A 72,089-nucleotide genomic window follows, 5' to 3' on the forward strand; every position below is an offset into this window, starting at 1 on the left:
TTTAATTCTCATAATAACCTTATGAGCCAAAAACAACTATTATTCCCATTTTACAGCTAACTTGAAACAATACAAGAGAGATCTTTATTGCATTAGAATTAAATCAGGGAGGGTTTGCTGTTAACGAAGCTATCTATATAAGAGGATTATTCATTCAAAAACTGATGAGTTTATGATTGTGTCATATTTTAGCTTTATTTCACCATCGCCTAATGTCGGCTCCTGTTAAATTCTGTATGAATGAATGAATGAATGTGAAGGAATCCTGGCGATACAGGTTTTGCTTTAAGACATATATATTTTATTTAAGGACACTTCTTTCATAAGCAGAGCCAAACCACGTTACTCTGCTTATGAAATGAAACTAGATCGAGTCATTGCGCCCCGTCGGTGGCCATTGGCCTCACTGCAGCTGCTTTTCCAGTGTGACCACGTGCACACATTGTGCCACTGAATTTGATTTTTCCAAAACATCTCTCGATGCAAATGCGCGCGCTCGACTCTGGTGGCCGTTTGAAGCGATAATGGCTCTCTTCTAAGACCTTTCTTCCCCAACCAATGCGATCGAGAAAGCCAGGAGAATCTTTTACCACCACAGGGTGATGTGAGGAGGGAAATAAAATGGTTCCAAATCTACAGATTCTGTTTTAACAAAAGAGTATACATTTCCCTGTTCCTTTTTTTTTTGAATTGTGATAAAATATATGTAACATAAAACCTACCATTACAACTTATTGTATGCATATAGTGCAGCGACATTATGTTCACATTATCTCCAAGACGTTTCCATTTTTCCTGACACTGTGTCCTTATTACTCATTATCCCCCAAGAAGCTGCTTTTTAAAAAGAAATCTGATTTGGCAGACCAGTAAAACTATGGAAAATGAAATTATACTCTAATAAAAAATTTGTTAATTCTAAACTCTAATCTATTTGTATATGCTTTATGAGGAGCCAATTAAAAATAAACATTTTTTTCTTTTAGGCTATAACTCGTAGATCGATTTTAATTTATTTCCATGTTTAAGATTTATTATAATTTTGTCTGTTCCAGTTAATAATGTGAACAGAAAGGTTGAGTACCCAAATCCAGAGCAATTTTTAGGACACGTAATAGGAAAACAGGTTCTCCTTCTAAAACTAAATGGGTAGAATAGAAAAGTAATCCAGGGAGCACAAACAAGGGGGTGTCGGCCGCGTCTTGGGGGACGCTCTGGCATGGAAGACATCCTGCTCTCGCGAGGGGAAGGCAACCGTGGGGAGCCGAGCTTCTTGGATGGTGAAAGCCCGTCACCAACCCTGGAACCACCTTAAAATTACCAAGCAGAAGGAGACCTGGAAATAAACTGACTCGAGTAAATAAAATGACTTTATGTCATTTGATGCTAAAAATTACACAGCTTAATAGCGCTTTAAATGTCTCTTATCATTCTTAAAATATGTACTCCCGTTTTTAGAGGTGTGGTTAGGTAGCTATTAGCTGATAGACAAAATTCTGTGACCAAGTTCGGTGATACTCAATTTAGATAGTTAGCAAGGCAAGGAAGCATCACTTAATACTTACTTTGCAAGTACTGTATAAACGGAGCGAGGATCTTTTTTTTTTTTTTTTTAATGCTTATTTTCGCTTGAATGAAATGGAGAAAGGAATGAATCGGTTTGTTTTGATCAATGGCGTGCCACGGCCCGTTTGGATAAACATCACTGAGATGACCGCCTTGAATTCCTGAAAGCCGCTTACAGCCTCTGCGCTCTTCCGCTGGCCTTGAGTCCCCCATCACGTGCCTTTGCATTTCATTTAGGGAAGAAAAGCAGTTGAGCTGCACCATTTAGTAACTCTTATTTCATCCTCCATAAACTCTGCTTCTCCCAGGGTAGAATAGCGTTAGCTACGGGCCTTCTTCTCCTTTTTCTTTTAATTTTTTTTTTTTTGACCTGAAATGTCTTAGGCTTGAGAAAGAAGCGAATTGCCCGTAAATGTATTTTCTAGTCCATTTGTTACCTCTGCAGTCATAAAAGCCCACATTGGGTAACTCTCAGTAATAAAATGTTCGTGTTAGCGTATAAGACATTTAGCTGGGTGGAAGGACTTTTTCACGTGTTATATACACTGCTGTTGCTCTGTGAGGTCTAGTATTATTATGCCACGGGTTTTAATGGGTTTCATTATGGTACTTCCGCCCTAAAAAAAAAAAAAAAAAAAAAAAACCTAACGGGAGAAGTAAGTGTGTTTTGATTTATGAAGGTTCACAGGGCCATTTTTATATCTTTCCAGCCTCGCAGTCAGGTGTATTTTACAAGAGGAACAAGCATTCATAGTAACCTGCCTTACGGAATGATAGTTTTAACTTCTCTTTCCTCAGACACCTGAATTGTCCCGTTAACATTCAGCTCCGACAATGCTGCTTTATCAAATATGCCTGGCCCCTTGGAGATAACCCATTATAAAATTTACAAGGATGATTTTCAGTAAAATCAGGCTAGATTTTAGCATTTATCTGAATTTACATTATAAGAGCAAATAATCATTGTCTGACCTGTGTGATTTAAAGAAAAAAAAAATTCTCTGGCTGGCAGAATAAAAGCCCAACTTTGTAGTACCATGAAAAGTATATTAACTTTTGTCATTTAATTACCGTTTTTATGAGCAACGACATTCTTATCAGTTTCTTTAGCATACTGCTTCTCGATTATTTTTGTTGACCAGGGACCCTAGAAATCTTGACTTAACACTTAAATTAATCAGAGTGAAGTGTAGATCTGTATCTATTTACAGATCTATGTCTATAAAATATGAAAATAATGGAGCAATTGTACCTAATTATGTCAAGAGGAATTCCAGGAATTTAAACATTTTTCTTAGATGCACAGAAAGTAATAAATCATTCTACTTCCCTTGATATCTCTTGGAAAAAAGGAGTCAAAGCTATTTTAATTTTCAATAACAGAAAATTTGAAGTCATTCCACCTGAACACATAAGGAAGAAGGTAGTGTCTGCTTCCTTTTTCTGCTGAGGAAAATCTAAGGAAAGGATTCAGATGAAAAATTCTGTAATCCCTTCCACATTCTAGAAAACCTCTATATTCTGAAATCTATAAAGCTATATGATATATAATCTATAAAAGACATCAAGAAACAAACAGTTTGTTTAGGACTACATTAGAAAAAAGTAAAAATTCCAGTTTCAGTTATTAATAAAAATGATAGTAGACACAAAGAAACAGAAAATTATATGAGTGAGAAAGTGGTCATTTTAAACTATTTTCTGTAGCTAAGATGACAAGAATAATGACACTAATAATAATAAAAGTAATAATGTTATAATATTATAATGATATTATATTAATATTATATTAATAATATTATAATAATAATATGAATATTCTAGTTGAATCCATCCATGCAGAGATCCTTGGAAGCAAAGGACTACTTGAGTCACAATACAACAGGATTAAAATTCAGCATCGTATAACATGATTCACAAGGAACGGGAGACGCTGAGGCCAAGCTGCCGGCCACGTACACATTGTTAAAAACTTTCTTATGGCATAACATGGAACACCAGCCTCCCTTTCTCAAATCATTTCTATTATTATTATTTTTTTTGGCAGTAGATGAAACATTTATATTTGATTTTTAGGAAGATATCACTGAGAAATTCGGTAAGATTAATGATTAGGGAATTAGTGGGGAAAAATAGTAAGAATTGGTATGTACAGGTGGTGTTCAAATCACGGAGTGAATGAGCTGAGGCGTAAATAGGTGAGCAGAGCGAAGGCCACGTGTCCTGCTGCTCTTGTGCGGAGATGTTGTACTGTGAAATTTTACCTGTTATTCTGTCTACACACCATGAGCTCTCTGTGAGAAACAAGAGCGCCTTATCATTCTTTGAATTGGGGGCAACCGGCCTACAGCAGAGTCTGATAGTCTAGTGATTCGAGTCGCCCGTTGCATCCAAGGACCTCTGACGCCTGAGCATGGAGCTGGATATTGGCACAGCACTTCCCCCGGGTGGCGTCCACATGCGTGGACACCGAGCTGCTTGACAGTTTTCAACACGGACCCAAGTAAAGAACTCCAGAATGGAGTCCATGCTTGAGCACTAAAGCTGATGCTCCTTAGGTTAGGATGAATGCGTGCAAAACAAATCAGAAAGAAAATATTAGTAGATCTATTCACGCATTCTCCATAATGATTCAACTATCAAAATAGTAAGACTTGAAAAGATCTTGGAATAAAAGATGCATAATTTAGGGTTCAAAAAAAACATTGAATGAAGACAGTATTTTATATTTTCAAATAATGGAAACATTTGCCTGACGTGTTCAGCCATAACTTTTATTAAGAAATTGTGTATGTATATAAAATCACAAAAAATATTACGTTTCAAAGCTCAATGAAAATTTAGACAATATTTATGAGGAAAAACTAGTGCACACGCACATTCTTATCTTTAACTAACATTATATAACTAATGTCCATTCTTACATCAGCAGTTGGTATTTAAATGACATTTAAAAGGAAAAATAAAACATGTATAATTATAGAAATCAGAAGTCAGTTTTCACTTTGAAAGGTAGAAAATTGTTATAAATGGCTAATAATAGTAATTCAAGAGTAAACCTTTTTTCATCTGAAGTAAATGTTATACTGAAATATAACACACAGAGAGAAAAGTATATAAATCATACTCATACCAGCAGAATGATTTTTCACTTTCCTGTAACAGCGCCTGAATCAAGAAATAGAACTTAATCACCATTCATTCCCTGAAATCACCCATGGCCATTTTTCAGTCGGGAGTCCCCAAAAGGGAATAACTATCCTGATGTGTAAGATGATAAATGTGTTTTACAATTTTAAATTTATATAAATGGAATCTCATAATGCCTGGCCTTTTTTTTTGTTGTTCAAAGTTTGTGAAGATCATCCATGCTTTTACATCTAAGGATAGTGAATGTATAATCATTGGTAAATAATATTTCATTTAAAGAATATATCACTATTTAATCATCTCACTATTGATGGATATCAGGTTAGCACCCCCTTCTTCAATTTTGCTTTTAAAAATGTTCTCAAATTACTTTGTGGTAATAGCTGCATAATTCTGAATATGCTAAGAACCAACAGATTGTACAGTTTCAATGGCTAACTTTGTTATTTGACTGCTATTTCAATAAAGCTGTTTTTTTTTTTTTTTAAATAAAAAGTTCTGGAGAGGTCCTTGTATGTGTCTCATGTTTCATTTCGATTACTCTGGAATGCAGAACGTTCATACCTGTTTATCGCCACCTTTGATAAACACTGCAAACTATTTTTGGTGCTGAATACATCGATCTACACGTGTAACAGACATGCATAAGATGTCTAGTTGTTCCATCGCTTCGCTGATAAAAAATATTTACCGAATTCTCATTTTAAACGTTCTGACAGGTGTGTGGTGAAATCTCATTTTGGTTTTAATTTGCATTTCTGAACAAATAAAGTAGGCTCATTTCGTGTGTTTACTGCTGTACAGACATCTTCTTTTCTGAATTACCTCCTTAAGCATTTTGCTCATTTTTTATTGCATTACTTGCTTTTCTTCTTATTGAATTGTATAATTCTCTATTTTTTTTATTTTAAAATGATTTTTATTGGCATATGCTTTTTGATTTTTAGAATATTTATTGTTTCAGGAAGATTTCTTCTTTTAAGGAGGACATCTTTTTAGAGGGTGTGTGTGTGTGTTACTCTTTATAGCAGAAAATGAATGATAACAGAGTTATTTCATATGGTTTCAGATGCGGAAAAGAGAAAAAGTAGAAAGATCTTTTCACTGCATAGCATAGTGCAAAAAGCACTTAATTAGGAATTCGCAAAACACTAGGATGTTGAGAGTGCTGTCAGTAATAATATGATGTGTTTCCCTGGACAGGTTATTTTGTCTCTCTGGCTTTGCTTCCCATATTTATAAAAATATGGGATTTGACTAGGTCATTTTAAAGAAATATTTCACATGTAAAAATTGTAAAACTGTTTACCATGCTAAAAATTCTTATTTAATAAAGAACGTATTATAACTTGGGTGGGGGGAAGAAGTCCAGGGGCTCCCAAATCGTGATTTTGGTAAGCTGATAACTTCTGCTTCCAGTACCATAGTTTTTAAAACCACTCTACTGAGGTATGGGGGACGCACCGAATGCTGTGTGTATTTAACGTGAACAGTTAGCGAGTGTGGAGGGAAGTGTGCACTGGGGAGAATGGCGTGACAGTCTGTGCCCTGAGCATATCCGTCTCCTCTGAAAGTTTCTTCCCACCCTCTTCGTTCTAGTTTTTCCTCTTCCTCCTCTCCCCACATGTTATTATTTTGTGATGAGAGTACGTAATGTAAGATGGCAAATTTTGAAGTATATGATACATCGTCGTTAACTGCAGGCTTTACCCTGTGCGAGAGGTCTCTGGGACTCACTTGTCCTGTGTAATTGAAATTTCGTGACCTTTGATTAATAACTCGTCCCCCGTTCCCCGCCCCTGATAACCACGGTTTTGCTCTCTGTTGCTATGAGTTTGACAGTTTTAGATTCTTCATGTAAGTGGTCTTGTGTGATATTTGTCTTTCTGTGTCTGGCTTATTCTCATTTAGTAGAATGTTCTACAGGTTCATTCATGTTATTGCAAATGGCAGAATCGCCTTTATATTTTCTTTATCCATTCGATTTCAACATGTGATTTTGAAGGACACATGCATTCAGTTCATAGCAAATTTGATGATATATTTATAGTGATATAGATTATTTTGGTTATTTTCTCTTCAACTTTTTCTTTTTTTTGGTGTGTGTATTATTGATTTTTTTTTGTAGTTGGCATGAGATTTTCATTTAAAATTCTCTGCCTTTGTCTTTGACAATTCAATTGTAATTCATATAAAATATATCAAGACCTTTTTAGTTCACTAATTATTACTATTATTTTGTGGTATAATTTTCAAAAAATTTACTCAATGATGACATCACATAAATGTTTTATTTCTTTTTTTCTATTTCTCTTTTTCTTACCTTATTTCACTGGCCATGATAGTCGATAAAATGCTAAACAGAAATGACAATAGAATGTATTGTGTTTTTCACTAAGAGAAAAAGATTTAAATAATCCTTCCTTATATATGATCACTGGGCTTAGTGTTTTTTTTTTCTTTTTTAGATATCTACTTTAAAATAAGTTCCCTGAAATGACTACTACCAGCAAGACTTCTATAAAGGTAGTGATACATATTTCTTTTTTTTTGTTAATATGGTGAATTAAATCAATTGATTTTCAAATGTTAAAAACATCTTTCCATTTCTGCAATGTATTCTACTTTCTCATTATGGGTTTTGATTTTCTACTTCACTGGATTTGAGTTGCTAAATTTTGGTCAAGATTTTAACATGTGCCTTTATAACAAGGATGAATCCGCATTTCGTTATTACGGTTGCAATGTCCTTGTCAGGACTTGGTATTAGGGTTGACATTTTTACCATAAAATGAGTTGGAAAATGTTTCCCTCTTTTTCTGTCTTCTTCAAGTATCTGTATAATGCTGGTGTTGTTACTTTTTAAACTATTTAGTAGAATTAGCTAAAGGAGTTGTTTGAACTTGAACTCGTCACTGTAAGAAAGATTTAGCTAACCGATTTAATTTTAAGATACTAAACTATTGAGAGTTCTACTTATTCTTTTGACAAGTTATAACTTATTTTTTAAGGCATTTATTCATTTCATTATTACTTTCAAACTTTTTAATCAGTTGACTGTAATATTTTCTTAGTATTTGTGATCATGGTCTATTTTGGAGATTTTGGAGGGTTTTTTTTTTTTTTTTCCTATTTTGGATCTCATGCTTTTCTTTCTTTTCTTTTTGTTTTAAAAAGTAATAATATTTTATTGCCACTAGCAGGAGTGGCCTGCATGGGGTGGCAGGTGCGCCAGGGTCAGGGCGTGTGTGTGATCTGTGAGATGATGGTGATCGAGCCGCTGGAAAGAAAGGCCAGCTCTGAGGGTTCCTGGAACTTGAGCTCCGAGGCATACACTTCTGGGAATGGGTCAAGGGGTCATGGCAAGCTACCGCCATGCTGCCAATAAGATTAAGAAATTCTTGGGAATCAGCTGCCGGTCTCAGTTGATGTTCAATGTCTTCGTCATGTGGTCAAGGACGCCGGGGTCCTTCTGGTTCCCAGAAGAGGCAGCCAGATCTGTGCTCACGCAGGTCAAGGGCTCGGTCTGGGAGAGAGTGCGCTTGCTACCGGCAACGCCATCAGAGACTCGCCGCTGGGTCCCCACAGGCGGGACAGGTGGCCCGCGGGGCGCAGCGAGGGCGTGGACCCTCCAGCCTCACGCGTCCCTGACTGAGCTCGCGAGCATCCCTGGCTTTCTTCCTGTTTTGTATTTGAACGGTATTAGTCGGGTTTAGCAAGTTAATTAATATTTACAAAGACTATCCTTGACTGGTTTTTTTTTTGTTCTCTGTTTTATGATTTTAATTCTGTTGGTTTCTGCTCTTTATGATTTTGCTTTATTGCTTGGACGTTGTGCTCTTGTTCTGTGTTGAGCTTCCTGAAATGAAATTTTAGATTATTGCTTTTAAAACTAATAACGGCGACGTCTCTAACCTTTAGTTCAGGGTCTAGTGGGCGCTCTTTCTGGCCCCTCACCTCATTCTTGATGAAATCAGGTGTGCAAGACAGGAGACAAAATTCACTGGTTTGTGCAACATTATGGGATAAGGCCGCAGGGCGTGCGGTGGTCCAGAATCTTAGAGCAAATCGTGATCATGGAGACAATGAGAGCTTTGTATTTAATCCTGTTAAATTTTGCATCTTATCTAAGATAATTTTCATACTGTTTTAAGGATTTAGAATATCTTACTTTTGGCTGTGATCTCATTTACATGATATATTTGAGCATTATAATAGAAAATTATGATATGGAAAATTATGTTTGCTGGGTAATGAAATATTATTTAATAGAAAGTAATTTATTTTTGTAGTCAAACAAAATGTCTAGTTTGAGAAGACTTAAATTTAAGAAGCATCCCGTACATGAAAACACATATCCCTAATGCCGTCGGTACTTCTGGAGTGTTTTTTCTCTAAGGGCATTCGCTTTAATACTTCATGTCTTGCTATTAGTGTCACCCAGTTAAGGGAGTAGAGGAGTTTATTTGATTTAATATAAATTGCTATGTATGTAATACGTACCTATAAATAGTAATGATGAAGAATGTCATATTCGTTAAAGACTTATTGTACACATTCTTTAGATTAGTAAGAGAGTATCTGAGAAATGACTGGCTTCCGAGGAAGCTCAGATACTTCGTTTTTGCTGTAAATTAAAATACACTTTGAACATTCTATAACCTATAATTTTCTAGGTCAGATATCTAACAGCTAATCTTTAAATTCGGTCCATATATCTGACAATTTTATACATTATTATGATAAGAAGAGCATTTTGGAAAAGATAAAAATAAATAACATTTTGGGAAAATGTTTGCTGATAGAGCCTATTGTGTTGAACTCAATTACGGTAAGTGATTTTTCTTCAAAAGAGCCAATTTCAATTTCATCGTTGCTGATGGAATTTACAACAAAGCCCTCCTCCAGGCATCCGAAGATTTCATAAGGTAAGTCAATTGTCATCAGCATAATTAACACCTGTTCACAAGTGTTTCTGATGAGGCTGATGGTTATTTGAGTAAGCATCTGGGGAGAGAGTGGCATTAAGTACAAACGATGGTTCCAGAAAAGGTGTAAAATGGGCAGAGTTTGTCCTCAGCCTTTTAGCATCCTTATTTTGTAGATTCTTGAGTCCTTTTCAGAGTTTCTACCTCAGAAAGCCCAGTTCTCATTCGCTTTTGTTGCCTTGGTTTCTCGCTCTGTAAGTGCCTTCAGGACCAGTCTAGGGGGAGACAGCACGGGGTGTAACCTACGTGGCCCGGCTGGGTTAACCCTTCTAAACTCAGTTCACGCAACTGTGTGACCTGGGAACAATGCTCCAGCTCTCTGATGTCCCTCTGTAAAGCGGTCATTTTAATAGTACCAAGCACATAATTTTGTAATGAGAATGGAATGAGATAATGCATATTAAGGTTTTGATACAGCACCTGGAACAAAACGATGACTCACTGAATGGTAACTGCTGTTTCGTCACAGCGAGTCCGCTGTCCAACAAATCCTCTCAACAGTGTAACTGCTCAAACACAAAATCAGTGTGCTTGTCTCTCAAACATCAGGGCAGAGTGCACATCTCAGTTTGAAAAGGGAGCTTCGCGTCTTGCAGTCACTCGGCAACCCTGCCTCCCTTCCTCTCCCTCCCCTCCACCCCCATTTCTCCTGCTTCTCCTCTTGATGATGACGGTGGTAGTGATGACGACGAGGTGGTATTATAATGTACCCTTTGGAGTCTACCTTCCAGAATGCTCTCTCATTAGAGCCCCACAGATCTGATAACATACTTGAACTAATTTAGTCTTGCTTCATGATAATTATCTGTCATAGAGTTCAGCGTTCACCTTTTAAATGAAGCTTCATTATCTTTGTACAAATGAGTAACAGATAAGGTTGCATATCACCTGGAAAGTACCAGCTGGAGAGACATGTTTGAAGAGAGATGCTCACGCATTCGTATTATTCCAGCAGCTGCTGATCGGTTAGGCCCTACATTCTGTGAGGCCCCTTTATCAAGACATTATGGGACTTTTCAGTCCTTCTCTGTTCTTAAGTGACTGTAACAGTTAAACAAAGTGGGGATTAGGAACAAATTTTAGTTAATTGGTTAAGAGAGCTTTCAAAAATAATCAGTATTTTATTCATTAGCAATTACTTTACTAATTATTACTTTGGGAAAAAAGAAACTGAAATGATCAGAAAACAACACATTTTTAACTAACTAACCTGTCTGCATATTAACCCACACATTCCGCCCTCTCGCTGTTAAAATGGATTCATGCTTCATGGCCCTGCGTAAGGCCTGTCCTGCTCTGGGATCCAGCCCCCTTCCGAGACAGACATGCTCATGAGGTCTTGGATCCTGCGCGTGTGTGTGTGTGTGTGTGTGTGTGTGTGTCTGTGTGTCTGTGTGTCTGTGTGTGTGTGTGTGTGCAGATGCACATGTGTTTATGGAACTCCAAGGCATGGAGCTCAGGGCAGGGGCCTCTTGCCTAAATACCTAAAAGAGATTGTGCCTACGTAATCAGATTGTTTTGACTTAATCGAATCAATTTTGCCAGCATAGAAAGCTGCTCTAATTTCTCTCTTCTTAACTCACAGTACAATCAACCCTCTCTTTGACATTTAAATTCCAGGGTACAACTCTCTTGTTTTTGTTTGCTGCTTTTTCTTTTCTCCTTCCTTAGTGGCTAGTTCTTCCAGTTTCCATAGCTTCTTGCTGGACTTATCGTCTGGTCCATTTCTTAGTTTTAGCCTGCGTGTATTAAGTGAATTCTTATATCTTTTTTGGAAGGTCAACATAGCCCTTGGGTAGCACAAAGAAGGAACATACACAGTTAATATTTACACCACAAATGATCATCGAATCAATGGCTCCACTACTTATGCACACATAGGAATCGTCTGAAGAGATTTAAAATGTATTGATATCGGCACATCTCTTTCAGAAATTAAACTTGAACAGTCCTTGTGCCGACTAGATACAAATACATTTTCAAGATTGCCAAGTGATTCTAATACAGTGAGATTTGAAAATCGGTAAATTAGATTCAAGACATACACTTATGATTAGTTTTGTGTATGATGAGTAGGTTATGATGTCCTAAAAAGTCTGCTCGTGCAAAAGAAAAACAAATAAACAACACTAAAATGACAATAGCAATAAAACCCAACTCAAGTGCCTTACCAACCAGTGGACCCTCAGTTATCCATTATCAGTTGGAATGAAGCCAACTGGAGTTTCCTCATGTGAATAATCAGCAGAGACAGTACCCTATTTGCAAATACTTGGAGAAATTACTAGATTGGTCTAATATAGGTCGAATTCGCTTCGCTGTTCAATGAAGTAGGTGGGAGGCCAAGTTCAAAAATTAAAACATAAGCCTTGTGTGTAGCTCTCTAAGAAAATATTTTTAACGAAATGGCTTTGGAAAATACCAAACACATAATTCTAAAGAACCTGGTTTCAGTTGGTCTATTATTTAATATAAAGACCCCCCCCAAAGAATATTTATGTTTTGCTTTTTGAGAATATTTTTATATTTATTTAAAATTTACATATGACTTTACAGAACTTCTCTGAATGGCATCAACTATTCGCAAGTTAAAAACTGAATAAACAGTTATATTTCCTTAGATTAAGAGCCTGTTAGTCTCATTGACACTTACTCCACTTCAATGTATTATTACACCAAAATAATATATGGTTATAAGTTAAAATGAATTTGTACTTTTAGGTATAAAATCTACTGGCACAGTATCTAGCATGTAAAAGACAGTTCAGAAATGTTCTCTTCGATCAAGAATATGCTGTTACCTCTGTTTATGACTAACTTCTAAAACTCTCGCTATTTCAGGATTCTTTCAAATATACTTTATGAAATTTGTTCAATTTCTTATACATTATTTACGGAAGATAAAATTAAGGCAGGAGCAAATCAAATTCTAAACAGTCTTGTTTCAGAAGTACACTGTACACAAAACGATCTGTCAGTACTGTTTTCTTAGTCCATCATTTCTCAATAAGATAGAATAGAAATTATGAAAATATGTTTCAAGGACAACTCTGTTGTAGAAATCATGCCATTGACTCTCTCATTAAATGACAGCATACTTAAAAGTTAGGAAAGTATTTGTTTCCAGCATGGGAGTTGGTAGCAGAAATGGATATCACGAGTATGGCTGATCACTTGTTAGCTGTCTGACACGGTAGAATTGGGCAAGAAAAACTAAGCTCTGTAGGGGATTTGGTATCTCTGACCGGGAGCTGTTCCCTCGGTTATTGGGTGGAGCATCTATTCATTCCTCTGTCCAGATACAGAAAACTTTACACCAAGAAAATTCATCCAAAGTCCTATTGGCACTATTAGACTGGAATTCGAAGTCCTGACAGTAAAATAGCATTAGACGGCCAGACGCGTGAGTGAACTGTGCTCCTTGTACGTCTTCATTTCAGCTCTCGACCAGTGTCTGTAAATCAAAGTCACCGAAAGAACTATTTTGAAATATAATGTTTCTATGGTAATCCAAAAGACTTATTTAAGGCTTTTATGTAAGGAAACTGGAGAATCATTTTCCTGTACTCGTTCTCTATGTACCGTTTATTCTTTTAGCCAACGTCTCTTTGATACTTCAGGTATATTCTGGTATTTTGATTGGAATTCCACTGAATTTAGCGAGTGAATTGGGATTAATTGACATTTTTAAAATAGTGAGACTGTCAACGTAGGTTCATAGTACATCTCTTGATTTATTTCGGTCTTCTTTAATATCTCTCAATAATGTTTAGTAGTTATGTAAAGACCTTCTCTAACCTATGCTAATTTTATTCTAAAATAATTTATTTTTATGCTCTTATGGAATTCTTTAGTTTGCTACAAAATCGTGTCAGATTTTGAAGCAAATCACAGTAAATTTAGCAAGTTGTCCTAAATCGTGCTATTATATTTAATTATTTTATATACAGAAATAGATGACCAGAATGCAATACTCTATGTATATGCATATAATATATATATGTATGTATAAATACAATATAGTACACATGTTTAATACTGCATACCTATATGTATATTAAACGTATATGTTTATACTATTTTATATTAAATTTCATAGTATATTGTCTGTCCTGTGTTTTGTTCCTTTTTTTCCATGAATTGAAATTATTTTTTATGTTCCTATATCTGACAGTAAAAATGAGGAGATGATTATTCATATTTCACCAGTTCTGAGTGTATCATGGACCCGCCTACTTCTTTCATAAGATTGAATCTACCTAAGTTTTGCAACACACAATCCACCAAGTACTCGTGCATCTTTGGCTAAAGGCTTATCAGGTTTTGAGTTCAGAGAGGATAAAGCCTAGCTTTCAAGTTTGGATTCAGTCGCTACAAGTTTAGATTCTAGGATCCATGAGAATTTTTGAGACTGAGTCTTTCTGGATTTCGGCACTGGGTTATTGGCACATCGCTTACGTACCTTGTGTATTTATGTGTGTTTGGGGGACAGACAGTGGCAGGGGCACTGTCAGGCTGAGGAAATAATAGATGTGCATAGGGACCTTCCAGATGCTAATTCATTCCCTCATCCACGCTGTGGTTAAGCGCATGGCTGGCTGTACAGGGATGGCCAAAGGCTCCTGTCCTCGGCAGGCCTTCTCCTCAGCCGGCCACGTGTGATCCTAACACACTTATATTTGCATGGAAAGCTCTGGAAGTCAGGTCGCTTAGGCCCCCTTTCATCTTCTGCTGTTTCTCAGTCCCACGGACGTGCGTGATACTTCCTGCATTTCGATTTGTATTAGTGTTAATCCAAAAAAAAAAATTCTTCGTTCTTTTACATCTAATTGGAAGGCTATTCTGCTTATTGTAAAGTATTTTTTTCATAACAAGATCTTTATGTTTTTAGTTTAATAAGTAGAGAAACAAAATGGAAGGAATTGAGAAAATGTCTGAAAGTTCGAGTGTTAAAATTTTTCCATGTTCCCAAAAGCCATTTGGTTATTAAAAGTACTTTTGCATCTCTGCATTTTACGTACATCATTCACATAAAACCTCTGTAAATGCTTTACAGACAGGAAAACTGAAACACCAAGATTTAGAGAAGGTTCTCAAGATTGCAAAACTAGTCATTGTCAGATCCAGGATTCACGCCTAGATGCGGACGTCAGAACCAGCGGCCTTAAAGGCAAGGTGGCTTACCCTTCCAGAAGTTATTTCTTCCCTTTTCACAGTTTATCCTGTTGGCCACATTAAGACACACAATATGTGTAAGAATGAAAACTGGGTTCACACTGACCTTTCATAGATAAGCAATGTTAATCCCTGTTCTTAGGTTTAAAATTCGTGAAATAGCGACTTTAAAGAAACAGGTCTTTGATTTATTGGAAATATCTCCTTGCAAACTTGACATTCTGGATGACAATTGTTCAAACCGTAGGCGGTCGCGTTCTTCGGGTCTTTGTAAAGCGTTATGGTTCGGTGACAGTGTCATGTATTTGTCACACGTGCTCATTTTTTCAGAGCTCTTCAAACTTCTCGTTAATAGAAGATATTGATATTTTCAGATTTAGAGAAGAGAAAGCTCTATTCACATGCTCAGTGTGAAAAGTGAGGAGGTTTACCTCAAATATCTGCATGGTTTTAGTCGTGGGTCTGATGGAACCCAGCTATTACCGCTGCTTGTCTAAAACTTAACCTAGCAAAGAACCTTAATGAAATGAAAGCTACGTCACTGACAGGTTCAATCAGCAAACATTAGTGGACACGGTTAAAGGTAACAATCGTGAATAACATTGACTTACCCTGATAACTCAGGTCAGCGAATGTTAAGAACTATTAAGTAAAATAGTGCCAGTTAAGTAACCAATGTTACCACAACCTACAAGGACAATGACATGACATTTGTCATTGAGTGAAGGCCACATCTTGGAATGCAGCCATCTTTTCTTTACATGTGCAGCATACTTTGTGTGTGCAAATTAAGTAGCATCGTGGTTTGATTTTGTCAGTGTATTCAGGGACCTGACTTTCACACATTAGAAAACCCATTTATTTTCTCCTCCGAAGCATTTATTTAATGCTGGGTAATCATCGTACCTGTGTCGTCTCTCAGGGGTACACACCATTATTGGTGTATTTAGTCACAGGAGAAAAGTATATTGAAAGCAAGACAAATCAAACACATGTACAAATAAATACTTCAAAAGATTGAATTCTTCTTCTGTATTTTTTTTATTTTAATCTAGCGACACATTGACATCAGCTGGAAAGCCATGTAGAAGTGTCCTCAGCACACAAATGAATTTGCAAAAGTATTTTTTTTTGTAATTTAACTAGAGAAACAATTCCCATTTTTGTGAAATTCATAAAAAGGAGTTCTAGAGATCTAACGCTATGATCATATCAACAAGTATGCCAAACTCAAGACTTGGAATTTATGTTGTGTACTTAAAAAATAGTTTGTCACATCGATGCAAAATTAAACACTAGATAAGCTTTTAGAAGTTAAGTATTTAAAAGCTTGAAATTTTTTTATCACTAATGGATGTAATTGATATTTCTCATTTAAATTTTGTTTTCCTCCTAAAAGTTGAGTTGTTTTTATCAGTCATATCATGTTAGTAGCCACGATAATCATTTTACTAGAAATAATGTTTATGAGTGATAATTTGCTGCCTTTTTCCAGAGCAAGTCATAAACTCTGAATATTGTTATGTTTAATTGTAGATTCTACTATAATTTAGTATACTATTTCAATTGTCATTTAATATTTAATGGAGTTTCTATGTAATATAGTATAGTACCTTGATGCTCTGTATACAATTAATTTGAATGAGCTCTCAAACTAGCCAAGGTATGTACTAGTCATGACTCTTTCTTACTTACTTTCACTAATTAAAGAGAAAAAGAAATTTTGGAAATATGTCAGCAAGTTCCCTAAATCAATTAGAAACTAGAGAACTGACCTCAAAAACCAGGAAAGAGAAAGGAAGGAAGAGTAAAAAGAGGAAGGGAAGAGAAGGGAAGGGAGGGGAGAGGAGGAGAGGGGAGGAGACAGCCAGCCTTGTTCACAACGCAGTGCCTGAAACAGTCGAAGCCAGCATTCCAGAACAGTCTAGTCAGGCTGTTTCTATAGACAAGAGAATTTAATGCTATGCTCTGTGGATGACGCCAGGAATGATCGCTAAGCATGCTGACCTTTGCAGCCCCCATCAACAGAGTCTTAGGAAAGCTATCCAGGTTTTAAAGATCAGATCACATTTGAATGCCCTGTTCCCAGCACAGCAAGGCTCATGCAATAAAGAAGTTCCTCAACTCAGGAATGATGTTCAGATAGCTTTTTATAAAACAAATGGCTTATCATAGTTTAGATTTTGAAAATTATTTTCAACAGTTCAGTGAATATATCTGTATATATGTATATGTATTTAATGTATATGTATTTATTGTCCACAGCTTTCCCAAAACACCAGTTTATTTTTTGCAGTCTCCACATTCAATATATACATGATAGTGTGGAAAATAAAGTTGGTACATTAAGTTTCTCTCTTGTTCCCTCTGGTTTCATGTAGAATTTAAAAATACGAGTAATACACGATTGCACAGGGAAATGATGTTTATTGTTGCTTTGATCTGCTGAGATCTGTGTTGTTTTGTTTTGTTTTAATATCTCAGTTTTATTAATGGAGAAATAAGGCTCTGAGAAGCTGCGAGGTTGATGAAGATTCTAGTTTATGGATAACTGTGACTCTAGAGACGGACATCCTCCTGGACTCAGTCTGACCGTTAGCTGCTTAATCCTCCCTGTCTTGACCAGGGGGGGGTTGGGTTAGATGAATCCTTTTCCTTCCTATCCTATATCTGCACAGATTACTCTAAGCATCCAACGCCGCTCCCCCACACTGCTGGAGAGCACTTGCATTTGAAGGAATCCAGATTTTCTCTCCTCTTAAGGACGCCGGTCACGTTGGGTCAGAGCTGACCGTAATGACCTCATTTTAACTTAATCACCTCTGTGAAGACCCTCCATCTAAGTGGTCACATTCTGAGATGCTGGGGTTAGCATTTCAGTATACAAAGTTTGTGGGGGACCCGATTCGGCTCATATCATCCACTGGCCCCCTCAGAATACATTTGGTCAGATGCCAAATGATCAGATACATGAAGATCGTTTTCCTGTCCTCTCTGTTTGCATTACATATATATTTTTTTGTCGAATTACTTTATAATTATTATAGCTTTATAGAAAGCTTACTTGCCATGTAAGCTCTTTATTATCTTTTCAGGTGTATCTTAACTATTCTTGTTTGTTTAAAACTTTATATTAATGGTTGAATCATTTAGCAATGTGGCAGATCTGGGTCATTTGAGAGAAAAATATGGGAAATGAAAATCCTGGATTATTCCACTTACATGGGATTTGATTTGTATATATTTAGAGAAGGATAATGTTAAAACATTAGAGTGCTCAATATAAAAACAGTAAGGGGCCTGACTAGGTAAACCGTGGTTTTTACTGAATTACATGTAGTAAGGAAAATGAGGAATCTCTAAATCAACTCAGGAGAACTTAAATAAAGCTCTATTTAACTCAAGATATAGCATCTGTAGAAGCTATAACTTTAAGATTTATCAGTTTCCTGAATATTAGCCATGAACGTTCATCAGCCATAAAGGAACTGGCCTCTATCTTGAACAAAGTTGCATGCATGATTTACCACAAAACAACTTTTTGTGTGATGTTGTAGTGAAACTGTAAAATTCTAAACTGTTTCTTACAAGTCATTTAATGTCATTGTCTTGTCAACTGTTATCTCTAGCTATATGCCTTTCTATAAAAAATCATGCAATATGATCTATGGCCATGCTACCCTGAACATGCCGAATCTTGTCTGATCTCAGAAGCTAAGCAGGGTCGGGCCTGGTTAGTACCTGGATGGGAGACCACCTAAGAAGACCAGGTGCTGTAGGTGTAAAGATAAAAATAAAAATAAAAATAAAATAAAAATTAAAAATCATGCTGCATGTCTCCTCCTCGTGATACTATTATTTCTCTACGTCTTCAACCTTTTTATTAAACCATGTCATACTCTCTGGTTAGATTGCTCTCTGAGAATAGTTTCCTTTGTGAGATTTTGTTTTTCTAATGTTTTTGTTTCATGAGATTTTTTTTTTTTTGAGTTTGTTTGTTTTGTTTTGTCCTGGCCATTACAACCAGAGAGTATTTTCACTGCGAAGTCATGGCTGGGACTGAAATGACAGAAAGTTATGTACTTTTTTGTTTGTTTGTTTGTTCATATATCAGGCTTTTTTTTTTAATTCGTTTTTTTTTATAGTGACCTTGGTTAACAAAATCCAGTAAGTTTCAGGTGTTGCAGGAGTACAATTCAAAGTACTTTTTGAAAATCCAAGATTAAAAACATGACTCACGGTTTCGATTCCTTTTACAGATAAAAGTTGTTTTGTAAGTAAGATACCATAGACCATCAGCAGGGGACGTATGGGAAAGAGAGACAAGATGATTTAAAGACTTTTTTATATATTGCAAGTTTCATTAAGGGCATAAATCTCTATTTCGCAAGCTAAAAATAGAAAAAGTCCTAAACAACAAACCGCAGAGCAACATAGCATAGTGAATATATGAATATACAAGTAAAAATCAATAGTGAATATTCTTTCAAAAATATTTGCATTTTAAAATTGAAAGTCAATGAGCTTATAAGAAAAAAAAGACATCAAATCATCTTGTATCTTTATTCACATATTTATTTGTGGCTAGATAAAGATTATTTGTAACTTTCATCAAAAAACTATATTATAATTATCGTTTCGGTTGTTGCCATTGCTTCTGGTGCTGGTTTTGGTTGATTTTATCCCTCCTCTTTTTAGGGATCAAAGCAGCCTACATTAGGGTATTTTGTGCCCAAACTCACAGTAATTCAGATTTTGCCATTTTCTGATGTTCTATTCACATATTTTACTCAGGACCCTCTCAGGTGGAAACTGTGGCAGAATATGATAAGCCATTTAGGATTTTATATATATATATATTTCCACTCGTTTATCAGCCCTCATTTATCATAGTTACACTTGGCACTTTCCACAGGGTTGATTTATTCTCCTCGGCAATAGAACGAGATGGTATTTCTTCCTTTTGATGAAGATAAAATTTTCACCAATAAAGGATTTTTATAAAGAAACATGTTTTATGGTAACAATGTTAGCACTGAACATAAAAAAAAGGGTTCATTTCTGCTCTTCTTTTCTTAAATTGTATTTGAAAGTTTCCTTTACACTACAATGAATATCATCCTGCTGCGTCTCAAATTTTATCTCTTCCAATTTTAAGATTGCTTAAATTTTTAAGCCTGTAATCTTCTGTGATTACCCATTGATTTATTAAACCGAGTAAGCGTAAATGACTGAAAGAATTAGGGAATTTATATTAAAAGATACAAATATAGTCTTTCACTACCAGATACTCATTATGTATTTAAGGATATTTTAACTAAATATATTGAACTTCACTTTTTCCTTTAGTCAAAATAGACTTTAAAATATCCACATTTATAGGTACATTTGAACACTTGGAAGGTTCACATAAAATAATAAAATTTTTAATTATATGACCAAGATATTTTTCATAGTCAGCATCTAGAAAGCTTAGGAGATTTGTTATTTGTTCCGAAGGAAATATATTCTTTTTCTCTGTATGAAATGCTATGTCCTGGGTCACTAAAAGGGAATAATTGACCTGTGGCAAGTAGTTTTCATGAGTCACAGAATATCCTTTATTACATGTGTCTACCACTCCTCTAGTCATTTAAGTGTAGTGATCAAATTAATTCTTTTAAGTATAGTTAATATTCTAAGAAAGTCAAGAAAAATGAATCATGTAAAATACTCAATTAAAGCCAGAGAAGCCAAAAAGAGAGGGAAAGAAATATAAAATAACAGAGAATAAGTGTGACGCATGGAAAGTAATAGCAAATATGGTAGCTATGAGTCCAGGGGTGTAGATAAGCACTTTAAACCTAAATAGTAGATAAAGGAAGAATTATAAGTATATTCAGACCAATAAGATATCAAAAAACCAATCAAATATACAGAACATGTAATAACCGTGGAAATAACATTTGTTTGGCTTTTCATTTTAGTAGTGACTATATAATTGGACATTGTTTAGAATGAACTTGAAATAAGTTTTATTAGATACTAGGAATTCCAATTTACTTCACTGTTCCCCTTATTGTAAAGACGGCTTGACATTAAAAATTGCCTTCCTGAATCACCCTTAGTAATTTTCAGTACATAAAATCCTTCTTTAGCTGTTCATTTATCTAAATATCTGTCTGTCTATCATCTATCTATCTATATCTATCATCTATATCTATCTATCTATCTATCTATCATCATCATCATCATCATCTCATGCTATTAGGATTTATATTGCTATATTTAATGATTATTAAGTAATATTATCTTCAGAATATTGTAATTTTCCCTATATGGCACATGTGATTACATGAAAATATGAATAAAAATGCACAGACCGTGGGAAGATGGACGGCAATCTGTCTCCTAGCCCACCTTACCGAAACGCATCCTGGACACACCTTCTGCAGACATCACTGTGGACAAGTCGCGACTCCGGCTCTGATGCTGCGTTTTGTGTCCTGGTGCACGGGGACACAGCGGTCTTCCACGGCACTGCGGTGTGTCTGGGTTGCCCGTCCCCAGGATCTCTGGGTGGGAGGGCATGCCTAACCAAATAGTCCTTTCCCTGGCCACTCGTTGGTGCGGCTTCTCTGTTGATCTAGTCAGTGGCGACAGGCCATCCTGATGTTGTCATAGAGACTCCCGTCTAACCCAGGGGAGGAATACACTGATCTGGGTCGCCTTTGATGGCTCGATTGGACCCAAACCTCCAGCCTGGGTCTCCTTGCTTTGTTGGCGGGGAGCTGGGATGCCCTGCCACTGAGTTGCTTCCTCTGTGCCACCTTGTGTGACCTCGAGTCTCCCATTGCTTTGCTGCAATATCCTTTCTCTGAAAAGCAAAACAAAACAAAACATTTTTTGAAGCGTGCACAATTACGCAATTCACGTAAGTGTGCGCACACGTGCCAGTATAGCTCTACCAGCATCTCATGCTGAATCCCCACCACCAGTGGACTTCGGTATTTCCTTGTGGCATCGCCGGTGGTTTTGGACCCGCCTGTGCTGGTGGAACGCTGTCTGCATCTCAGAGGTTTGCAGACGCTTCTCATTCCTTGAATGGAATCTTTTCACAGCATGGTCTCGCTTCCTGCCCAGCACTTTACCTTCGAAATCGCTTTTGTTTCTGATGTTTGTGTAGTTCAACCTCCACCCATTCGTCACCCATAGGATCCTGGATTTCACGATGTTGGTTTATAGCATAGAATAAAGACACCAGGACGAAGACACTGTAGTCTTTACGTGTCGAGCGTGTAACGTGGGCTTTTCCCCTCATCTTCGCATGCCATGTTGAAAGTAGAAATTACAATAGGACCCAACACATAGTTTTTGCGATGACTAAACATGTAAATACACCAGTAACATGCTGAGCTTTTTATATATGTTACTAATTATCATCAATATTATTATTAATAGAAAATAATTACTATTAATTTTAATTTTCATCTTGTTTGCTTTGTTGTGTTTTAGTCAGTTCCTACGACAATCCAGTAATTGTGATTTTGTTGGTCATTACGTTTTGTTTGTTGATGCATTTATAGGAACCTACATAAGAATTCTCTTGAATTCTCCTCCACAGATACTAGTTAAAGAGAGGGTCATGTTTTATTTCTAATCAGCTCTAGTTTAGTTGATTACTAGTGTTCATAATTCACAACCTACTCATTCGTAATTTCATTCTTTATTCTTTAATTAATTTTAGCAATAAAACCTTTTGTCATCCACATGTAACAGGCTCAAGCTCAGGGAGTGTTGGGAAAAGACGTGTCAACTCTGGTGTTTAAGTTCAAATCTAATGGGCACAGGAAGATGATCCCTTGCAAGAAGCTCTTGGGGGAAAAATACATTTCAAGCTGTAATTCAGAAAATTGAGCACTGAATTACTGTGTATGTAACAGGCATTGCGCCAATGTGATATTTAATGTATTTCTCAGAAAACTTTAGGGTAAGTAATGTCATTGCCATGTGCTGAGCATTTAAGCTCTTTGACCATCTCTACAAGTTCCCGAAGAAGCTGATATAAAGTCCATCTCTCAAATAAACAGTAATTCTTTCTTTAGTGCTTTTTCCTCCATTTTTCTATGAGCTTCTTGAGAGCTGGATCCATGTCATTTATATTTTTTCTATCCTGGGCATGAGGCACAATTTTCAGCACATATTTGATGAGTGAGTGTGAGAATAGTCTAAAATTAGGGAGCCTCTATCAGTAGCCTTGCTAACGGGAATTCCTCACAGAGAGTGTATTTTTTATTCTGTAAAATCAAGCTGTTATTAGTGAGATTTGGTTTAAAGAGATAGTCGACTTTTTCCCAAAATCACGAGCACTGAGCTACCGTATCAACGAGGGTGGAAAATCACTCAGTTGAGATTGCAGTATAAGTGACCAACATATTTACTCTTGAGTGTTCCCTATCAATGGTTACACGACGAAAAGGGAAAGAGATATTGTGTGCATTTGAGAATGAATACGTGCGTTTGCGGGTGTGTCTTTCTGCTTTGGGGAGAAAATGAGAGCTGCAGGAACCGATTGTGAGTGGGGAGCGACTTCAGTGGCGACACCAGGAATGTGCGTAGACCTCACGCTTTGTAGAGATGCGGGTCTCTGTCTCCTGGCCGCAGGTGGAACAGTGCCTATGTGCTTCTGCATTCCGACATCATAAATTGCATGACAATTTCTCTAAGAGACTCATTGGTAATTAGTTTCTATTTTAGTTTTATGTCTAACAGGAAAATTTCAGAAAGCATTTAATTCATCCAAACTGACATATTTCATTTCATAGCCTTTGCAGTAATGTAAAAAGAATACATAGACAATATTTTTATTTACTTTTAGTGAATTTCCTAATATGTTTGCATCAAAGTGTCTGTGACAATCGTTTAATTATAGATAATGTCAGTGTCTATGCATGGAGTAATTTTGAAACACAGAACTTTATAAACACCTATTTTGACAACAAAAAAATCAATGTAAATGAATGCTTTAGATAAGGAATCCTCACATTAATCAATTTTTATTTATATAGAGAATGTATAGTAGTACGTTCTTAAAGAAGAGATACATTTTTGTATTTATAAAGAGTTTTAGTTCTTGAATTTTGATCTTGAGAATATTATTTGTTTAATCTAAGTTTGTGTTTTGCTGTTTTAAGAGCTATCTATTTTACATGGAAATGATGTCTTCTGTGATGTATAAAATGTTGTGAAGCTGTCACTCTGGAAAAAAATGAAGATCATAGAAAGCATGATGTTAAATATGCAAGTTTTGGGAAGATTAACAACCTGATGTGTTTTGCATAGACTAAATTAATCAGTCCATAGATTTACTTATAAAACATATTCCTGCTTTCCTATTGATAAACAAAGCTACAAAGAAGCAGTTTAATCATTTGTATATTTTATAGCAGGCTCCTCTCTTGACGAGTTCAGTTAGCATTGGTACACCCACCACTTCCAATGCCAGACCCAGAAGATCTGACATGGGAGAGAAGTTATTTCCAGCCATTTTTATTAGTGATGCATATTCAAATAATCTTCCCATTGCTATTTTTTTCCTAGAAATTAGGACATAGGTAGACATGCTCATGTAGCTCTGGGTTGCAAACTCTGTGCTTTACTTGGTCCTGCATTCTTTAGAGTGACCTCCTCGCTGCCAGAATTTCTACAAACCACTTCTAGGTGGAAGTGATTCTAGAAGCATTTTATTCCAGGAACAGCACCGTCCCCGTCCAAGAAAACTGGGGTTCTGTTAGTAAGAAGGAAGGGAATGGACTTGCGATTGGCTACGAGTTGGATCCACCAAAACCAAATCAGGAGGGGAGAAGTCTGGAGGCCTCTCTAGTCAAAGCGAGACCAGCTTATTAGTACATAATTCGTTCGTATCCGACCATTTCCCTAGTTCACTCTGTACTGAGGGAGTAAAATGTCCTCTCACTGTTCCGCCCTCATTAGAATTGGACGCATTTTTATATAATTATAAAATATAATCTTGTTCTATTAGGAAAACTATCTCAGCATTAACTGACATTTTATACTCAGTAACATAAAATTGGTAAAAATTAGTTTTATACACCAGGCAGTCATATTTGAAAAATATAACCATAATTGATTCGAATGACCATAAAAAGAAGGGTCTGTTATTAAAGGGATCTAAAATTGAATGTATTAAGGGACTTAATAATTACTGGAGGTTTGAGAGGGTTCCAGTTTTCAGATCTTCATATTTTTTTTCTTCCAGTGTTTTACTACCAGTAGAGTATGACTCACCGTAGACTCAGTGTCTGAAAGTATGAAGATGTCGCTTCACATGTAAAGCAGCTGAGACGGCTGACTGGCAGTCGTAGGAATAACGATGTGGCAGACTTTCAGAAATGGCTCGGGCACCAGCCGATGTCATTTGTCACCTAGGGATTTCATTTATGCTAAAAACGTCCATGGAAATTATGAGAATCAATTCATTTTGCTTGGAGTTATATATAGAGATAATTTCATAGTTAGAAAAATAATATACATTTATTGAAAGTATGTCAGAGAAAATGTACTCGATTAAAGTAACTACCGAAAAATCATTTGGTTAAGAAAACTATCAGTTATGAAATCAGGTGGCCATTATAAAGAATGCATTATTTTTCATTTATTATCTCTAATTTGTACAGATTTTCAGATGATGTATTAAACATTCAGGTCTATAACTATTTTGATCTAGATCCATGAGATTTGAAGACACTCTGGTCACTAAGCCTTTGCAGATTAAAAAAATAAAAGATATTATTCGCATTTTCTAAATTTGAACCGAACCAGTATGACTCTAGGCATTTAGATAATTAATAGTTCTGAGAATTTATATTTTAAGCATAAGATTTAAATGACTTTCCTTGTTTAATATTCAAATTATTATTTAATGAAAACTACTTTTATTTAGCCTAAACCTCTTTCTTCGACATGAATTATGTCATGGAAACGCTTTCAATGTTAAAACTCTTTTTAGTGTCCAGGGAGAAATATGTGATCGCGGCATTTCATTGGCTCTGCGTATCTGACCACACGCCGGCCTGCAAGCCTACCTGCCACATCGTATCTTTGGAATTCTCCTGTGGAGAATGATGCTGTCTAAACCTCACTTGTTTCAGAAGTGTTTTTGCCCAAGAGCCAAGCCATGGCTCAAACCAAGGACATGAGTCTGTCTTCCGCTTGTTTCGAATTGCTCACTTTTCACAAGGAAGCGACTCACGCAGCTGGGACCACATCAGAGCGTTGCAAGTTCGAGGTGACCCGAGCGCTTCACCTCCACGGCTGGGCTCCCCGGAGGTTCAGTGGACGGGTTCTTAGACTATCCGAAAACTCTGAGAAGCACGATCCGATATTTACACTTATTCTCTTTTGCTTAAAATGTCTCTATTTCTATCAAATTCTCAAAGGACTCTGGTGCACTGAGTCTAAGAAGGGCTCACTCAGACACAGCCGGTCCTCATTGTGGGGGCGGGGGGCAGGGGAATGGTGGGACCGGGGCCACCCTCCTGTGTTCAGGTCATTCTCATAAGCCACGCCGCCTCTGATGTCGTGAGGGGCAAGTTTCTCTGGCAAAGAAAAGTTATTTTCCTTTTGTTCCTGAGATGTTGTGAATAATGGTCTTTTTTGTTTGTTTTTTTTAAGATTAAATTTGTGGGTGTGGTTAATAAAATTACGTAGGTTTCAAGTGTACAGTTCAAAGGTAGATGACAGGTATATTTTACTGCGTTCACCACCCAGAGTTAAATTTCCTTCCCTCATACTTGACCCTCTTTACCTTTTTCTACCCGCCCCCTTCCCCCTGAACCACTGAACCATTGTCTGTGTCTGCGAATTTTTGCCTGTCCATCTTATTCACCTGTCGCCACGCATGGGTGAAATCATATGGTTCTCAGCTTTTTCTGACTTTTTTTTCTCTTAGCGTGATTATCTCAAGATCCATCCATGTTGCTGCAAATGGCAGTATTTTATCTTTTCTCATGGCTGAACGATATTCCACTGTATATATGTACCACAGCTTCTTTATCCAGTCATCTATTGTAGGACACTTCGATTGTTTCTATGTCCTGGCCACCGTGAATAATGCTGCAGTGAATATCGGGGTGCTTATATCTTTGCAGATAAATGTTTTCAAATTTTTTGGATGAACACCCAGAAGAGGGATCACTGGATCAAATGGTGATTCTAATCTTAGTTTGCTGAGGAACCTCCATACTGTTTTCCGTAGTGGCTGTACCAATTTACATTCCCACCCGCAGTGTATGAGGGTTCCTTTTTCCCCACAACCTCTCCAACGCTTGTCGTTACTTGTCTTGTTGATAATAACCATTCTAACAGGTGTGAAGCGGTATTTCATTGTGGTTTTGATTTGCATTTCCCTAATAGCTAGTGAACTTGAGCATCTTTTATATATCTGTTGGCCATTTGTATGTCTTCTTGGGAGAAGTGTCTGTTCAAGTCCTCTGCCTATTTTTCATTAGACTGTTTGGTTCTGTTGTCGTTGAGTTATATGAGTTCTTTATGATTTAGATATTAGCTCCTTATCAGAGGTGTTGTTTGCAAATAACTTCTCCCATCCAGTACGTTGCCTCTGCGTTTTGTTGAAGGTGTCTTTTGCTTTAATATTTGTCTTTCTTGGACAAGTTTACAAGCTTTCGCCACATATAAAATAAAACACTATCTCTGTCAGAAGAACAAAGCAGATAAAAATTATGCGTTTGAGAGACAGGGCTGGAGGGAGGGAGGGTGTGCATGTTCTCTTCGATGAAACTTTTGCTAGGCTCCTCTAAGTATCCTCAGGGACCCTGAATTCTATGCTTCTGAGACTCCCAATTATAAACAGGTGATTTTCCAAGTGAACGAATGAGAACACTTGCCCTCTCCTATCCGCGGATGGTTCAGAAAGAATCAACAAAGCCAAAGACAGGGTACGTGCAGAAACATCCAAAATGCTCTCTCGATTTCCATCAGAAATCGAGTACAACACAAACACGTATACGAATGTCTGAACGGATCTTAGCGCCGTGATGTGGTAAACCGAGCCCCGTCCATTTCTACGTGCCCTTCCGAACTTTTGATGCGGCTCGAACGCAGTGGGCATTTATGTAATGCCGGCAGAGAAGAATAGTCAACGGACGTCCACGCACATCGAGGCCAGCTCGGTGGCAGTCTGCAGCACCTGCCATTTTGCATTTTAATACATACGCCGTCCCTTCGAGCCAGCCGTTTTCCCGAATTATTACTGACTCCACTTGCGTTATACACCCGACGATAAAGGCTTTTTTCCTGAGCTGTACCCCCGGCGTTGCCTGCGAAGCGCTGTGACACCCACAGCCTGAGTCCCAGCTGTCCTCCCGTGGTCCCGGTCACTCCCGCACTGCTCACACCACGCGGCGGCCGACGCGGCTCTGCGTGGGCGACACGTCGTCACACACAGCACACCGCGTGTCTTTTAAAAGTGCACTGTATCCAGCTTCCCGGAGGAAAACAAAGTCCGCTCGTTCACGGTCACATTCTTGATAAGTGCAGGGGAAAAGTCGTTGAAAATAAATGGGAAATGATTCATTCATTAAGTCTACTATTTTCCATTAGGTGATAGCTACAATTTAATTCAGCACTATCTGTGTCCAAACAGTGGGAAGATTTTACCCCAAATTTGATAACACAGAAGAAGACATAAAGGCTTCGTATTAGCTGGGACTTCCATGACAAAATCCTGCGGAGGGGTGGCTTAAACACGAGACATCTGTTTCTCGCAGTTAGGGAGGCTGGGACGTTAAGGCGCTGGTAGAGAAGCTCTCTAGTGACGATCTTCTCCATGGCTCGGAGAAGGTAACCGTCTCGATGTGTCGCCACACGGCAGCTGTCAAGAAAGGTCTGGCCTCTCTCCCTCTTCGTGAGGACGTTGATCCCACCCAGGGTGCCCCGCCTCTGGACCTCATCTAGACCTACTTCCCATCTCCGGACATCATCCATTGGGCATTATGACGTCAGCGTGTGACGGAAGGGAGGGAAGACCCAATCGCTCAGTGCATCTCGGGCCGTGGACACATCTCTAAGTCAGTCCGTCTCTTACAGGACGTTCAGTTCTGTCTGAAATTTTCTTTGAGACATTCGGTTCATGCCAAAGGTCCTTAAAACTTAGTCCTGTAAGAAACGGCGATGGGCGCATTTGGTCCACACCAAATGACCCTGATATTTTGTCCTGTCTGAAGTGTCCGTGCTTAGTAAACATCCCTGGGTTCAAATAGCCCGTAATGTTTATGTATACATTTTGTTTACAGGGTTAATAAATAAAAATACTATCATGCTTTCTTGCTTCACAAATTGTGCTGTGGCCACATTGCCAAAGATAACCTTTCCTGCCTCAGTAGCCCGGCTGGTCACAGCATCAAGGACCTTTGGGCATGGACCAGATTTCTATAATCCGGCATGTCACTTGACTTTTTCAGGACTCTAAGTGCTATAATGATAGCATTCCTATTCAACTTTTCTCTTGTCGGGGAGAGAGTCGAAGTCATCCTCTGCACCTGTCCCCGTATGCTCTGTTCATCATTTTATACAGTACAGTTACTTCATGTGTAATATCTTATCAGGGCTCGTCACAGCCCCGGCAGGCAGGCAGGTCACCCCAAGGGGCTACAGACTTTGACAATGTCCTTGCGGTGCCTCCTGGCATTTGAGTCCGCCTCTGCAGCATGGCGGGACCTGTGGCTCGCTTCTAACCACCGGAACAGGGTGACGGTGAGGAGGTGGCTGCCAGCCTCTCCTGTGGCAGCTCCACGACCTTACGGCCCCATGCATGTGACTTCTGCCGGCGGCCTGCGGGAACTCGGACGTGCGCCCTTATCAAACCACAGCCCCAGCCGCCGCCGGGGTGCACCTTAGCGAGGGCCCAGCCGACCCCTGAAAACCTCTAGATAAGAAACGTGTGTTGTTTTAAGCTGTTGAGTTTGCGGTGATGGTTACACAGCAGTAGAAAACGAATACTACATATCCATTTTGTTATGGCCATTTTCAGGAGAAGAAACTATCACTGAAAAGGTAGATGATGACCCCAAGGAAAAGATAAGCAAATCGATTTAAAAAGAGAGAGATTAACATCTCCGTCTAACCCCAGGCAAAGACATGTGCAGTGGGTCCCAATCATCGTTTTCCTTTAGCCCTGACCGCCTCTGAGTGGCAGAAAGCTGCTCTCTTTCTGGTCGGTACCCTGCGAGGTTCTTTAACTCGCTTGCTGGGCGGCCGCTGTCCTGCAGCGGTGTAGGTTTGCACTTTCAGAGAAGAAGCTACAGAAGACGCTGGTCCTGCCTCTGGGCCAAAGCATCGTGAAGGTAGGCGCAGGTATCCTCAGTGGCTTCTCAGCATGCGGCGCCTTCTGCTCCATCCCCCTCCGCCTGGCCTCACGTCCTCCACGCCCACCACTCAGTCAGGAGCTCCAGAGGGAAGGCCATTTGACAAAGCAACAACTTTAGTCGTTCAAGATATTTTACAGCTTACCGCATCGATGTGTCTTCATATATTTATAAAGACCAGAATCGTTGCTGTAAAACATCCACGGAGATGATCGACGGCTATGCATCACCGCCGAGGACAACAGTCCCTCGCTCTAGATCACCGGTGCCCAGCATCAATCGCGAAACTAGGCTGAAAATTAGAACGGGGACGAAAGGAACGCAAGCCACGGGAAGGGAAAAGCCACTTCCACGCGCTTCCTGCCTGCCGGGCCCACGCACTCTCGGAACTTCCGTGTCCAAGGTCAGAATCGGCTGGCGCGGTGGGAAACCAACCCGCGCCTCTCCGGGTCACGTTAGGAGAAGCTGCGGTTCTCCCCAGCAAAGACTCCACATCTTGCTGTTCTTCTAGTTTCCCTAACCGCCTGCGCAGGGATCTGCGCTGCATAATAACTATATGCAAAGATCTGAACATATGGTGCAGAAACCTAATTACTGTATCAATATTTCATTCTGTTGTCAGTGATGGAATCTTTGTAGCAATTCTACAACCGCAGCGGATTGGCAGTCGGTGTCAGCACGCTGAACACTGTCGGGCGTGATGGACCTGCTTCCCGTGCGGAGCTGCGTCTGCCCGCAGCGGCTCAGGGAGTGAGGAAGTCGCGTAACCTCGAACGGGGTGCTACCTGACCTCTTAAACCGTCATCCTTCACCATGATCGAGCCCAATTAAGAGCCATATGCTCCCAGGGTTTGCACGCCATGGATATATACAACTTAAAATGAAACCTGCCCCAAGTCCAGGCTCTAAATGAAAAATATTACTTAACAACACAAGGGTATACATCGAACACGGCTATTAGTAGACAATGATTGAAGTAGGGCACAGATTAATACTGGGTGATATTGGTGGCGATGCTGATGGTGGTGATGATGGTGATGATGGTAGCAATGGTGATGGTGGTAGTCATTGATAATATATATTGAGGACCCCTTATAGACAGTGTTATGAACATGTTTGGCGAAGACTATCTAAACACTTGAAAGAATGTACCTGACAGACATTATTATGAGCATCTATCTGACAGGTAAGGACACCGGGGAAGGAGGTTTAAATCTTATCCTGAATCAATCACCTGCTGAATTGCAGAGGGGGCAGTTAAATACAGTTATTCCGAATTTAGATCTAGTGCCGCTAAGCAATTCTAAACTGCCTTCATTTAACTACTGTGACTGTAATTTTCAGAAACATGCCACATCTTATCCCATTGAGAAAACTTATCATAGGTTATAATTGACACAGTTTGGAGAGAATAATGAAAACACACTTAAATAATGAAAACACACTTAAATTTTGATCTTGAAATTCTGTTTGTGGACATTCGTTAACTGGTGTATATATGGATACATACATAAGTCTTACAATAACATGGTCATTGTAAAACACTGAAGGCAACGTAAAAATCTTGCAGTAGCTTGGCAGGTAGATAATTATGACCAATCAGTATAATGAAATACAGCACAGACATTTAGAAGAATAAGGTAAAGTTATCAATTCAGGTATGATGAGACAACTATGATATATTACTGGAATCGAAAATCAAGATGTAAGACAATGTAAGTTATGTGCTAATAGATAGGTTAGATACACGATAGATGATAGATAGATAGATAGATAGATAGATAGATGACAGACAGAAAGGGAGAGAGAGAGATGATAGGTAGGTAGGTAGGTAGGTAGGTAAATAGATAATAGATAAATAGAGGCAAAAAACCCTGAACAGGTAAAATCTAAGGCTAGGAATACAGGGCCACAGAGTCCAAGATGGGAAGGAGACTTATTTTTATATTATACTACATTTGCTTTTGGATTTTTTACATAAGGAAAACACAGCGTATGGAAAATTAAAGAGAGGGAGGGCACGACGTAAGAGGTAAATTCGCAGAAAGAGGAAATAGCAAAGCAGATGCCGGATTCGCCCACGGTGAATTATTTGCTCAGAGGCGGATGGTTCTCCTCGCCCCGCAGCGGCCAGTGCTGAGAGGAGAGGCTGGAAGGCCACATCGGAGGTGGAGGGAACAGGGCAGCGAGCTCAGGCGCGGGGCCGTGGAGTCTGCCCATCAGCCGAGTCCTCGTGGAGTGACACGTTCACGGTTTTCTGCTGCAATTTTTATCAGTGTCTCTCGCCTCTATTTCACTCCAAGGCCAACTACTTCATAGTCCTGTCAAGCGAAAGAAATGCAGGGAATTGCCTCGCACAGGACACGGCTGGGTAGTGGCAGAGGCGGAATTAAGCTGCTGGGTCCCCGATGTCAGATCGGTCCTTGTTCGCCCTGCGTATTGGAGGAGGTAACTTCGCTCCCTGAACGGGGCAAAGGGAGCATGGAGAGGGAGAGGTTCACACAGACCACACTGCGCACGAAAAATAGCTTTGTGTCGGATGTGATGTCATGCTCCATGTTCCCCGGGAATTTTCCAGACAGAAAACTGCTTTCAACAGAAAACACGGCCCTCGCTATAGGTGCCCCAGGCTTTTCTTGGTACTTGGTGCATTTTGATGGCCCATGAATAAAATGTGCTAATGAGTTTCTGGGAACACAGAGGCCATCCACCAGGGGGACAGGTTTCAGCATTTGCTGTTTGAAACCAGCCGAGGGATTGGCTTTGCTCAGGGCAGCTCCAGGAAGGACAGCTTTCAGAAGGGAGGCCACGTGCTCTGGCTTTTGTCACGAGCTCCCTAACCTGGAATGACAAATTGCCTTTCGTGAATTATGTGAGATACATCATGGAGACCTTATGCCTTTGAAAGGTGAGATATGACAGTAATCGCCCCAAACGGACCATTGCCTCTGCCCCCAATTCCCCTTCTCTTCCGCTGACGGGGGACCACGTATCACACGCACGTATGTGTGCGCCCACGCTCACTTATATCTATTTATAACTACACATTTATGGCTAAAGAAACATGGAATCTGGAATCAATAAAGTCTTTTTGGTTCTAGTTTCCACCACGCAATCTCATCGCGAAGAAGTTATTCAATTTTCGAACACTCTTTCAGTAATCTTAGAATAATATTACCTGAACTTGGAGGTTATTGCGAAGTTACGCACATGCACCCATGTTCCTCTCGTACCTGTTAGCTATTCAAGGAGTGTTAGTTAAGTTTGTCTCCATTTGTTCCTTGCTTCCTGATGCCTCGAAGATACAATAGATGATAATAAACTGTAGACGGGTAACATTGAAAGGTATGGCAAACCTGAACTTACTGCTGTAATGTGACCTTAGCCCAGCACAGTGCAAAGGAAAGAAGAATTACATAACTGAGAAAGAAAGCTACTGTGTCACTTTCGTTTCTCCACATAACGTCCGGAGTCAGACTAATAAAATTCACACTTTTAAACTGCATTACAGGGGCCATGGACTGGCCTGGACATATACCTATTAGTTGCATAAAATGATTCTGGAAGAAACAGGAATAACAACCAGAAGATTTTTTCAACGACAAACTATTATCCATTCAGGACTGCCTGCACGCGTGTGTCGTATTCTAACCCCTTAAACCCCACTTTTCAGTTTTATGATTTTCTGATGCTTTGATATATTATAATGTGGATGATATAGTTTACATAACCACCAGCTGGTTAAGTCACGATGTTTCGTTTCTAGATATCGCCACGATATTCTTAATTCCACTTAATTCTTTTTTTCTGTTTGTAATGAAGAAAAGTGAAGTTCTTTCAATCGGGTTCTCAGAATAAAATTTTCTATCATCTGATTTAACTTGGAAAGAACTCATTTGTTGTAAAATAAATTTTGTTTTTAAAAACATATTTCACATAATTTTTCATTACTATTTAATGCCTCTTATTTAACAATATGTTATTATGACAGAAACTTTTCTAGTATATGATTGTCTCTATTGTATCTGATAGAACTGTCAATTTTCAAATATATGTACACACACATATGATTAGGGAGAATAAAATTTGTTATTAAAATTATTGAGTCTGACAGGGGAAGTATTCTATTTTAATAAAATGTTGCCCAGAATAGCAACTATTTCGGGCTAAGTCAATATTAAATCCTTCAACAGAATCACTCCAGTAACAATTTAAACTTACAATCGACCTCTTTCTATGCTGATAGAAACAGAGGAGCCAGCTACATCTTATCGAAGACAACTTTCTAAATTACCCAGATCATGAGCGTTGCTTGAATGCATCTTCCCCTGTCAGTGGCTAAATCACTTCCTATCTGGATTAATTATCTCCAATAATGAATTCAATGTTTCTTCCTGACTGAAGAGTTTGGAGAGATTATAACAACCGCAGAGATATCTACACAGGTCTTTCTCTGTGAAAAGTAAGGGCCAATACGATTTTCCTACTGAGCAATGCAAATGGGCGATATTGTACGAAGACGTAAGCATTTTATTCTTTACCATATTTGTCACTATAACAAGGAACGATAGAGAATTTCTAAATGGAAAAGCCTGGATCTCAAAGATCCCTAATATCTACGCCCTGCCTTAAGATGTAAAGGTGCAGTAGCAGTGACACTTCTTCTAGACTTTCTCACAAATATTTTCCTTTTGAAGCTAAGATAATGTGTAGGAGTTACAAGGTGTTACCACTATGCAAATTATTCATTATTTTGTTTCTTCAATGTCTGTTTTCCCTTTAAATTTCAATGTTTGAAAATAGAAAACGAAGTATTTCTCAAATATTACATTTTAATGACATATTTAACAAAATATAATCTGGGTACCATAAAATAATTGGAATTTCAAACTTTCCCCAGAGAATCAAGAGATAGTTATATCAGCTACACAGTAACTATGGGATTTCTTTTCAAAAATAATCTCTTTGCATTTTCTTAGCAATTTACTTTCATTTCTGTTGGTTCTACAGAAACTTCTTAGTAATTGTTTCCCTCTCTTACCATTATTTCACTCCTGAGAACCGTTGCCTTTTTGCTAGTCTATTCCCACTTTTTAGTTTCTTCTCTTGACAATTCATTGAATAACGATTTTTTCCTGAAATTATGATTTAGTTTTGTGTTTCTTACTGTAGAGGAAAACAGCATAAGCCTCACTTTCTGGAGAGAAACTCTGAGCCACTAGAATTGGTCGTCAAATTATTCACAAGATGTATCATTTCCCGATCTGATTTCCTTCTCCCTGTGTACACCTGCTCAGATATTTGTATCAACTTTATTCATTAATTATCACTTCAGTAACAGTGTATGAGGCCTTGCTTGGAGACAGATACTGAGGATGCAAGTAGGACAAGGTCCCTGTCCTCAAGATGCGTGAAGTCAGGACCAGGGACCACATTTGAAACAGAAATGCAGACTCTTGTGGAGCGCACATGAGGTCACTTCAAAATAGACTGCGAGTCATCAGCATCTCCCATAACCTGATAAGGTAGCTGTGATGGGTGGATTCTAGCACGGCGGAGTTGAAGGTAGCTGACTGGAGGGGGGTACCCTATGTGACTGATTTGGGGAACGTATTCGGGTTGGTCATGAGTTGGAAGCAGGGGAGGGAGCTGGATGGAAGGAAGGACTCCAAACAGAGAAGCTGACAGTCACGGGCTAATCCCAACCAAGTCCTGATCTTTCTGGGATGTTTGCTGGAGATGCTGTTTAAATACTTATTTTGAAGTTGCATCATCACTTAGTAAGTGTTTAAGCATGACAGAATAAACTAATTCATAAATAATCCTGTAACTGTCAGTCTTGGCTACATTTGAATTGGGTTCCAACCCAATAAGGCATGCCATTCTTATTAATTGATGTTTTAAGGAGAGTCACAAATTAATCTCTACATCAAAAAACAATAACAGCTCAACACGTTAAAGGTGGAAATGCTTTCAATTTTACAAAGAACATACATGAAATTGTGGTAATTTAAGAAACATTTTTCAGTCCAGTCCTCAGCGAATGATGCTGACATAGAGGAGTTTAGTTAATCGGGTCTGTTACTGCGGCCTCTGGACCGCCTTGATCACGGGTCTTTGATTTGGTTAGCTTATTGATATCTCTCAGGTGCAAATAGATGGTATTCCCATGTAGTTACAGGAATAATGAAAAAGCGGCATAAATGTATGTTCACCTGGCAAGTATTGTTCTTGTCTGTATTGTTGGGACTTCTGTGTCCCTGCTCTGTCTCTCTTCTTGCAAGAAATCAAATTAAGTCAAAGCAAAATCGGAGGTTCCTCTGAGAATGTGTCGATAGGTGGAATGTGTCACAAATACTTGTTTCATGGCACAAACGTAGTCTGATGAGCCCCTCTCTAAATGACAGAGATTTCCTTGCTCCAGGATAAGCTTCCTCCTGGGCTGTGCTTGGAAGTTCAATGTTTGTTTAAATGATTTCTTTTCTTTTCTTTTTTTTTCTTGCAGATTCCTCACGTACAAACTCTTTATTGTCAAAATCTTTCTTAGAGTTTTTTTTCGATACTTCTTATATTCAGTTTGTTTATATTGATCACAATCATTCAGGTCAAAATTGAGCACTTTTAGGAAAATTACTTATATCCGCTCTGATGTTTGCCACTCCACTGCCCCATTTCTGTGCTTCAACCTACCATTTTGATTCCCTTTTCACTATTTCGGAGACACACTTCTTGAAAAGTGTCCAAATTATCTGTTTTGACTGACAGTGGCTATTGCTTTGCCATTTGCCCCAAGTCTGTTATGTTCTATTGTTGCTGAAGTCACAAAGGAATTTCTCATGGCTCTATCCGTGAGACAGATTTGGGGCCTCATTTTGCTCGACTTCACCGATCGTTTGATTCTCCGAAGACCTATTACCCCTCTCTCTCTGCATCGCAGTGGAAAGTTTCCCATATGAAAAAGAAGCTTATTCTTTAAATAACAGAAACGAGATTGAATAAAGAAAGCCTTTTTTTTTTTTTTTTTGGAATGTGGACTCTCCAGTCTCAAAGCTCATTAATGTTGTAGACTTGAGAGGCTAACGAAAAACATAACCAAGGAACCAGAAAGGGAGGAAGGAAAGAAGGAAATGAATGGGGGATGGATGGAGAGCAGGACAGAGGTTCTTGCAGTCACGTGGAACACCCTTCCTAGATTTTTCCCTGGACAGTTAAGCTAAATGAGAGAACTACTTCTACAGTTGATGGCTGTAGAATAGGTTAAGAGTGCTTCCCATAGACAAGTGGGAAGAAATGCTAAGGGTTCTGTCAGGTGGCTTGTGTTCTAGGGAGAGTGACAGGGAATAGAATGGTATGCAACAGAAATGCAGAGGGCTGAATCCGGAGTTGTATCTTTGAATAAACCCTTGAATAATAGTTAAACCCCTAACGAGTCAGGAAAATATAAATTAAAGTAATATCGAGCTATTAGCTCCCATTTATTTGACCGGAAATAACATAAGAGGGAAAATTTTGTCGAAGGGGATGTCAGCATCATGGTGCCCTGAAACCTCATTCTGGAAATATAAATTGTTACCCTTTGTAAATGGTTCATCAAAAATACATTTTGTAACTGGAAGTGTATTTATTTCAATCTAACCATTCCACCCCAGGAAATCTATTCCATATAAATATCAGCATATGCACTTACAGGTCTATGATAATACACACACACTATAACTATTCTGTATTTGTATCTTGGTCTAGATATATACATTACATATACAGATATCCTATACCCATATCTCTCTGCCTTTGTTATTGTCATTGTTGTTTGCTTGTGTCTGGTGTTCGCCATTCTGATGATCGTGAAGAGAAACCATTTCACATTGAGACAACTCCTGACTCCGAGTGGGCAGCGTTCATTTCTTCACTGTCTTTGTGATGTGCTTTTTCTGAAATGACATTCCGAGTTTCATGTGTATTTTCAGTGGGAGATCTTTTTCCTACTTGGTGTTTGGTCCTCTACATATTCAAGCGTCCAACCCTTTGTTGATGAAAAGTGTTACAGATACTGCCTTCCCATATACGCCCCATCTTTTTACTCTTGTAATAGCGATGAACCAAAATTCTAATTTAATAGAGCCCAATTTATCTCTACCAAATCAGTTGTTAAAGCTATTTTATGTCATGCTTAAGAAATTCTTAAATTTAAGAATTTAAGAATTTAATTTCTTAAATTCTCTTCTGTCATCTACAAGACATGTTGCTATTGTATATTTCTTAGTTAAAGTGAATCCTTGTCTGAAAATGACTTTCATAAAGAGCAGACGTAGTCTTCTGGTTTCTTTTTCTTTTCTCCTCCTCATCTTTCTCCTTCTCCTCTTGAGCATGGATATACAATTGATCAAACCCAATTTTTGAAAAGCCCTCCCTTCCACGCTGCTCTGCAGCCTGTGTCATGACGTGTGCCCGGTTCCCCTGTGCCCTTAGACTGCCCCGCCGGTACCACCTCCTCGCGGTGCTGATGACTGTGGAGTTTTAACAGTCTGTTGACATTTGCAGAAGCAAAGTCTTTTTGTTTTCCTGATTGCTTTAGTTTTCATTGACTATTCCTGGGGGAGATTCCAGAACACCTCCAATTAGGCGTTTCAAAACTTGGTAAATCTTATCAGACTATATTATATCTGCAATTTTACTGGCGTCAAGGCCAAAATTCCTCTGTACCCCTTACTTTACCAACCTGGCCTAAAATCTCTAGGTAACCAGATAGATTATTTAGCTGTGTAAATCGAGACTTTTTTTATGTACATCTCTGTTGATGGTTACTCTTTGTGTCAAATTAGCATTTGATTGCAGTTGATAATTCCATAAATATTTGAGAGTCATTATCTTTCTTTGATGTAATTAAAAGGACTTAAGGTTTTGGACTATAGTGAAGCATATAGTCTTTTTCTTTTTGGTATTTCCACAAATATTGCCTTTTTTTAACCCTACAGGTAGATTTGGAATGAGGTGGGGTTTGTAAATGGTTTTATTCAAGAACACAAGAAGTATCCCAGAGTTGTACTGTACAAAAGAGAGGTTAATCTGGTTAAAACAATCAAACATATAGAAATAAGAGTATGTAGATATAGAATATTTATCTCAAACTACACTTAATCTACCAAAATACTCTAGCATTTATTTAAGCATTCCACTCTGCACATGACTCATGTATGCTTGTTTCCACATGGGTGGGATTGGAAACTGTGAGTCTGATCCTTTGGTTTCTGAAAGAATACACTGGAACATTTCATGTGCTTTTCTTGGTAACTAATTAACACAGCCTCTTCATCTCCTTCTCCCATTATGCTCATTCCTTAGACCACGCCATATTCCCTTCAAAACTCATTGCAGTACAAAATAAACTCCTTGTTCTCCCAAAGAAATAAATGATAAACTATAGTTAAAATAAGAAAAATTTAATAAACATCATATGATTCATTATTTAATGATGTTTTTCCAGTACTGTGATTTAACCATAACACATTTTCCCTGGGGTCGAATAGCAGAATTTATGCATTTAAAAGTAGCTATACGACCAGATTTTCAAGTGATATTTTATGTATGTGAAAGAAATGGGGAGGTTATCTCATTCCCCGATCGCTTATTTAAGATGAAAACCTGTCCTCGCCTCAGCTTTCAGGCCCCGAGCTTCCTTCCACATTCTACTGTATTTCGCCTCCATTGCATATTCCCATTCGGACGTCGTGTGACATTTACTTAGTTATGTTATTTATCACATGTGGTCCACTCAGATCACCACCTCCTCATCTGTGTCTGGAGAAAGCGGGGATCTTAAGTCCTTCATTCATAAGGTGCAACAGCTTAGGAGATGGTCCTTAGAGTTAATCCTTTAAACGCAAGGCTCAGGGTAGGGCTCACCGAGAAGGGGATCTTTCGGAAATTACTTGAGAGAAGTTAAAAGGTTAGTCACGCAGATATTGAGTGTACGTGACAGGAAGCCAAGGAAACGCAGTTGGGGGAATGTGTGTCGTGGTGACGGCCAGGAGCACAGTGAGTCGGGCAAACGGCGCTGTAACTCAGGGTCTCACAGGCCTGTATTATGTTGTTGTTGTTGTTTTTTTTCACTCTCTGAGTTTAAATGAGAAATATTGATGCGTTTCGAACAGGGGAATGACATGAGCTGACTTCTGCTTTAAAGTAAGCACTCAGTAAATATCGAGCTGAATTGAACGGGATTGATTTTGAAAGAGAAAGCTACAGCTCTCTTTGCAAGCTCAGCGGCTTACCAGACACTGATATACCAAAAAAAAAAAAAAAAAAAAAAAAAAAAAAAAGGGTTCCTGGGAAATAAGTTTAGAACAGTGGGAATAGAGTTAATGTATGTGAAATAGTGGCTGGAGTTTAGGATGTTGACTTTTCGTTAACGAGCTAAAAGGAATTTCTCAGAGCTTTAGCGGAAAGTGTACAGAACACACACATATGTACGTGTGCACACAGCTTTAAGTGGAAGCTTAAAATACTAGTCAGTATTTCACACACACACACACACACACACACACACGCATGCACAAAGTTGCAATTGTGAGTCAAACTTGCAAAGACTAGACCGTGTTCAGAGCAACCCTTAGCAGATTATCCTTTTTTGCTTGCACTTTTTTAAAGTAGTATCAATCTACACAAGCTGGCAGCGACAACGCAGAAAAGATTCGTGTATTTTAACGTTAGTTACAAAAAGTCAAAACGCTTGCTATCTTTTTGTGCTAAAATTCTCAGCACGAGACGATATGTCAACATTATAGGTATACATTTAAACATTTAACAGATTTTATTTACTGATAAGATATTTTTTACCGATATGAAAAATATATATATATATATATTTTAGTTAATTTGTGTAGGGAGTTGGGATTTTTCAAGGATGAAGAGTCGTCGCCTGGTCTGTAGCAGCTACCTTGAATTCATTCTTAGGAAGCAGCTTACAGGCTCCACCAGGCGTCCCCAGGGACCGCAGGGGCAGCTGCCCGCAGGGTCCAGATCAGCGCTGGAATCGTCCATGATGCTAGTGCAGTGTATCAACAAGGACATCGGCAGGAACAGGATCGAGCCTCTGTCGGGAACACCAGGGAGCAAGATCGACGTTTTCCTCAAGGAAACAAAAGAAAACGTGACGGTGGAGGAAGAGTGCTTTCGGTGCCAGCTTCTTGGAGAGCATTTAACTGGAAACTAAGATGGACGCATCCGTACAGAAGCTTGAGCAATCGAAATGGAATCCAAGCAAGGAACACAAGATACACAGGAGAAGTCTGAGTTATCAGCGACGAGGGGAGACATCATCGTATAAGTTATTTTGAAGTTACCAAGAAATCTGTTAGGAAAATCAAAAATAAGGATTTTAATAATTTCCATATTAAAGGAAATTCTAGAGCACCTCATTTAGACATGAGAAAAAATATATCATCTTTTTGGCTTTAGGCTTTAAATATATATGGAATATATTGTGATAATGACATTTTAGCATAGAAGAAAATGTATTTAAAGAGTCTGAAAGACTTTTTACTGTTTTGGGACAGATAAGAGTAAAACTTTATTAGATTTTGACTAGGAAATGAGGTATTTTGTAAAACCATTAAAACAACCAGAAGTGTATATTATGACATGGAAATAGACCAATAAAAAATTCATAATCAGATTGTAAAGAAAGGTATGAAAGGAGATTTTTAAAAAGGAAAGTAGATAAGGGTAAACGAGGTCCAATGAATGGTGATGGAAGGAGATTTGACTATGGGCGGTGAACACACAATGATGATGTTTTATAGAATTGATGATGAATGCACAGATGATGTATTATAGAAGTGTATGCTTGAAATGTATAATTTTATTAATCAATGTCACCCAATAAATTCAGTAAAAAAGGAAATTAAAACATCTGAAATAATCATAAAACAAAAAGTAACATGAAAGTTAAAACCTATGAGTAATTATATTACATGTAATCAGAATAACTTTCCAAGTCAAAGCAAGGTTATCAGACTTAGGTATAATAAAGAGCTCTATGTTACTTATGAGACACTTAAGATATACATTTTAGGACAGTTTGTAGAGGGCTAGAAAATAATGCATGTATAGTAACCAACATGTCACTGTCTTAAAAACAAACAACATTTAATGGCAGATAGAATTACTAACAAATGATGAGAGGTAGTTCATTATGATAATAGTCTTAATTCACTACTTTGTACTTCCTGATACGTATGATAATTGCAAATGTATCACACATGCCATAGCATCACCTATCTATATGCAATTATAAAATCTGAATTCCGTATAATAAAGAAAATGAAAGAAGATAGTATAAGCATGCTTCTCTCAGGAAATTACTGAATATGAAAAGAATTACAGAGTAATAAAGCAACTCAAATGACATTTTTGACACATTCGATGCATGTCAAACACTGCTAACAACAGCACAAAGTACGTATTATTTTCAAGAACCTAAGGGCTACATAGAAAATCTAATAATAGATTGGTCTCACAAAACAAGTTTAAACAAATTTGAAATGACTGAGTTATAGAGAATATACTTTGACCATAGAAGTCAGTTGGCAATCAATAATAAAAAATGGTTAGGTGATCTTTTATGCTTAGAAATTCACAAACACTCTTCTGTGTAACTAATGAGCCAAAGAAGCAAATGTAATGGTAATTAAAATATTTGTTAATTTAAAAATAATAAAATATAGTTGGGGATGACTCAAAGAGCAGAAAGCTTAAAAATTAATGATCTTAGATTTCATCTCAAGTAAATGGACAAAGAACATAATTGTACTGAAACTAAATAGAAGACAGGGAATAGTAAATATAACAAATTAATGAAATAGGCAATAACACTGAAAGGCATTTCAATTTTCTCCTTGGCTATGAGTAGCAGATAGTGATTCTGGGTTTCCTGGCTGTAAAGAAGTAGTTATTAGGTAAAGCTCATAAAGTTTAATAATAAATAAAAATTAATAAAAAATTTAACAAAAATATCATGAGATCTAAAAAAAGAATCAAAGAAGATAACACTATGTGTATAGCAGGAAACCACTGAACAAACTTGGGTAGTTTGAGTATCAAAAGAGAAAAACCTACAATTTGTTTAAACATGTTTCTACATTAATAAAAATTGTCCAACTTTAAAAGAGTCTATGAAAACAGTCTTTCTCTGAAATTTACAAGTAAAGGAAAATCAACCAAAATATCTTTTTGTATGAACTCTACGCCTGACCTACCAAAACTAGTCTACGAAGAATGCCAGAATTATAATGTTATTATTTTGTAATGCCCAGTTAAGTCCTATTTTCAGATAATGATCATAAATATTAGTAGATAATATAAGAAAAAAAATGATAGTAAATTTTATAATGGATGTGTTAGCCTCAAAACATTTGAACACAGATTAATTTTCATATCAAAATATAACCACAACCAAACATTCTGCATTTACAATATATTATATGTATTAGGAAGTATGAATCATCAACCTTTTTAACTATTCTTGCAAAATAAGAAACCGAATTGGATCAAGTCTCTAAATCTTTACAATAAATATATAGGTCAAAAATATATTAGAGATCTCTGAGCCAAACACAATGTGTGGATGTGTTTGAATTATAATTCAGATCCATTGATCATAAAATAAGTAAGCATATATTAATTGAAGAAAATAAGTTGAGGGAAACTGAGGGCAACTGAGTAGTAGAGTTTTATGATATTAGATAGCAAATATTAAATTTTTCAGGTATAAAAATGGAATTGGGGTGTACTTCAAAACAGTCATTGGAAAGTGGGGGAATATAGACAGAATAATAATGGCCGTGTGTTAATAACTGTTGAATCTGGGTGAGGTTATATCAGGATACATTGAACCATTATATTTACTTTCGTATATGTTTAAAATGTCTGGAAAAGAGTTCAAAAATCGATCAGTGTAATTCAACACTTTAATTAAGAAATTAAGAAAAAACAAAAGCCACATGAAGATATTGATAGTTTTAAGAAAATTTATGATGTGAAAAAATTCTAACAAGGATAAAAGGGGAATCATTAATCAGAAGCAAATATCTACAAAACGCTACTGGAATGACATGCTAAATGCTGAACTGTCAACAGAAATGCTCATGCTCACTATTTGTACTTAAATTTATTGCATTTTCTGAAGAGTGCAAATATGTCAAAAGGAAAATATCAAATAGACAAGAAATACAAAAACAAAACAATAAAATTATAATTATTTGTAGACTTCCATTCGATCATATAGAAAATTCAAAATACAATACAAGCTGTTCGATGAGCAAGATTGTCAGATACAAAATCAGTGTACTGAGATGATTTACATTTTTACACTAGAATTTACTAATGAGAAAATAGAATTTTACCATTTACAACACTATCAAAAATCAAATTTCCAGGAATAAGCCCATCAAAAATGCATGACTTCTGCACAGAAAACAACTCTGTCGTGTAGGGAGAAAAAGATAAATTCAAGGAAGCATTATGCGCACAGATAGAGGGACTCCATGTTTTATTTAAACAGTCGGTTCTCACCAGTGAAACATACTCTAGAGATTGAGAGATTTGTAAATACTCGATACAAATCTCCAAAGGTTATTTTCCCCTAAGCAGAGGGCAGCATTTACATGGCAGTGGAGGGAACCAGCGTGAGACAAGACACAGGCAAAGAAGCAGAAGACGTTTTTTCTAGATGGCAGAAGTCTTGGTGAACCCGCAGCAATGGAAAGTGTGTGATTTTGCTGTGAGGATGGAGGGGGAAGAAGTAAAGAAACAGTGGAGACTCGGGAAGGGGACTCCCACGCACGGGGATGGAATCTTGACAAATACGGCACCACAACAAGGATGCTCTTCATTAATCGGTACTGATTAATTGGGGAAACAAACATGGTGTTTAATGCTTTCTTCATACTTCACATCAATCTCAAGTTCATTATAGATTGAAATTGTAAAAGACCTCTCAAACTAATATAGAATAACTTTTTGTCCTTTAATTCTTTTTAAAAAGCATACATTACTACTGCTTTAAAAGAAATAATTGATCATTTTTAGTATGTTAAAATTAAGAACTTCTGTTCATTAAAAGCGATCATTAAGAGGATGATAAAGCACGATGTCAGTTGGGAGAAGGATGTGTGCACAGATCTACACAACTAAAGTTGTTGCCCAGAATATCTAAAGATTTCCTAAAAATCAGTAAAAAAAAAAATATTTTTCAATAAATGAATGAACACTAGACTCAAAAACTTTGCAAAGAAAATGTCCAAATGCCGGAGTGATCAACCTCACTAATAATCAGATAAATTAGAATTAAAACTGGCATCTTTCAAAGACGTATGAGTAGCCGAGAGTAGATTATTTTCCCTGCATTAATGATCTTCAAATGAACATGGGTTCCAGAAGCCTTTAGAAGCAGGTGATTGATATTTTGATTTTCGATGAATTCCTCTGCTTTAGTGAGAAGTATAGACTTTAAGATGATATTGTTGAACCAAGACAATAGTTGGTAATAGTGTGAATGAAGGATGGAGAAGACCCTTAGTAGGTGAGGAAGGTTGTTTGGGGGCAGCGGAACAAGCCGGAACCTCAGGGTGCCGATACCTCCTTTCTCTTTCCTGAGTGGAAGCACATGACACTTTCTCTTGGCATAAAAAATACATAAGCCATATGGACCAAAAGACCCCCAGGGACAAAAGTAAGATTCTATGATGTCTGTAGATGGCTTAATTTTGAAGCGAAGGGGACAGGGTCGTACGCATTCTTCTAGTGAAGAACCGAGGTGGCTCGGTCACAGCTTCATTTGTGTCTGCTTTCCCTTTCATGGCGGGCATTAACCGATAACCTACTTCTGGAAAATGTCTGACACTTCCGTTTTTGTAGGACCTATGTCATTTTTCTATGTATTTTCTATCAGATGTTTCTAAATTCTACGTGATTCCCACTTTGCCTATCCCTACTAGGATGAAATTTTTATCAGAATAATTAATTTTACAGTTGAGGTTTAAGCTAAAATACTAAAGATGACAGTAATAATAAATAGTAATATCGGTAAGAATAACAAGTCATCTCTTCTGACAAACTGTGTTGTAAGAATGTCAAACATTCAATCTCCGTTTGCCATTGTGGCCCAAAGCTCCATTTGCTCAGTCTGCTCACTCTATCAAAGGTCCTGGCCAAAGGCACCAAAGAAGCCAGAACAGAGCGGATGAGAAATTGTGAAATTTGGAGTCTTTGGAGCACAGGTGTGGGGCGGAATTACAGGAAAATCTCTTCCCTTGGGGCCGGGCTCGGGCACTGACTGTCACGATACAGTTCAGTTTGGCACGTCTCACCTAAGTCATTCACATTTTCTGAGTGGTGAATCCTTTCTTCCTTTATGTATGACTACGTTATTTCTATGGTATGCATTTTAATTTAGTTTATTTTATTATTATTTTTTGATTTTTTATAAGAGTTTATTTGAGCCAAACTGAAGACATGTGCCAGGCAGTGAGATCTCAAACGCTTTCTATGGTATGCATTTTATGTCTTTTATATTATTTTGAGAATCATTTAGACATACTTTACAAGATTTTTCTTTGAAGTTGGCCAAAAGGCTTTAGTCAACATTGTCTTTTATTTTTAGCATTATACTGTATTTTGTTATTGGTTTCCAGCATATAGTACATTGGTTAGACGTTTATATAGTTTATGAAACGATCCCCCTGATTACTCTGTCTTCCCTCTGGCCCAGGAATAAATATCAATTTTTCAGAGATCCAAATTTATGAAATTAAGGCTGAAGACTTTCACTTCAGATTTGGTATCAAAGTGTTACAAAAATATCTTAGAATAGTGGTAAGTAAGTATCATTTTACGGATACTAACTATTCAATTTCTTCAAAATTGAACCATGAATATTTAAAATCATAGATAAAGGCATAGCAATTTATGGCCTAAAGCATGCATAAAAGATAAGTGAACGTTATGCTGGCTTTTTATAGTAAAAAGTCTGCATTTCACAGTCCCTACAGAGGTGTTTTTCTCCCTTGTTTTATCTCTGATTTAATTTAAATGCCGAGGTGAAGCTCGTTAAATGTTCCTTTTCCCCTTCTACTTCATGAAAAGCATATTTCCTTTCATCCATCATTCACTGGGCTGTTTGCTTGCTTTTCAGTGGAGAGTTGGCATGTGTGCACCGCCCTTTCATAGGAATGCCAGAAATATTTTTCAAAGTAGACAAAGTCTCTTTTAAAAAAATATCGCTCATAGAGAAGGTAAGTCTGAATTATTGATAAGCTCGCTCGTTCGGAAGGGTCGAGTAGGGCGACTGGTTACTGTCTGTTTTCCTCTGGCTCCCGCCGTAGGTACCACCCTTGCCAGTCCTTTCTCTGCCAGAAACACCAGCCTTGTTCTTTCCTCCTTTTTCCTGCAGGGTGATTTTTGAAAGCTCGACTATTTACTGGTACAAAGCAGTAACCCAAACAGAGCACAAAAGCCAATGAAAATAGTCGGGGAGGGGACCTGGCAGTGGCGAGTGCTGGCCGCCACGATGCCGGGGACGCAGGCGGAGGAGCTGTTAATAAGTGGCCCCAGGAAGCACTGAGAAGCTCCTCTGGGTTATTTTTCTAAGAAACGCAGATGAACGTATTAGTTCTACTGCAACCTCTTTTGTTGTCCTCATCATCATTTTCATTCTCCATCAGGTAGTTAAGTAATGGAGAGAGAGAGGGAGGGAGGGAGAGAGAGAGAGAGAGAGAGAGAGAGAGAGAGAGAGAGAGAGAGAGATTGATTATCTAAGAAGGTTTGCCTTAAGGTTTGAGGCTATGTGTTGGACAAATCAGCCCCCAGGAGGGACATATTGGCACACGGTCTCATTTTTTTTTTTTAATAGAGATTCTGGCAGAAAAAATTCTTGAGATTTTGGTTTATTTTTGATTCATAGATGAGATTCAGGGTTGAAAGAGGATGAAACATTCCTCGTCAATTTTTATTTTCCAAAATGTTCATTAAGAGGGTTTTCATGATTGTCCCTTACTGACCGTAGGGCAGAGGGGAGGGCATCAATCCACTGGTGTCGGAGAATGGTGGCAAGGTGACCCTGCATCTTTCTTTTCCCTGAACCCATGAGTCCAGGGGAGAGAAAAAATATACCTAAATCACTAATATGTCAGAGTCACCTTTAATTTATTCTTAGTGTATTTCTGAAGGTGTGTGGAAATGGCTAATCATATCTTGCCATGAAGCTAAACCAATGACAGCCATCTCTCCCTTGGGGTCTTATCTCCCATGAAGTATGTTCAACAAGTCATAGAATTCTTCAATAGTGCAAATATCATTGCATTTGATTTGCTATTGTTCTCTTCAGGATTTTTGTGTCAATGTTAATGTAGACACTACAAATATATTTGACATATTAAAGTTTCAGCTTTCTCAGGAAATTTCAATTTTATAAAGCGATAACTGAGCATAAAAAATATTGGACTCCAGTTTATAATATACATGATAGAGTATGAAGAAGTAAGCCAAAATCTTAAAAATAAGAAGCGTTCAAGGATGGATGTAGGATGGGGAGATGTATCGGCAACAAACGTAATGGAAGGAATTGATCATCGTATGAGCTGGTTAGTGTCCATGTTCGCAGTGGTTGCACACTTCTTGCCAATTTTCTGCATTTCAAGGTTTTTATAATGAAATGTCGGTGATCCTAGAGCGTAAGGTGCACTGAATAATGACGTGCTGCCCCATTATAGATTCTTCCGTGCGAGACAATAAATTTTCTTGAGTCCTCACAAGCATGTGACTTCCTGTAGCTTCCTTTACCAGTATTTTACCCAACAACTCAGAAACCCAGTGAGATCCCAGGCTCCTTAGTGACCACGTAAGGGATTAAAACAGGGCCCCACTGTGTGCGGTAGATTCTCAGTGCCAAACAAGTCTACTCTGGGTCTGAACAGAGAACCACAATCACACAGGACTCAGCATTCTGAGGACATTCCCTAAGGGTGTCTGGGAGTAGGGCCTGGGGACTTGTGTGCTGTAAATCATAAAATATTGCCCAGATTTCTTGTCCCAACCCCGTTTGGCAACAAAATCATGAAAGTACCGGTCTTGAGTGAGCACTCAATGCGCTTCGGCAGCACTGCCTGAGTGATCTGAAAGGAGAATGTATTTTTCACAAGTCTCCTCCACATCTCACGCATTAAAAACGGAGCTTTGACTAGACAGAATTTTAAACTATTCTCCATTTAATGGTCTGTCTGTAATTTCCCAAGAGTCGATGAGTAAAACTGTGGGAAATGTATATTCTCATATCAGAAACAAGGTAGAATTATGAAATTTTAATTTCTTAAAGACGATTTGTTTTATCTGTTCTATTATTTTTACACACATGATAATTTACACAAAAAATATGCAGAATGAACAAACAAAAAAGTGAAAGAACACGTGACCACATTTTAAAAGCAGTTATCGTAAGTTAATTACTAAGAAAATATGTCCTACTTATGCTCGGTGACTGTATAAGCCATCATTTGCAAAGGCAGTGTAGCAGAAATGGTACAGCCTGTGAGCTACTTTGCAGGATGCTGAAAAGAAACGTGCTGGCTTTCAGGAGCTGTTTGGATTGTGTGAGATGCCCGCGGACACCTTGCGTTGCCATTGCTGGGGGCTTTCAAGAGAAATGTCACTCCTCACAGCAAGCGATGAGATTTGACATATGGCATCAAAGCATCCTTAAAACCACACCTGCTGCAGAGAGAATGTGTCTTTCAAGAGATTTTCAAGCAGAAAAGGTTATGTTTAAAATCCGAAAGGCTAAGACTTATTTTTTTTTCTTTGCAGACAATTAAATGCTCTAAAGAAAAAAAAAAAGTAAATTGCACAAATACATGTAAGAAAAAACTTTTGTAGCATCCTATTTTTTTTAAAAAAAGTTTATGACTGTTAACACTTTTTTATTGGTACTGCTAGAACATACACTATAACCCTATACAGCTTATTCACAGCTATTGATTTCTGTGAGAAAAGTTTTCTTATGAAACATAGCACATGGGGACTAAAAGTATCATGGTTTTGCTATGGTTTTGGTCAAAATCTACTTTTTAAGAATTTTTTCACCTACTTTTTATAGTATGATCCCAATTATAAAAAGGAAGGCAGTGAAATTTATTGATCGCAAACTGCGTGGCAATCGTTTATATGTTTTATCTTGATTCTCTTCTTACCTGGCAATGTAGATGGTCAAGAACATTGAGTCAGGGGGATTAAATGACTTTCCACACTCACTCAGCCCACGCGACACAGCCGGTCATTAAGTCGAGGTCGGTCAAATGTGGAGAGTTAGTTCTCATTTCTCTATGTTCCGCCAACTACGGTGTTGAGGCTCGGACTGCGTGGACCCAGCGATGGAAAATGCGAGTTGGTCTCCAGGCTCAGTACTTCACCATGTAGCTTGCGAGGCGGGGCGTCTTCAGTACAGAAAGGGGAGCGTGGCAGAGCGTCTGTCCAGCACTGAGTGGCGGGCACTGGCTGTGGGCGCAGCTCCCATCGGATGGGACACTCAGTGCCCTGCAGGACACGGAGCCCGAAGGCTGAGACAAATAGAAAGGACTCGGCGACATGGTTCCATAGTGTAGCGGTTGGCACGTCTGCTTTCCACGCCGAAGGTCCCACCCCAGTTGACCCACAGTCCAGGGACTGTGGCCATGGCACCCTGAACAATCCCGATGTCTGATCTCGGAAGCTAAGCAAGGGCCGGTCTGGTTAGTACTTGGATGGGAGACCACCGAGGAAGACCAGGTGCTGTAGGTGTTAACAAAATAATAATAAATAATGAAAGAAAGAAAAGACTTGGGAAAACCTTGACAATGCAATAATAGTAGGAACGCAGTGAGCCGTGTGTGTGTGTGTGTGTGTGTGTGTGTGTGTGGACATTTTTATCTTTTATTTGAACGGTCACCAGAGCTCCCGAGATGGCCCTTGGTTTTGCTACAATAGCCCGAAATACATTTAATCTTTCTCCACGTCGCCCATGCTGACAAATTGCCATTCTATCAAGCTCTCTCATCTCCACACATGCCTTTCGGAAATGATAAATATTTTATAGTGAAATTTTCGTATTATTCTCGAGACTTCATCACTGTTAAGAAATACTTAGATTTTTGTAGGAGGAAATATCTCGTACAAACAAAAAGTGATATGATGTTTTAAGTAAAATCAAATTTTAAATTTCCTATAGCCCAGGAAGAACGAAAGGATAATGATACATCCGAAAGAGCGAATGACAGGCTACGGAGGGAAGGGGTAAATTTGAACCCCAGCCCTGTGCAGCGCACCCCCCAAGCCCTGTGAATCAGAGCACAGACAGAGGAAATGCTGTTAGGAAACATTTCGAGTCGAGCTGATTTAATTTTAATAAGTATCCCATCATTTAAAAATATGTCTGGAGTACTTGCTCTGCGCAGATAATACGCTCACATGAAACGATGCCTGGAAACAGGCGCGTGCCCGTTACTGCCAAGCGGCGGCGGGTGAGGGGTGTTACCTGGGGGAATCCCACGAGTCCACGGAAAGTTTGGGGAGAATCGTGAAAGAGTAAAGAGGACACTCCACGTGGGTCCTGCTAGATTTAAATAAACTAAAATGAAAGAAAAATGATTCCGGGGAGAGAAAATCTGCCTTAGTTCCCCGATTCACGGTGGAAAACTGGATTATTAAAGAAATGAAAGCCAGTCATCGTGAACGGAGAGACAGTAGTGAGGACAGCGAGGCATGACGTAGCCCCTGAGGCGGAAAAGGCTTATCGGGCAGGTTAGAAATGTTCTCATTGCGTTTTTTATGAAATGGGGAGTCAATATCAACATGTTTTATTTTGTTTTTCAAGAAACGTGTATGGAGAATGGCCCGGGGCGGGAATGCGGGGGTTGGGGAGGGGGAGACGTGGGGCAGGACAGTCTGGGGCCTGGGGCGGGAGAGGGGGGCGCAACGGGGTGGCGGGTGGGGTGCGGGGGGCGACAGGTTCAGGACTGAACGCGGGCTTCGGCCTCCTGAGGAGAGCGCGGTCACACACCTGCGGCCCGCCTCTCTCCATCCACCTGATGATGCCATGCGGGGGGACCCCGGGGGATAAGGAGCAGGCGACGTGCAAGACCGTACTGGGCAGCTGGGGGACCGCGCTCGGCAGCGGGGGGACCGCGCTCGGCAGCGGAGGGATCGTGCTCCGCAGCGGGGGGACCGTGCTCGGCAGCGGGGGGACCGTGCTCGGCAGCGGGGGGACCGTGCTCGGCAGCGGGGGCCCGGGAGGGTCGGTGACGCAGGCGGGCGCTGGTCTCCAGGACTTTGCCCAGCCGGGTTTTGATTTCTTCGCCTCCACAGTCGCAACGTCTTGGAGGGAAACTGGCCTGTCCTGTCGCCACCGACAACAACAAAACAAAAAGGGAAACACGACACAGAGCGCACGTACCTGGGCGCTGCGCTGGGCCAGGGCGGCTCCCAGCACCTGCGGCGGGGGGCGCGGGCAGCAGCGGCCCCGAGGCCCCGAAGCGCCCCGTTGGTTCTCAGATCTGCCTCTCAGCGCCAGACTTTGCAATGAAGCTCAGGGCGCAGGGATGCGGGGCGCGGGGGCCTGTGCATGAGGGCGATAAAGCGACAAGGGCACAGGGACTTTGGCTTCTTGCAAGGTCACCTTGGATGGAGGACTAGAGATCAGAATGATGGAGGTTGGCTGTGGACGCTCCTCCTTGGGACGCCATCCCCGGGCTCTCAAATTTATAAAACACGGCAAAATCGGGAAAATGAGACTTGTCTTTCCCCACTCCGTGAATCCATAAGCAGCTGATAGACCTGATTCCTAGAAGGGAAAAATGAGATTACACACATGTGCACTTCAAAGCCCGCTTAAAGGGACATAATACGTTGTAAGCTCAGAGACTTCTAATTGAAAACACTTCTTTATCTGATGAAAAATGCAAATAGGTATTTTTTTTTCCTGAAAAGTAATTATAGGAAAAATAAAATTCACAGGAGCCAACACTGGCCAGACTCAGGGAGGAAGTATTTAGGAACAAGAGCTGGATCTATCCAGTTGCAGAGATAAATTTATCTTTCTTAGAGTTAAATATATTTGGATATTTTAGCCTAACGCCTGTAAATATTCGAATTACATGCTTGTTCTCCACTCTTTTCTTCATTCTATGTTAAAAGTCACTGAAGAAAATGTTGATGATTTGTCTACACATGTAGAACTTACGGAGAGAATGTGCTGGCAAAAGTACGGCGGGCTTATAGTCAGGTCTATTTAACGATGACCACGGGTCGAAAGGCATCAATCTTGGCTTCCTGGCTAATGTGACTCTCTCCCGGGACAGAGCAGAAGTGCAGATGCTGACGCAGAGTTCTGCTCTCTGAAATAAGGCCAGGTCGTGGCTCCCAGCAGATTAATTTAGGTGATTGCCGCACCGCGGTTCTCTTGGGGGCCACCCTCGCTTTTCTCTTACCTAAGTTGAAATCACCGGCACTGGAACACGCTGGGCATCTTCCCCAACGTCCCGCAAAAAGTGATGACCGAGCGATGCTTCTGAAACCAGTATTTCTTCTAAATAAGTTATTCACCCAAAATCATCTAGACGATTGCAGCCGGTATCATTCGGGAAGGGTAATTAAAATGGAATGAGGTTAACGAACTCGATTAGTCCCTTGTAAGTGAATTGGTTTACTAGAACGGGGACAGCTTCGAGTTCACTAATGTTTTTTTTTATCATTAAGAAACATATTGGTGAATTTCGCTTCTGGAAAAATGAAGTAATAGAGACTGGATTTCAGATTCTTCCGCCTGAAACAAACTAAAGTAATAATAAAACAAAATGTATGAAGTAAGTGAAACAACCATTTACAACGCCCTGGATGTCAGGTACCAAAGGGTGGCTAATGCTTATCCTTGATAAGCAGAAAATAAAGACCAGCCATAGGGCTGCCCAGTTGCTGGCCTTCGGAGAGTTTCCCATTGTAATCACAGAAGGTGTGTTAGTTTTCTGTGGCTGCTTCGACACGTTGGCACCGAACTGATGGCTTAAAACAAGTCAGACTTATTATCTTACAGTTTGAAAGCTTAGAAGGCCAACGTGTGCCTTAATGAGCCGTCATCAAGCTGGCGGCAGAAATGCATTTCTTTCTGGCAACTGCGGAGAATCTGTTTCTTGCCCTTTTCCGCTTCTAGGAGCTTCCTGCATCCTTGGCTCGTGCCCCTTTTTTCTCCCTCTCCAAGGTCAGCCACAGTAGTCAAGTCCTCAGAAGTCATCGCTCTCACCCTCTTCTCTGACTTCGTCTTCTTCCGAGGACCTGTCGTTACCCCGGTCCCCCTCGGGTAACCCAGAGTAATCTCACTGTGATGAGGCCGGATGTGTCGCTGCCTTACTTCCGTCCGCCACCCTAAATCTCCTTACATGAATAATTATAAGCGTATAGGTAACCGCGTACTTTTGATTATTTAAATTTCCTTAAAAGGTAATGAACTCTAAACAAAAACACTATTAAAAATGCAAGGTGGGTTTTATAAGATATGGACAAATAAAATAGGTGACGATAATGAGATAAAGTCTGAGACAGGGCAAATGAAGTTTAAGATTCTGTTTGAAATTGTGAGTGCTATTGTACGAGTTTCCCACGATGTGTGCGTGGTGTACACATCTGGACGCGCGCCCGTGTGTTCGGGACGTGTGCTCTGACCTCTGCCCGCGGAGAGAGAGCGTGAGGTGGCATGCTGACCTAGCACTGTGACTTAGTGAGCCCAATTTCACTTTCGCACCATGCACGTCCTTTCGCTTATCCATCTCTCCGAAGTACGTGCATTCTCGGCCGGAAGGGGCCATGGAAGCGACTTGCCAGGGAGCGGACGCTCGACGCGCGCGAGGCGCAGCGGCGGATGCGGTCCCTCCCCTCGGCCAGCCTCGAGCTTCTTTTTCTTTCCTTCGTCTTTCTCCTTCCGTGTTTTTCCTTCTGTTGCGTGTGCACGTGTGTACACGTGGCACATCTTGCTCGTGCGTCATCACCGCCTGCACAGGGCCGCGGCTGCTCCGTTCACGGCTACGTCCCCTCGCCTGTAACAGTGCCTGGCTCGCCATAGTTTTTCGGCATATGTTTGAATTGCTTTTCGTAGCTTCATTTTGTTACTTCCAGGGCAATAACTTAGTTAACCCCTTTATTTATTTCACATATGAATGCCTAATTAATATTTGATAACCCGGAGGTCATAGTGGTCGATTATATTCTTTTGGCCACTTAGCTGAAGTATTTTCTCTTTTGTTTCTGATGATGACATCGGGGAAGGAGGTTTCCATTTTTTATACAGATGAACACATACGGCTCCAAGCGGTCGTTTCATCAAAAGCTTATTGGTGGAAAGCAAATAATCACACCTCTAGTTTGGCTGCCTCTTTCCTTTACAGTTTTGTTGACATGAGAAACGTCCAAACCTGTAAAGAATTTGTATTCCAAACCCGTAAGAATTTATTTGAGCCAAACTCATGACATAAGTTGGGGAGCAAGACCTCAGATGCGCCTGAGAACAGCAGTTCGGCAGTTTCTTCTCTGCGTTTGAAATTGAGGAGGGAACCAAGGGGGATCACAGGTCGGTGGGAGAAAGCAAGGCTGGGGGCGGGTTACAGGGCAGTTAACAAGACTGTCCCTTGAGGGTGCTTACGCCTTCCAGGGGCGTTACTCCTGGCATTTCAGAGGCGGGTTCCCCAGGCACACAGAGACAGTGGGCAGGCCCGGCTCAAACATCCTTTTCACTAAGGAAGTCGCAGGCCTGGGGCGTGACCACCCACCATGACCTGCCCGGGTGGGAATTCATGATTTATTACAGCGCCCTTTTAGATCCACAGCCTCTCCACCAAAATCTTCTAATGACGCTTATAGACGCTCCTCTCTTTCCTATAGCTATTCTCTGCCCTCTTCTCATGGTTTCTCTTTCATTTTGCTGCTCCGCCCTTGCTGAGGTTCCTTTTTTGAAGTGAGAACAGAAATCTAAAGCAAATCAAAGGAGTTCTCTTTAGTTTTAAGTTCACTCTGTAGAAGGGAGAGATGAGACTCAGAAGAAATGGCAGCCATTGTAGGCATTGATACTTTCTCCTACATATCTTAATAGATGTATTTATAATTAGGTAGAATTGTTTTCATGTCAAAGTTATAGTCCTGAGGTTTTTCTGATGTTATTTTTTTTGAAAACCACTCTTTCTACATTAGGCTCTGAATAAAATGACAAAATCTGTGCTCATTAAGTTGGTAATTAAGACTATATGCCCAATCATTCCTTGATAATCTTGCGTGTTTCCTGTGGCTTTCGGGTGTACAATTAGAGATAAGGGTACCTGCAGAGAAAAGATAGTGTTCAGACCTCCTTAATCGTCTTCCTATGAGTTCAAGTCTCTTCGCAAAGCATTATGGGGGATCATTGTTTCTTAGCTTTACCCAAAAGCTTTCTTCCCCCTTTCCCCTTAGGTAACTAATTTATGTCTTTTCACATATGACCCCAGAGCTATTTTTTTTTTAATGAACAATTTTTTTTCCCCCTCTCACAATGTAATTTCATCATAACCTTCAAATCCCAAAGTATTTGTCTCCGAGGACTTCTGAATACGCCGTCCAGTTCGGGGGTGCGCCCCCGTCGTAACCAGCGCTCCCCCACTGTCTCCGCAGGGCACGCTCTGCATTAGCTTGTCTTCCTGATGTTCATAACTGAGCCACGACTTCGGGTGCTCGTTTGAAATGACAAGGTTAGCAACCCGGGTGCCATGTAGTCCTTAATGCATTTCTTTTTTTTTTTCTGGAATCTCATGTTGCTCTCTAAACCAAGAGAAGCATTTGTCGAAAGGCGTATTGAGAAAGAAAACGAGACTCGATTACAGCATTCCCCATCGGCACAAAGAAATAGAAAAAAAATACACATATTTTAGGTTGTAGTTGATCATACAGAATATATAATGCATTTTAGCTCATTAAACACACTTTCATTTGACTATATTCTGAAGAGACATATTACCATGCATTTAAAATTCTTTCAACTCAAAGATAATAAATTCAAACACCGTGGATGTCATATAATGCCTCTATCCCAATCACGGTAGATATTTTATTTTAATGCAACTTCTTTCCCTTCGAGATAATACAATTGAAAGTAAAAGAGTGGGCGGCAGGTGCTTCTCCGTTACTCCCCCGTGCTCCTTGGCCACTCCAGCTGAGAGAGCTCGTAAAAATGTCAGCTCTCCACGGGCAGAGCGTGCTGCACCTGCTTGCCATGTGTCTAGTGACTGCTAACGTTTATATATCGCCGTATTCCAAGTCAAATCAATTGATAAAATGCAACTCAGCAACACAGCCCAGTGCATTGCTAATGCTCCTTAAGTAGAAATGTATCTTCTCCCAGTCTTAATACAAAAGGGCCGTTCCTTATTCCTTATAGCCACTTTGCTCTTCAATTTCACAGGGAAAATGGTGCTGAAAAATATTAAAATAAGATACATGCACTTAACCAGACAGAGTTTCTCTATTCTACTTTAGGAGTACTTACTAACGCCACAGAATATGCTAAACCAGCTAAGATTTCTTTCTCTGCCAGGGTTCGTTTGTGCGAGTTAATATTTCGTCAGTTCATACGATTTGCATTAGAGCTGTAAAAAGCATCAGCGCGCTGATGTATGCAAACGATGCTTTGGCTCTGCCTTCCTTGTTCATGAAAACTTTTACTTATTTGCCATCTGATTTTTTTTTTTTTGTCTCAGCTTGCTTTCATGTAACAAATGTATGACTCTGTCAATTTATCAGAATAACACGAGAAAACACAAATAACAGGAGAATAACCCGAGAAAACGCTTCTAACTTACTCTTTAGAAAACATTACATTGTTCCATGCCAATAAATATAGATTTCTAAAAGCTAGTGAAAGAGATAACAATGAGGTAAATTTCATGGAGTTGAAATTTTTTAAAAAAATTAAACAGATAAGTTTACAGTCACACGTTAATTCCCTATTTTACCTTTTTCATAGATCACCAGAAATCTTTTCCCTTAAAAGCTGCTGAATCATTTCAGAGTAAGGATGTTATAAATGTATTTTGTATGTCTCATATTATTCTTTAGAAGTGAGGATGTGTGTTTCCTTTGCAGTCTTTTTTTTTTTTTTTTTTTAATGAATCGCAAGACAATGTCTCTGTGTAGGCACATCCCCACCAAGGTCTTGGCCAGGCAATACGGACATAGAGGACTGTGGTGGCTCAAAAGATAAAATAAGTGGAGAAGGCTTGCAAGAGAACAGTCATTCTGTCTCCGACGAGACATGTGGTAACTAATATTTCCATGAAGGGACAAGAACCCCGAGTGGACGATTTTCATCTTGTATGTCAACAATCTGGAGATATACTTTAAGATGGATCCCCAGTGTAGGTCTATATACATGATCCATGGAAAATAATGTCGAGATCAATTCACTAATCTGTCAATTTCTCCAAGGTGTAAAGTAAAAGAAATTTTTATTTATTAAGCCTACGAACTCAAAAAGATATATGCATTAATTGTTTTGTAATTAATTTCTCAGAAGTTACATTTCTAGGAAAATCAGAAACTCAAGTTGCATTGTCACTGATCTGGGTCGCTAGAGCTATCATTTATTAGCATATACTTCAAAATTTAATCTGAAGTCTTGCCTCTGCGAAGATAATGAAAATTACTCAAAATGAATTATGCGACCATGTTAATACACATGTGTTAATATGTGCATTCCATACATTCAAGAATGTACTTCATATGTTCTTTGATTTAAAACTAAAGGAAATTAATGACTAGCTGATATGACAGTCATATTTTTGAAATTCTTAGCTTGCTTCTGGTTAAAAAAGATGGTTTTAGTGTTAAGAAGGAGAATTATGACTATAGCGATAACCAGTTAAAGTTTTAAAATAATTCTTTTTTGAGGTTCATATAAAGAGAAATTGCCATCATATTAAGAGAAAGGTGTATAATATTTATTTGCTGATTTGCATTTTATATAATTTCTTTCAGATAGCATTATTTGAAGGTCACTATCAGGTATATTCCAAATAATGCAATAATCCTAGATAATTAAGTTTAATAAAGCTATGAGAGTGGTTATTACTTCTTCATTAGACTGCATCAAGGACATATAGAAGTATGAGAATAATTCTCGAGGACTCTCGCACTCCAGTGAAATGGGGAAATTACCTACATAAATAGTTTGTAAGGGTTGGCTTGGGTCTGCTGATCTAAGCAAAAATAGTTATTGAATTTATTATTAATGCTTTTTATCAAGTAGTTTTGCTGTTCTTATTTTTTTCATAAAAATATATTAAAACAGAGGAGGCAGATTTAGGACAATTTCAAAGCTTTGTTGTATTTACAAATGTCTTAATGTTATAGGTCCAATATTTATCTATCAAATATTTATGTCAATTAGACATTCATACGGGCATATTAGCTTAGACACGTGCAAAATTTAAATTCCCATTATGCATTATCTTGGTAATCTGCTATAATGATTTGATCATTATATGGTTATCCTTACATTTAAGAGATGATAATATAGTGTTATTTTTTAAAAAAAGAATAAGAATTATTTCCCACTCAGCTATTTTTTTATTTTGAATTCTCTGGGACAGAATGGACAACGGTAGATATCTAAGTTAAAAGAAGCCACTTAAAGAACTCAAGAAATGTGTGTGTGTACGTGTGTATACGAGTATTCTAGATCAAATATAGGATTGCATTCATCCACCATGAAAACATTCTCTATTATTTGGAAAATCAGAAGGAGTAATCACTTTAATAGTGTTTTTATACGAAAGAGCCTCTAAAAGTTTAAGTGTATCTTGCACGCTATCACAGTCTCCTCGGCCTTCAATACTTATCTAAATGAAGTGTCATCTGGTAATAATTTCCTGTGCTCCACATAAAAATATTATTTTTCATTTGGATGAATATCTTTGCGTAATTTGTATTGCCTTTTGAGTTATTTGTGTTGCATGTTCATAGCGCTGTAAAAACTGTAAGACCAGCATCTAACTTACTCACTTTTCATGTTTTTCAGTGCAAAATGGCACTGATAAATATTTATTTGGTTAAATATCTATGTATGAGTTGTGAAATTTAAAATAACATATATTGTTTTCAAGACTAGAAATAACTGTAAAATTATAAAAAATGGCCATTTAATTGAGAATTTGGTAGAAAAATGGGGTATCTTGGTATGTGCGTTTGTGTGTTACTGTTTATTTTCCAACATATGCAACAAGTGACTGACTTTAATGTTTTTACTAGTCACATATTCATCTGATAAAACATTTTAGAGATTCATTTTCAAACCGGCTATATTAAAGATTCATTTTCAAACTAATTATTTCAATTTAATATGGACCTTCATATCTACATACCATTTGGTATAAATAAATACACCAAATGGTATATAAAACCTTTAACTGGGCAGCAGAATTCTTTTGGCAATTAGACTAATGACCCCACAGATTGATACAGTTCAAAAACATGATTAGTTTATTTCTTCACGAGGACATATATAATGCAGATATTTTGAAAATCACAATGGTATGCTAGTGTTCAAGCTTAATAAATGAAAATAGTCAGGTTTTAACTAGTATATAAATTTCCCAAATTGAAAATTCATACCACACATCAGTTTTTTAGAGGAAGGGTGTGATCTCTTTGCAGAAACTTATTTGTCCTAGGAGACTTCTTGGAGGAAAAATGCTCTTTCTATGAATTCTAGGTGTTTTATATATTATATTTTATTATGTTTTCGGTATGTATGAGTTTAACAGAATAGACTGAGAATCTAATGTAAGTTTCATGCTTGTAGTATGAGACACATGTTTATGACTTTGCCTCTATTTCTTGTTTGTGTTCTTAAACGGTCAAACTTTCTAAGCCATTTTCACCGCCCCTTAAACAAAGGGCTGGATTATAAAAGGCATGGTTCTGCAGTGGTTAATTCTACCGACTTTAGACCCCAAAGAATTGAGCTCAAATCTCAGCTCTGCTACTTTTATATGGTAAGCTACTTAGCCACATGATCATTGTTTGTTTGTTTTGTTTTTTCTTTTATAATCCTGGTAATATTACCTACAAAATATTTATTGTAAGTATTCAGTGTGGTTATATGAGAATTCAATAAATACTCCCGAATTAAAGCTATCATTATTCCGTGGTTCCTAGTGTCTCTTCCAGCTGGATGGTTTCGTGAGAGCACACGGCACATGGAAAATTACTGACAGTGGACTCGTCTCATGCCTGGTAGACATTTACCACGAACCTCCTCGAACATGGATCGAAACCCATTAGAAATTGGCATATAGGGCAAGTTGAACATGGAAGTAGGCTTAAGTCTTCTTTGATAATGTAGAGTCAGCCTGAACCTTGCTCACATTCAATGTATCTGTCAGTTAGACTCTGTTTCTCATGGCAAAAAGCACAGGATTATGACAGCCCCTGCATGGCCAATGGGAAACACTGAATTTCAGACTAAAGTCATCATCTTCCTAATGTTCATTAAAGCTTGTGGTGGTTTCTAGGGGGCTGACAAAAGCAACCTGTAATCCTGTCTTGCATCTTACAAGCAAAAGGTCTTGGCTTTTGTTTTCTTTGTTGGAAAAGGTGGCCTTTGAGTGTCACTGTTTGCCTGAGTGTGGGGGACAAGGACATGGAATCACGGCGCTTGATGCCTTTCGAGACACTTATGAGGAAGTTTTTGTGAATGCAGCTGAGCTGTTGTGGAGGAAGTTCTGGGAATTCCTATACACTTTCTGCATCCTTCCCTTTCTTTCCCTGAAATTCTGCATATTGCAAGATTGTTTGTAGAAATGATTTGAGCCTCTTTCTTAACATTTGTGGTGAATGATCCCATATTTTGGCGATGAGTTTATATGTGTGTTCCAGGTAAGGCTCTCTTGTCTGAATGATTTGTAATAAAAAATGTGCCAATTCCTGCTACAATAATTTAGAAGAGAAGATGATAAGAATCAAGATGGCTTAAGCCATCTCAATACATGTCTATTGATCTATCATCTAACTATCTAGCTATCTAGCTAGTTAGCTACCTATTGATTATCTGTCTATCATCTATCTAGCATCTATGTATCTATCATCTATCTATCTATCTATCTATCTATCTATCTATCTATCTATCTATCTATCTATCATCTATCTATGTATGTATGTATCTATCTACTTATCACCTATCATCATTCATCTATTTTTTCCTAGAGCAGGCTGCATAATAGATAATAGACCAAGCGCCCCCGGTGCCACATTCCAGAACCCATCATCATGTTTGAGCCAGGCCGCTTCCCCCACAGACTGCTCACACCCCGCACCTGAGCATGGGTGGGGTACTAAGTCAGGCTCTCTCCAGGAAGAGGCTGCCTGGCCGGGATGAAGCTTTCTCAGGCTGTGTTCATCTAGGGCACTCCCAGCCCCAACACCTCTCTTTCCTCTCTCCATTCCTTGCGGTCAGAATCCAGTCACGGCCTGACGACTCGCTTACGTTCTCCCTGTTCCGTCCGCATTTCCGGCAGCTCTCCTAATGAAATCCTAGCACGTGTAATTCCATCTTTGTGTCTGCTTCTCAGAACACTGGAGGACAAATAGTTTATCTCTTTTTTAATCTTTCGTCTCTGATGAAGTGTTAAGGTGATCACATCTTCTGTTGGAGGCCCATTAAAATTATCGGTCTCTGCAAGTCTCCTCTTTCATTTGATTTATGTATTAAATTTTATTTCCCCATAAACCACTCCAATACCCCATTAACACTTCTCACCTACCTAACATCTACCATCATTTTATTGTGATATGTTATTTTGTTTGTTTATACTCTTTCTAAATGTGTGTTTCATTCACACGTTTGCTTTTCTTTTCAATTTCTTTCTATTTCAATTTTGTAAACCATACTGTATTATATAAGTTCATTATATTTCTAGCTACGTCACATATTGGCATTTTTCAGATACGACTATGCCGTAATATAAATATCTCAGTTCTTCTTTTCCCAGGATGCCGAGGCTGTTCACCCACCAGCTATTGCCTTTGTACAATCAGGTCGCCTTCAGTTTCCAACCATGAAAAGTAGCGCTGTAAGGAAAATCTTTGTACATGTGCTTTTATAAACATGAGTGGAAAGTCGTCACGATACATTCTCTGGAGCAGGATTCGTAGGCTGTGCGCGCGCGCACTTTATTATCCCCTTGAATTCTGCTCCAGTTGACCCTGTTGCCAGCTACCCATGAGGAGTACAATACCCGCCCATCTCTACCTTAGGGAAAAACAATTACTCATTGTAATTTTAATTTCCTTTTTTTGCCAATCACTGCTGATTTTAAGTGTTTTGTACTTGTGGCTTTGCGCATTACCATTTCTGCAATTACTTGCTCACGTTCTTTGTCTATTTTTCCAGTTCAGTCGCTATTATTTTTTGTGTATTCTTGCTAGTAATTCTATTCCACATATTGCTAGTACCATGTCTTATTCTGATACATACTTCTTATCCTTAATTTGGGGGTAATAAATCTTATTAACCGTTTGTAATGGCTCTATGGTTTTGTTTAACAAATCCTCCCTATGCTCAGATCAACACTTTTCTTCTCCCCTACTTTTTTTCTCAAATTCACTATTTTATTAGTTTTCAAATACAGCGTTTAATGTATTGGAATTTGTCTTTGCACGTTAATGTATTGGAATTTGTCTTTGCAACTTATTTTATTTTTTTATGTACGAGTCCAGTATTTCTAAAAGTCGATCACTAAACAAGACATCGTTTTCCCATATTTCCTCACATCACCTCTTATTTCCTGTATCATATCTACCACAGTGTGTGTTTCCATGTTAAATACATTAGCCCGAGTTTAATCTCTTCACGTCATCACCTCGATCTGTCCGTCTGCTGGTACGCTAATGCCTCCCTCCTGTAATTCCCATCGCCTTGTTTTGTTCATATACACTAAAGCATGTTAATATCTGTTTAGGTCAGACTCATTGTCTCCCTTTACCCTTAATGTCTAATGGTTAACGTTACAACAGGTAGCTTTCGTTTCCCTTACGATGCATTCTGTACCAATGGAATATATTTTTCTGTATTCCTCCTTTTGGATATCTTTTTTCTTACCATCTATGGACACGACAAATGCATCAGTAGAGATTCTCACCTTTGAGCCACACTTGGCATTCCCGAAATACGCTTCAGTTTACATTATGTGTATTTTTAATTCACGAGGTCTTAGGAAATCCACTATGTGGGTGTAGGGAAGGTGAGCTTTCCACGCAGAAGACAGACCAACGGCCAGTGGGCGGCTGCTGTGTAAGAGAGTAATTGGCCTAATCCGTAGCCTCGAGAAGGCCAGCACGGCCGTCGCTCAGCGTTTCACCGTGTGAGCGTGTGGGTGTTCAGATCGCGTGGCCTTCGCAGCGCATCGGGCTGTGTTGGCTTTCACTTCGCATGAAGTGGGAGGCGTTGCGGGGCTGGGAGGGAGAAAGGGTCATAATTGGCATTGATTCTGGAGACTTACTTAGCTATTTCTCTAAAATAGACTGCGAGCGAGCCTTTAAAAAGGGACAGCTATGAACAGATAGTTTCAGTAATCTAGATGAGAAGGGATGGCGACTCCTATCGGCCTGGTAGTAGTGCAAGCACCGCGAAGGGTTTAAATTCTGGACACACATTCTGAAAATGGTACTAGCAGGATGTCCTAAAGAATGCACATGGCGTGTGAGGAACATGGAAGTGGAAGATACGGGAGAGTCTTCTGGAGTTCGACTTTAACCCTGTTGGTAAGTTTGATATTTAACTATGTACGAAACTGAAGTAAGACAGCGATCCACATAGACATTTGTATCTCAGGCATAAGGGAGGGCGATCGCATATGCAAACTCTCAGGAACTAAGTTGCGGGTAGAGTAGTAAGGGAACCGCTGCCCCACCTCCCCTTAGGAGGGGGTATGAAAGGGTTAGAATGTAGACGGAGCTGATATTTTCAAAGTATTGAGTGCGAAGGGCCGATCAGAGGTTTGGTCAATAAGCAAACGCTGACACAGAGGAAGTAGACAAGACAGAGAGCAAAAAGATGAAGGGCACTTAGCACTAAGTGTAAAAAACAAAGCAAAAACGAAGATGAAAAAAACCTCACCAACTCCATTTGGACTCACACCCAGCTAATTCTTTCACGGCTAGAATCAATGCTGCCTTAGCCATCTTCAGTATTGATACCTGTTCTAGGAGTCCGTACCCATTTAAATAAGGTTAGCTTTAGGGTCAAACAAAGTTCTCAGACGAAAGATGATTTGCGGGTGAATTTCATTTCCATTCGCTGCGGATTTGCCTTTGGTAGTGACGGAGCCAGGCTCTGAATGAATTGTACTGTCACAAAGATCACGCATCCGTATAATGTTTCCCTTCCTGAATGTTGCCCATTATTTTCCCATTAAACGGCAAACACTTGGCAGACTGTTTTTATTAATCATAACAGTAAATAATAGCTTCTTGATCAGATACTGGAAAAACATCGAAGGGATGCAGGTGGCTAATTGAGGTGCTTCTGTGATTTATTCCCAGTGAGAAGGTAGTTCTCTGCTTCCTCGAATCCTGCTGCTTTGGATGACTTGTGTAAGATGATAGCAAACAAAATGATTTGGCTTCATATTAAAAATGTTATCACCTGAAACCTTCAAAGAATGTGTTATTATACCGTTTTCCTTATCGGATAAGAATACGCTCGCCCCACATGAAGCCTCTAAATCCACGACTATATTGATTACTAACATGACTCTACTTTAATGGTAATATTTAAACAAATGTATCGTAGAAGTGATTCCTCTATTTCTTAATTACGGTTAAATTTTTTAAAAACCCATTAGAAAGTCATAGTGCAAATAATTGGCTTGACCATTTTCATGTTAATTAGTAACGCCATAGATCAGGACGTCTGGTTCTTGAGATTTTCCCTCTCCCCTTTCTCCTTCCTTCCCTCCCTCCCTTCTTTTCTCCTATCTCTTTCCTTCTTCCTAAAATATTTTTGAGTTGATACTCTCTCCTATGTATGTTATAATGCTTTTAAATGAAAACACAAGCCCCTCCGGATCTCTGCGAGCTTTCTCGGCTTGAAGTCAGGAACGTGACCCCAGGCGCTGGCCCCTCGTGGCCGCCCTGCCTCCCCCGCCCCCAGCCCCCACTCCTGGCTCACTGTTTCCAGGCACACTCATCGCCTCTCTGGTTCGTGAATGTTCCAGGTGCATCTATCTTTCATTTCATCTCTCGTGGGCGCCTTCCTCCTCGCAATCAGTCTTCGTTGAGAGGTCCCTGCCTGTCATCTGGTTTCAGCGTAACAGGTGTCTCCTGGGACAGGCCTGGGCAAACCAGCGGGCAGTAGCTACCGCCACTTCTTGTCCTATTTTGTTCATGGCGTAGCACTTACCCTTCCCTGAAACGATCTAATTTGTTTACTGGCAGTATCTCCCAAACGCCAAGAGTATTTCTAGCACCAGAGCCGAAAACAGTACTGATTATATGTAGAGTAGGCGTGCAATAAATGTTTCTTGAAAGGACGAACAGTAGTTTATTAACAGTGCCACCAGGCAGGCACTGGTTTGGGCGCCGAGGGGCGCTGGTGAGCCACGGTCCTCACACCGCGCACAGAGCGGAGGAGTGCAGATCTCGGCGGAGGGGACTGTGTGAGTAGAAAGGACATCACACAGCACAGGCAAGTTTTGTCTTTTTTAAAACTTACTTTGTTTATACATATAGACACTGGCCAGCTGCCAAAAAGGGGAGAAAAAAGGGAAATGTCCATGATCATTAAAGAAGATAGAAATGCATGTGAATCTAAATACATTAGCACGTATTAAACCAATGAGTTTGTTGATTTAAAAATATAGTAATGTAGTAAAGAAAAGATGGCATGGGAATTCATATTCTTTATTAGTTATCTGTGTTAAAACACTTTGAAATAACACATTATTTAAATTCAGTGGCTATTAATTCATTTACCTAATTAAAGCTCTGTACATTTATCTAGTACTTGCCACCACTATGTCTTCATTTGTGTGTGTGACTGTGTGGTAGTTAACAATGTCTTTATGGGAAGAAAAGCTGGCTTCCGCAAAATGGTTGTTCTGGCATGGACGAGAACGTAAACAGGCAGCCAGTAAAATATCATTTATAAAATAGCTATATTACAACATCATCAACTACATTCCCTACGCTGTACTTTGCATCACGGCGACTGTTTTTATAACTGGCAATTTGCACTTCTTGATCTCTTCCCCTTTGTCCAATCTGGCAACCATCAGCTTGTGTTCTGTACCTAGGACTCTGTTTTGTTTGCTCATGTATTTTGTTTTTTTTTTCGCTTCCACCTATAAGTGAAATCACAAAGATTTTGTTTCTCCCTAACTTATTTCACTTAGTATAATGCTCTCTAGGTCCATCCACGTTGTCGCATATAGCAGGCTTCCGTTTTCTATGGCTGAGTAATACCCAATTGTGCGTTATGTGCATTACCACTTATCTAATTATCTATCAACGGACACTTAGGTTGCTTCCATAGCTTGGCTGTTGTAAATAACGTTGCAGTGAACAGAGGTGTCCATATATCTTTTCAAATTAGTATTTGGGGTTTCTTCAGATAAAAACCCAGAAATGGGATTGCTGGGTCATAAGGTCATTCTGCTTTTAATTTTTTAAGGAACCTCCATGCTATTTTCCATAGTGGCTGTCTCAATTTACATTTCCATCAACAGTATGAGGGTCCCCTTTTCTCCATATTCTTGCTGACTCCAAACACCTATACAATGTCTAAAAATAACTTCTCCTAGTTTCTTTTGTAACCCTAGCAGTAGGAGTTATTTATTTGAGAGCTTTGGTGAGAGAAATAATCAGAACGGTCTTAATAACAGCGGTGTAAGTCTGGCAAGTCCTTGAACTCCTGGCTAATTTCAGTTCTTTTCTAACCAAACTCCTTAAGTTCTGGCATCTTCCATGACTAATTATTGATATGAGGTCGTTACTAGAAAATTTTCAGCTGTATCACAGGTCCAGTTCTCTTTGTTATAGTGATAACTTTAGTAAATTGGACTGACTACTGGTGCTAATTAATGGATATCACTCATTTTCTCATTCTTTCCTCTTGCCTGGCATCACCTTCTGCTAGAGTCTATGGTGAGTTATGTAAACCTAATTCAGTAATTCAGTAATGAGCATTGTCCAAGATATTGTCATTTATGTGTTATGTATATCTATCACAATATTTACCGAATAATCTGCGAAGCCTCCAATCTTAGTCTATCAAATAAGATATGGCGTACTATATGGCATAACGTGCTTTTATAATAGAGCCACAGTTAAACTGTTGTGTGAATCCCAAGAGGAAATGATTATTTGATTTGAAAATAATGAAAGATTTCAGTGACATTTAGTATTTGAGCTGAGTTCTTTGAAATTTATAATATTTGGCATGGACACACCCCTGATCACTGCTGTCTTATTTGCCAGTACCAAGCCGCCCACAGTGCCACCACCATCACGCCATCAACATCGGCTTTAATACTGAAGGCCATTTATAGATCCGGCATCATACTGGGAAGATGTTTAGTATGGCTCCCAGAATCTGAAAAAGGCATTTTAGGTACATTCCATATCCCGCAATTGGTGGTCTAAGCATTAGCAAAACACATGAACAGAAGAAGCACGCCAATGTAATCATCTCCCCCAGTTTGGCCTCAGAGGAAATCTATTACCTTCAGAGGCAAGTGGCATCTTCAGACACGGCTCCTGTCGATGATGAGAAAAACAAACGTCTTCATTCGTTCCGCGTGACTCAGTATCTAAGCAGCAAGCATTACCCAAATTCTCCCCTCCTCATCAGAATTAACAGATTTGACAGGACAAATTAGGTACATTGTGCATCTGCAGGAAGAAAAGAGGGAAGAGAGTGACTGTGAGATGAAAAGAGATTGAAAGATATACTCAAATTGCTTCTCAACAAGAAAGAAATTTATATGTGGTTGGCCCAAGGCCAGCTAAATACCATGAGTGGCTCAGTGCAAAACACCGATGTGAGGTCTCTGTTCAAAAATTATTAATAATTTCAAGATAGTGATAGCAGAACGTTATCCCGAGCTGGGCACCTTCTTGAGTGTGGAGCCCGGTGTGAGCATACAGCTCACAAGCCCATGAAGCAATCACTGAGTAGACCGAGAACACCAAACGGAGAGCAAGTATGCAACGATTGTGGGAAGAACAGTAAGGAGAGTGAGCTCGAGTTACTAGAGTAAAGAAGCGTCCGGATTAGTTCTCCAGGTGTCGAAATGAAATCTTTTCTCAATACTAACGTGGAAGCGGTCCAACAGTGCGCATCGTACAGTACGAGTACGCGCGAGGAAGAGATCTCGCTTTTACTCAGAGAGACTTCAGAGTATTCAAAGGTGGAAAGCGGGTTCTTGATATGCCTGGGTCGCAGGGTGCTTGTGTGCCGAGACTAGCACTCTTTCAATCACAAGATTCTGGTAAAATTTGATCCCAGAGAACGTACGTTAACAGCCATATAACTGAAAATCTGATTATTTTTTTTCAAATCACAATGACTCTAAGTGTATAAAACTGTTTCATTGCACAATATAAGAAAATGTCTTCTTTGTTTAGACATCTGGGAGAAGGAAGGTTTTATTGGTTTATTGGGGCAGTTGCTTTTATAACCTGAGGTAAATCAATGGGGTCAGAAGAAGTGGTAGGACTTAATTAGTTGCTTAGATTGAAAATATTCTCAAATTCCGATATTAAGTAAAAACCTAAAAACGGAGGCCTTCAAGACATCACAGAGAGGTGAACTTTTCGGAAAGCCTAATTAGCTATCCCACATCTGAGATGCGGTAATGAAGAAATCATCACACATATGTGAACGGCGTCAAGGTTTTCCTAGTGTCTGTAATAAAAACCATCATGGTCTGTGAATAATGGTTAATAATAGAATATTTAATCGGGGATTTATTGTTATACAAAAAGGTCACCAGAAGGTCTGTTATTAAATATAAACTTTACTCAGAGGCCTTGAACAAAAGAAATGCAGATGGAAGCAGAATTTTACCAACCAATTAACCGGCATACAGTTAGCCTGTGAGGAAAGTTGTTTGCAAACAGAAATCTCATTTGGTTTTATTGATTGTATTTTTATTCCTTCCTTAAGGTCATTATAGGCATACTATATTTAATTTTCCTGAGGCTGTTTGGAAAATAAACTACAGTTCCAGAAGACAAAAGCTTTCTTGTAAAATATAGACCTCCCACAGAAATAAAACCCAGTGATTTCGTAATGTAATTATGGAAGACAGAATGGACCATAGTGAGAGCTTACTCCAGTTAATCCTAATTGATATTTTTCAGCTTGATGATAGCAGAATGTTTTAACACGAAGTATTACCGATCCACCCCTTTGTGTTGGGACTTAAATAAAATGCCCTATGAATACTGTTTGTTTAAAATCTCATCCTTATTTCCATGGGAGTTTAAATGAAAAATAAAGTCGCGTCGAGGTACGGAGGGAAACACACAGAACAGCCAGTGAGAATCAAGGCTCGAACCTGCGCCCTCACCACGGACACAGTGTTTTACTCTGAACAACCGATTTCAGTTTTTTCTTTCAGAAAGTAAGACTGAAACAAACAGGCAAACTGAGAACAGGGAAGGCATCCTGTCCCTCACGCCCAGCATCTGCCATTGTTAAAACCAGGCGAGGTGAAGCTCGCCTTCCTTATTCCTGCATTCTTCCTGCCAGACACTTTTTAGCTCAGTACATTTTTATCCGCCACCCGAACTTTTTCAAATTTTTCTAAGAGAGCTAAATATATTCTTAACAGGTAGTCTACCCTGTCCACGCGTACATTTCATTCACTCTTTCACTCTCAAATTTCTTAATTTATTAAATACTTACATGTTTGGCCCTAGCTTTTTTTGTTGTTGTCGTTTAGCTAAGCATCTCGTTCCGTGTATTTCTATTTTTTCCAGGTTTAAGGAGGTCATCGTTGGTGACAAATAACAAGGGTGCAATTTAAGGGGCACGATGTGATGTTTCTCTGGCAGGTGTGTCATCGAGCTATTCAATACATCTGGCACCTCACGTGGCTACCGTTTTGGGGTGTGTGTGTGTGTGGTGACAACATTTAAGATGTTGTCTCTCAGCAGCTTTTAAGTAAACAATATGGCACGTGTACCGTCGTGGCCGCGCGGTGTGCCGGAGCCGCAGGACTTCGTCACAGCACAGAACTGAGACTCGGTGTCCCGCAGCCAGCACCGGGCCACCGATGCCGGTCCCCAGCACCTGGCAGCCATCCTGTGCTCTGCTTCGTGGGTTCGGCTTTCAGAGTCCATGGATAACTGAGAGCATGCAGTATTTGTCTTTCTGTGCCTGGCTTATCTCTCCAAACATGACGCCTTCCAGGTGCATCTACATTGTCATAAATGACAGGGTTTCCTGTTTTTATTTAGGTCTAAATAAGTCCAATGATTTTAATTAATTTGTCCTTCAAATGGTTCAAACTCTCTGCAGCGGCATCCCCTCGAGATGGCGGATCTGACTCATCATCGACAAGTTAGTTAATCTTCTTTCCTTGCATGTTGAAGGCGCTTTTCTTTCCACCACATTGAAAGCTGCCGCATTATTATTATTATTATTATTATTATTATTATTTGTGTCACCCTGTACCAGGACCACCTTGTTCTTTCCATGCCGACGACCAGGATTGAGCTCTTTCCTTGGGGT

The 72,089-nt window shown here is 39.0% G+C and overlaps 1 pseudogene; it reads left to right on the forward strand.

The window, feature by feature from the left end:
- Nucleotides 1-18,542: 18,542 nt before the first annotated feature.
- On the forward strand, nt 18,543-18,661 carry LOC118610362 (annotated as a pseudogene).
- The last annotated feature ends 53,428 nt before the right edge of the window (nt 18,662-72,089 follow it).

Source organism: Rousettus aegyptiacus, unplaced genomic scaffold, assembly GCF_014176215.1.
Source record: "Rousettus aegyptiacus isolate mRouAeg1 unplaced genomic scaffold, mRouAeg1.p scaffold_m13_p_12, whole genome shotgun sequence".
Classification (NCBI taxonomy): domain Eukaryota; kingdom Metazoa; phylum Chordata; class Mammalia; order Chiroptera; family Pteropodidae; genus Rousettus; species Rousettus aegyptiacus.